Source organism: Phyllobates terribilis, unplaced genomic scaffold, assembly GCF_046119375.1.
Source record: "Phyllobates terribilis strain yellow unplaced genomic scaffold, ASM4611937v1 Scaffold_5__5_contigs__length_657084704, whole genome shotgun sequence".
Lineage (NCBI taxonomy): Eukaryota > Metazoa > Chordata > Amphibia > Anura > Dendrobatidae > Phyllobates > Phyllobates terribilis.
In genome coordinates, this window is record NW_027362765.1 from 58357645 (window position 1) to 58429733 (window position 72089).

The following is a 72089-nucleotide window of genomic DNA, read 5'->3' on the forward strand; positions in this document are numbered from 1 at the left end:
TTTATTACATACTGTCCTCTCTTGTTAGATATAGTATAATGCAATGAAGGCTGATGGAACAAGGGAAAGCTTCTTTTCTAATGGAGGAGCTGATGGACTGTTCTTCTGGTCACCGGCTGCTCCATCAGCCGTCATTTTATATCTAACAAGAGAGGACTATGTAATAAAAGAGGGCGCTGTGACTGACAAAAATAACAAGAATACGCTATGTAAGGGACAGCACTGTACATAACAGCAGAGGAAGCTATATAATAAGAGCCATATATACCTAGAGAGGATGGTAGGTAATAAGGGAGGGTGTTATACATAATAAAAGAGGAAACTATGTAACTAAGGACGGCGCTATAAATAATAAGAAAGTACACTATATACTAAGGGAGTATGCTATACATAATACGGCTACATTCCTGCATCTGTGTGCAGTGTCGGTGTGCTGCCCGCTTTTACAGATGCATTGAGCATGTCCTACGCTGATCCTCAAAATCGGATCAGAACAGGACATTCTCTGACCCTCACAGATCTCATTTTCAGATCCGTGATTTTCATGGATGTGTGAATGGATCTATAAAACTCTACGAGCCCGTGGACCATCCGATAAAAAAATCTGGCAGCACACAGACATTTCACACAAATGTGAGAATATAGCCTAAGGGATTTTACAGATAATATTATCACTCCAAGTCACACAGCGCAGATACAGAATAATATTTACATCCAGACACTTACCGCTGACGTCTCATCTGATCAGAGTCAGTTTCTGCTGCTTCTTCTCCATCTAGTCAGACCTTCATGTCAACATCTCCCAGCCATGACTTGTTTTGTCACGATGATCTCCAGCCTAGAAAATAACAAGGTCACATATATTGTATATACACGTGTCTCCCCCACACTGCGCCCCTGAATACAGATATGTACCCCCATTAATATACTATTAGCCACTTAGTAATCAAAATATAAAGTGATAAGCAGCACTGTGCCCCCCATTAACTATAATCTCCACCGGCCAATAATATAAATTATTACGTTTCTGTGATTCTCCCCAATTAACTGTAAGGCTATGTGCACATGGAAAATATACAAGGCTTTACATACAAGCAAAGAGACCCCCATCATTGCTCTCTCCCAGCACCCCCTTCATTGTTCTCATCCAGCATCCCCATCATTGCTCTCTCCCAGCACCCGTCATTGCTCTCTCCCAGCACCCCCGTCATTGCTCTCTCCCACCACCCCCGTCATTGCTCTCTCCCACCACCCCCGTCATTGCTCTCTCCCACCACCCCCGTCATTGCTCTCTCCCACCACCCCCGTCATTGCTCTCTCTCAGCACCCCCGTCATTGCTCTCTCTCAGCACCCCCGTCATTGCTCTCTTCCACCACCCCATCATTGCTCTCTCCCACCACCCCCGTCATTGCTCTCTCCCAGCATCCCCGTCATTGCTCTCTCCCAGCATCCCCGTATTTGCTCTCTCCCGCACCCCCGTCATTGCTCTCTCCCAGCACCTCCTTCATCTCCCAGCATCTCCTTCATTGCTCTCTCCCACCACCCCCGTCATTGCCCTATCCAAGCACCCCCGTCATTGCTCTCACAGCACCTCTATCATTGCTCTCTCCCAGCACCCCCATCATTGCTCTGTCCCAGCATTCCCATCCTCATCATTGCTCTCCCATTCTCCACCATCCCATCATTGCGCGTCCCATCCACATCGTTATCATTGTCTCCCCATCATTGCTCTCCCCAGCCCCAGCCCCAGCATTGCTCTCCCCAGCCTCCCCTCATTGATCTCCCCAACCTCCCCTCATTGATCTCCCCAGCCCCCCCCACATTGCTCTCCCCAGCCTCCCCACATTGCTCTACCCAGCCTCCCCACATTGATCTTCCCAGCCTCAACATTGCTCTCCCCAGCCTCCCCTCATTGCTCTCCCCAGCCGCAGCATTGCTCTCCCCAGCCTCCATTCATTGATCTCCCCAGGCTCCCCTCATTGTGTTATCATCTGCAACATAAACTAGGGAAAGAAGGGGAGAGCTGTCCCTACAATAAGACTAAGCTGAGTCCCTACATTGTAGTGGGCGACCTGTTCCTTGTGAACAGACCCGCCTTCGTCCGCGGCTAGTCTGAACGGAGACCTATAGAGAAAGGGAGGGGTCCCTAAAAGAACTAAGGACTGGGACAAAAAATGGGACACCTCCTAACAGAAGTAGTTGTAGAGCAAAAGATAAACTGAAAAAAGTACTAGAGGTCCAGAGGACCAAGCAAACTAGAGATAGATAGGCACAAAAGCACCTGGCTAGAAAGACAGTCTAAACAACACTGAAGTCCAGCAAGGCCAGAAGGGCGGAGCTGGAATATATAGGAAGATGGTCACGTGACCGCAAAACACAAGATAGAAACAAAAACAAACAGGAGGGTTCTAACAGTACCCCCTCTTTTATGAGGATCCTCTGGATCCTCCAGGCCCAGGCCTCTCCGGAAATCTCCTGTGGAAAGCTCTGACAAGTCTAGGGGCAGAGACATCATCAGCCTTAACCCAGGAGTTATCCTCGGGACCAAAACCTTTCCAAGAGACGAGATACTGCAATCTCCATCTATGCTCTCTGGAATTCAGGATACGAGAAATTTCATATTCGCCGTCTTCCACCACCGGAGGAACTGTGACAGTGGCCTCCCTATCCGATACATCAGCCTTTTTTAACAAGGAAACATGAAACACAGGATTAATCTTCCAGGAGGAGGGAACCTCCAACCTAACAGCAGACTGGTTAACCACCTGAAGCACTTTAAATGGCCCCACAAACTTCGGACCCAATTTTTTAGAGGGAATCCTCAACCGCAGATTCTTTGAGGACAACCAAACCATGTCACCCACAGTAAACAAAACCTCTTTACGTTTCCTGTTAAAATACGTCTTGGACTTTTTGTTAGCCTCTTGAAGGTTACAACGTACATTAGTCCAAACTCTCTCCAAATCACCAGAAAAATTCTCCTCCTCTGGCACCGCCGACCCCAATTTGGAGAACGAACCAAAAGACGGATGTCTCCCAGTACAACAAAAAAAAGGAGAACACCCAGCAGAGGAGGATGTATGGTTGTTAAGAGCAAATTCAGCGAGTGGCAGAAACTCAAAAACTGTTCAACATCCTGGTTCTCTCTTTCAGTCTGTCCATTAGACTCAGGATGATAACCAGACGAAAATGACAAATGGACTCCCAACCTGTCACAAAAAGCACGCCAAAAGCGAGCCACAAACTGAGGTCCCCTATCAGAAACAATGTCGTTGGGAACGCCATGGAGCCTGACAATTTCCTTAACAAACGCCTTAGCGAGTGTCTTAGCGCAGGGTATCTTAATGAATGGAACCAAATGACACATCTTGCTAAAACGGTCCACGACCACCCATATGAAAGTGGAGCCCTCGGACACAGGAAGGTCAGTAATAAAATCCATTGCCAGATGCGTCCAAGGCGCACTAGGAACCTCCAGAGGGCAAAGCAACCCCGCAGCAGGGGTATGGGAAGCCTTTGACCTAGCACACACAGTACATTGACGCACCCACTTGATGACTTCCTTCTGCCACCCAGGCCACCAAAAACTGCGACTGATAAATCTCTTAGTCTCAGAAATTCCTGGATGACCTGCCAACCGAGACTCATGATACTCCACAAACAAATCTCTCCTAGAGGTTCTAGGCACAAACAACCTCCCATGAGGAGTGTTAGATGGGGCATCCTCTTGGGCTTTCAGAATCCCTTCTTCCAAAACGGAGTCCAATGCTGCTACCACAACTCCTTCCTGTAAAATGCTCTCCTCCTCCTCAGTACCAACCATGGGAGAAAAGCTGCGAGATAAAGCATCAGCTTTAACATTCTTAGTACCAGGGATATAGGTAACAGAAAAATTAAAACGAGAAAAAAAAAGTGCCCACCTAGCTTGACGGGCATTCAAGCGTTTGGCAGCATCCAGATAGATCAAATTCTTATGATCTGTGAAAACCTGAACAGGAAATTTAGCACCTTCCAAGAAATGACGCCAATGTTCAAACGCAAGTTTAATAGCAATTCCCGATTACCAACATCGTAATTAAGTTCGGTTTCTGAAAATTTTTTCGAAAAAAAAGCACAGGGATGTACTCCATCCTTGTTCTCCTGATACAAAACTGCACCGACCCCCACCGAAGAAGCATCATCCTCGACCAAAAAAGGCTTGGTCTCATCAGGCTGCATAAGGATAGGGGCAGAATAGAACCTCTCCTTGAGATACACAAAAGCTTCAATGGCCTCAGTAGTCCACTGGACCGTATTCGCACCTTTCCTGGTGAGATCGGTCAGCGGCTTAACAATTATAGAAAAATTCTTAATGAATTTCCTGTAATAATTGGTGAAACCCAAAAATCTCTGTATTGTTTTCTAACCAATAGGCCTAGGCCATTCCTGCACAGCCTGAACCTTCACCGGGTCCATCTCAAAGCCCTCGCTGGAGATAATGTAGCCCAAAAAACTAATTCTCTGCACAGCGAACTCACATTTCTCCAGCTTAGCAAAAAGTGAATTATCACTCAATAACTGCAACACTTCACGTACGCTCTGCCAATGGGACTCCAGATCTGGTGAATAAATCAGAATGTCATCCAAATACACAACCACATTCTTGCCAATCAAAGGTCTCAGGATGTCATTAATAAGGTTCTGAAAAAACACGGGAGCATTGGTAAGACCGAAGGGCATCACCAGATTCTCAAAATGACCTACCGGAGTGTTAAAAGCAGTTTTCCATTCATCACCCTCCTTCATTCGTAACAAATTGTATGCCCCCCGGAGATCAATTTTAGAGAACCACTTGGCCCCCACTAACTGGTTAAACAAGTCAGGAATTAACGGCAATGGGTAGGAATTGCATATGGTAATCTTATTAATTTCACGAAAGTCCAGACATTGACGTAAACCACTGTCTTTGTTTTAACAAACAAAAATCCAACGGCCACAGGCGACTTAGAAGGTCTAATGTGACCAGCAGCCAAGCTCGTCTGTATGCATTCCTCCAAGGCCTTTTTTTCAGGGATAGTCAGATTAAACAAGCGACTCTTGGGAAGAGTAGCTCCAGGAACAAACTCATTGGTGCAATTATAGTCCCTATGAGGAGGTAAAACTTGCGACTCCTCCTCTGAAAAATCCTTCCAAAAATCCTGAATAGGTACAGGTAATTCCCCTTTGTCCACAGCCGCAATGCAACCATTACAACATTTATCATAGCACTTAGGACTCCAAGACTTAATCTCATTAGTAGACCAGTCCAGTAAAGGATTGTGCAGTTTTAACCAAGGCAAACCTAAAACGACTGGAGAGGGTAAATTATTTAATACCACCAAATCCAAATTTTCTTGGTGAATGCCATTGATAGTGAGTGGAAATGCAGCAACCTTGTGAGTAATACATTTCAAAGGAGTGTTATCAATTGCAATCACAGAAATAGGTGATGATAAAGGTTTGGATTCCAATTTAAGTTTTTCCAAAAACCCCTTATCAATCACATTAAGTGTTGAACCACAATCCACAAATACCTGAAATTCGATCAAATCTTCCTGCAATGAGGTACTCCCTGAAAGAAATACTCCCTTAGAGTTTAAACAAGCAATACGGGCGTAACTGACCTTTTTTTTTTCTTTACTCAAACGAAGCTCACAGTTCTTAATCAAATTGTCAGATTTACCACAATAAAAACACAATCCCTTGGAAAACCTGCGGTCTCTTTCCTGAGAGCGGAGTGACATCGCCCCAACCTGCATCGGTTCTCCGCCGTCCGAGCAGACTCTCTGGGGACTAGGAGCTGTCATTGCAGGAATCTTTTCATCATAAACCCTGGCACGCAGTCTCCTGTCCACACATATAGCTAATTGCATGGCTTCTTGCAAGGTTTCAGGTGCAGGAAATGCAATCAGCAGATCCTTAACCCTTTCACTTAGACCAGCAAGAAAAAAACATTTTAACGCCGAATCATTCCATTTCACTTCTGAGGACCACCTTCTGAAGTGTGTACAATAATTTTCAACATCACCTGACCCCTGATTCAAACGTCTCAGTTCTGTCTCAGCAGATGAGACTCGATCAGGATCGTCATACAATAGCCCCATAGCAGAAAAAAAGTCCTCCACTGACCTAAAACACGGATCATTAGGTTGGAGAGAAAAGGCCCACCCCTGTGGTTCCTTGCGCAAAAGTGACATGATAAACCCAATGCGCTGTGATTCATTCCCAGAGGACTTTGGTCTCAAACGAAAATATAATAAACAAGCATTTTTAAAGGAAAAAAAAATCTTGCTGTTTACCATCAAAAATATCAGGGATTCCTACCTTCGGTTCCACAAAATGCGCTCCAGGACAGCTACTCACGTGTTGCCGGAGCTCGGACACCTCCAGAGACAATCCCTGCAGGCGTTGAGCCAAATCTTGAACCGAAACCATACTGATCCCCGGATTTCTTTCCTAAAAGTTTTTTTGTTTGGGCTGGACTTACTGTTATGATCTGCAACATAAACTAGGGAAAGAAGGGAAGAGCTGTCCCTACAATAAGACTAACCTGAGTCTCTACGTTGTAATGGGCGACTTGTTCCTTGTGAACAGACCCGCCTTCGTCCTCGGCTAGTCTGAACGGAGACCTATAGAGAAAGGGAGGGGTCCCTAAAAGAACTAAGGACTGGGACAAAAAATGGGACACCTCCTAACAGAAGTAGTTGCAGAGCAAAAGATAAACTGACAAAAGTACTAGAGGTCCAGAGGACCAAGCAAACTAGAGATGGATAGGCACAAAAGCACCTGGCTAGAAAGACAGTCTAAACAACACTGAAGTCCAGCAAGGCCAGAAGGGCGGAGCTGGAATATATAGGAAGATGGTCACGTGACTGCAAAACACAAGATAGAAACAAAAACAAACAGGAGGGTTCTAACACATTGATCTCCCCAGCCTTCCCTCATTGATCTCCCCAGCCCCCCCACATTGCTCTCCCCAGCCTCCCCACATTGCTCTCCCCTCATTGCGCTCCCCAGACTCCCCTCATTGCGCTCCCCAGACTCCCCTCACTGCGCTCCCCAGACTCCCCTCACTGCGCTCCCCAGACTCCCCTCACTGCGCTCCCCAGACTCCCCTCACTGCGCTCCCCAGACTCCCCTCACTGCTCTCCCCAGACTCCCCTCACTGCTCTCCCCAGACACCCCTCATTGCTCTCCCCACACTCCTCTCATTGCTCTCCCCAGCCACCTTCATTCTCCTGTTCCTCTCCCCAGCTTCCCCAGGTTCAGTTAAAAAAATATAAAATAAAAAACACAACTTACCTCAGCTCGCTCGCCCGCAGCATCCTCCTTCCTACAGCAGTCATATTCCTGGTTGCTAGGAGCAATGTCCTGCTGTAGTGATCACAATCCTGGGCTTGCAATCCTAATATCAGCCAAATAGGCATATTTACTAGGTTGTGCCAGATCAGGACCGAGCTCCATGGCACTTTTCCCCCTACCCCTTCTTCTAACTGTTACCCAGGTACCTACTTTTGGGTCCTAATCTTCCCCACCTCCACATCACTGGCCCCAACCAGTGCAAGCTCAGTGAGCTCTAAACTCCTCTCCAGGTTTGCAATGCTCCTGAGTGTTGCTAGCTGCATATTTAGATCCAGTATCTGGGCTTCCAAACATGTAACTCGCTGACGTTGAGCGCAGACATATTCACCCTCAAACGGCTGTTCAAGGCATGCATATATCTCACAAGACGTACACCTGGTAGCATTGTCCATGGAGCACATATCATATGGGGATAAACAATACAGATAAAAGCAGAAAAACTAATAGAAGGATAGTAAGGAAAACACCAAACTATGCTCTTGCGTACAACTATGTTATTGTGTTTAACTATGCACTTATCTGCGCCTCTGTACTTATGCCTCCTCTGGGACACTCAGGCAGCCTCGCTGGTTGGTTTTTGACTTGTAGTCCTTGCAGTCAGCCCAGCTCAGGTGATCCTGTTAGGAGATTCTAAAACATAGTCCTGCAAACACAAAGCTGATTACATGGGTCAATCAAACTACCCCCCCTTTTTTTTCCTTCTCTGCTTTATTCAGCAGCAACCCACCACCAATACAAACAGATAATCTATCAACAGTTATACCAGCTAACACAACTATGTTATTGTGTTTAACTATGCACTTATCTGCCCCTTTGTACTTATGCTTCCTCTGGGACGCTCAGTCAGCCTTGCTGGTTGGTTTTTGACTTGTAGTCCTTGCAGTCAGCCCAGCACAATATAAGTTTCTTCTAAACAAAAATAAAAAAAATCACAGACACCTTAAATTTTTTTACAGACCGGGAAAAAAAATGCATATTTTTATGGACTGTCCTGGAATTTCTGGCCGTTTGGCAACTTTGGACGCCGAGAGGGTGGTTGCATGGTGCAGCTCATGGGCCACTGTTTTCAGCCCTTTGGCTGCCTCGGTCCACAAGCCAAATGTAGCCTGCGTGCTGCACTTTGCCCAGGTCTGATGTATACCCATCTATATACTATAGATTTGAGTTATGTACTCCTTCTTGGCTAAAAACACTCCTCAAAATTGCTAAGAGTAGTGTTTTTACTCCTCTGTAAAATATGCAGTGTGATCTCTGCCAGAACCCGTCTTAAGGAGAAGTGGCAACCAGCAGTCAGACCCTCAGCAACTGATGTCCCTTTAATAAAAATCCGTAAAAAAATATCTCGTCCCATATGCCTTTTACAATAAATCAGGCTGCATGGGCCACAGAGTATGGTAAGTGGCCACAGAAGGCTGGGATACGCCAAGACACTGCTGAGACCTAATAAATTGGTTACATTAAGTGATGATTGTGTTTTTATTTACTTTTTTTTTTATTTAAATGCTGCTGAGGACAGGAAAGAAATTGTTAGAGAGATCTGAACGATTTAGTGCGGGTCTACTGTTGAGGACTTTGCAGATTGTTTCCCCAACAAATTGCAATGCAATACCCCGAGCTTTAGGAATATAGAAATGAAAATTCAACTAATAGTTCTTAAACAGTTTTACTAAAGCACATCAGGGCGGCTAATAACGAGGGCAAAGTGGCCTGTTTATTGGAGCCCGATACTCAGGGGGGCCCATGGTCAGATTGCCCTCATCATGTGCGATAGGCATATAACGATCCCAGCAGCTCTCCGTTTCCTACAGGAGAAACAGGCAGTGGAGCTGCAGGAGCACGTCCTCTGCTTCCTCCCGGCGCTTTCTGTCCGACACAGGCATGCGTGGCTTTATGACATCAGCATGCGTCTGTGTCAGAGAGAAAGTTGCCGACAATGCTGCAGGGGAACGGACGGAGAGGTGAGTGTAGTGGTGTTTTTTTACCAATACACAGGGGGCAACAATGATGGAGGTGGGGGAGAGAACAATGATGGAGGGAGGTCGTGGTGGGGGAGAACAATGATGGCGATGGTGGAGGAGAACAATGATGGGGAGAACAATGATGGCAGTTGGGTGGAACAATGATGTTGGTGGTGGGACAGAACAATGATGGGGTGGTGGGGGAGAACAATGATGGGGGTGGTGGGGGAGAGGACAATGATGGGCGTGGGGGATTGGAATGGGAGTAAGGGGGACTTATGTTGGACTTATGAACAGGGGAAGGAGGACGTTAGACATGGATGCAAAATGAATTGGGTGGTGGAGAGGGTGCCACGTTCATTATCTCACAATTCACTATGACATTATCAGGCAGTTAAAATTTATTGGGCAGTGGGAGAGGAGGCGGTAAGGTGCATAGGACACTTTATGGAGGAGGATGTTAAATACCTGATAATGTCTTTTCCCACCCTTAAATTCAATATGATCATATAAAGGACTTCTAACGAAGGGACTAAGGCTATGTGTACATGTTCAGGATTTGCAGGAGAAAATTCTGCTGCATGTCCTAATGTGTTAGCAGGAAGAATGTTGCGTAAAATAATTTTTTTTGCCAAGTTTTTTACATGCTTTTGTTGTGTATTTTCCCCACTCACTAGTGAAATACGCTACAAGAATTGACATTATGCAGATTTTAATCTGCTGCAAATCTGCAAGAAAAAAATAAGCAACGTGTGCATGAGACTTCAGAGGTCTCATTCACGTTGCTTGTATAGTAAAGCCTTGCATATTTTCCATAACAAAAATGCAGAGTGTGCACATAGCCTTACAGTTTATTGGGGAGAGTCACAGAGACTGAATAATTTATATTATTGGGTGGCGGAGATTATAGTTAATGGGGGGGGGGGACAGTGATGCTTATCACTTTACTAGTTATTGAACCTGTTCTACGCTCGGGTGCTGAGCATTTTTATCGGTACATTTTTAATTTTATTAATGGCGCAGGAGTCAGCACGTGCACATACCGTGTTATACTGCACCATTTTTTTAAATACATTGTCAGCGAATTCGCATATATAGTGTCTTCAATAAAATGGCGCTGCAATGTGGTATGCACATGTGCTGACTCCGGCGCCTCACTGCCCAGGCGCCACCCATCCTGGCTTTGGATGGAAGGACGCATTCAGCATATATAAGATGTACTGACAATACAGGGGGGTGTACTCACGCTGAGCGCTGTATGTGTAATGTACTGAGAATACACGGGGGTGTACTCATTTAAGCTGAGTGCTGTCTATATAACGTACTGAGAATACAGGGGTGTACTCACTTACGCTGAGCGCTATATGTATAACGTACTGAGAATACAGGGGTGTACTCATTTAAGCTGAGCGCTGTATGTATAACGTACTGAGAATACAGGGGGTGTACTCACTTAAGCTGAGCGCTGTATGTATAACGTACTGAGAATACAGGGGGGTGTACTCACTTATGCTGAGTGCTGTATGTATAACGTACTGAGAATACAGGGGGGTGTACTCACGCTGAGCGCTGTATTTATAACATACTGAGAATACAGAGGGGTGTAGTCACGTATGCTGACTGCTGAATATATAATGTACAGATAATATGGAGGTGTACTCACGAATTTGTCTCTCTCTCTTGTCCTGGACATATTGGTAAGGTGCAACACTGAGCATGCTCAGTCTATAGAGTCTTCGGACAGAAGGACACATTCCTGGTTATGTGATAGATAGCTATTCATCCTGTTCTACGCCCGGGTGGTGAGCATTTTTATTGGTACATTTTTAATTTTATTATTGGCGCCGGAGTCAGCACGAGCGCATACCGCGCTATCCTGTGCAATTTTTGAAAATACATTGTCTGTGAATTCGCATATACAGTGTCTTCAATAAAATGGTGCCGCAATATGGTATGCACACGTGCTGACTCCGGCGCCTCACTGCGCAGGCGCCACCCATCCTGGCTTCGGACAGAAGGATGCGTCCAGCATATATAAGATGTACTGAGAATACAGGGAGGTGTACTCACGCTGAGTGCTGTATATATAACATACTGAGAATACAGGAGGTGTACTCACTTAAGCTGAGTGATGTATGTATAATGTACTGAGAATACAGGGGGTGTACTCACTTACGCTGAGTGTTGTATGTATAATGTACTGAGAATACAGGGGGTGTACTCACTTATTCTGAGAGCTGTATGTATAATGTACTGAGAATACAGGGGGGTGTAATTACTTATGCTGAGTGTTGTATGTATAACAAACTGTGAATACAGGGGGTGTACTCACTTAAGCTGAGTGCTGTATGTATAACGTGCCGAGAATACAGAGGGGGTGTACTCACTTACGCTGAGCGCTGTATGTAAAACATACAGAGTACATGGAGGTGTACTCACTTATGCTGAGCGCTGTATGTAAAACGTACTGAGAATACATGGGGGTGTACTCACTTATGCTGAGCGCTGTATGTAGAATGTACTGAGAATACAGGGGGTGTACTCACTTATGCTGATCGCTGTATGTAAAAGGTACTGAGAATACATGGGGGTGTACACACTTATGCTGAGCGCTGTATGTATAATGCACTGAGAATACAGGGGGTGTACTCACGCTAAGCGCTGTATGTATAATGTACTGAGAATACAGGGGGTGTACTCACTTATGCTGAGCGCTGTATGTATAATGTACTGAGAATACAGGGGGTGCACTCACTTATGCTGAGCGCTGTATGTATAACGTACTGATAATACAGGGGGTGTGCTCACTAACGCTGTATATATAATGTACTGAGAATACAGGGGGGTGTACTCACTCACGCTGAGCGCTGTATGTATAACGTACCGAGAATACAGGGGGTGTACTCACTTATGCTGAGTGCTGTATGTATAACGTACTGAGAATACAGAGAGCTGTACTCATGTATGCTGAGCCCTCTAGATGTAACGTACTGAGAATACACAGGGGTGTACTCACGCTGAGCACTGTATGTATAACGTACTGAGAATACAGGGGGGTGTACTCACTTACGCTGAGCGCTGTATTTATAACGTACTGAGAATACAGAGGGGTGTAGTCATGTATGCTGACTGCTGAATATATAATGTACTGATAATATGGAGGTGTACTCACGAATTTGTCTCTCTCTCTTGTCCTGGACATATTGTCGTCATGGTGCAACACTGAGCATGCTCAGTCTATAGAGTCTTCGGACAGAAGAACACATCCCTGGTTATGTTATAGATAGCTATTCATCCTGTTCTACGCCCGGGTGGTGAGCATTTTTATTGGTACATTTTTAATTTTATTATTGGCGCCGGAGTCAGCACGAGCGCATACCGCGCTATCCTGTGCAATTTTTGAAAATACATTGTCTGTGAATTCGCATATACAGTGTCTTCAATAAAATGGTGCCGCAATATGGTATGCACACGTGCTGACTCCGGCGCCTCACTGCGCAGGCGCCACCCATCCTGGCTTCGGACAGAAGGATGCGTCCAGCATATATAAGATGTACTGAGAATACAGGGAGGTGTACTCACGCTGAGTGCTGTATATATAACATACTGAGAATACAGGAGGTGTACTCACTTAAGCTGAGTGATGTATGTATAATGTACTGAGAATACAGGGGGTGTACTCACTTACGCTGAGTGTTGTATGTATAATGTACTGAGAATACAGGGGGTGTACTCACTTATTCTGAGAGCTGTATGTATAATGTACTGAGAATACAGGGGGGTGTAATTACTTATGCTGAGTGTTGTATGTATAACAAACTGTGAATACAGGGGGTGTACTCACTTAAGCTGAGTGCTGTATGTATAACGTGCCGAGAATACAGAGGGGGTGTACTCACTTACGCTGAGCGCTGTATGTAAAACATACAGAGTACATGGAGGTGTACTCACTTATGCTGAGCGCTGTATGTAAAACGTACTGAGAATACATGGGGGTGTACTCACTTATGCTGAGCGCTGTATGTAGAATGTACTGAGAATACAGGGGGTGTACTCACTTATGCTGATCGCTGTATGTAAAAGGTACTGAGAATACATGGGGGTGTACACACTTATGCTGAGCGCTGTATGTATAATGCACTGAGAATACAGGGGGTGTACTCACGCTAAGCGCTGTATGTATAATGTACTGAGAATACAGGGGGTGTACTCACTTATGCTGAGCGCTGTATGTATAATGTACTGAGAATACAGGGGGTGCACTCACTTATGCTGAGCGCTGTATGTATAACGTACTGATAATACAGGGGGTGTGCTCACTAACGCTGTATATATAATGTACTGAGAATACAGGGGGGTGTACTCACTCACGCTGAGCGCTGTATGTATAACGTACCGAGAATACAGGGGGTGTACTCACTTATGCTGAGTGCTGTATGTATAACGTACTGAGAATACAGAGAGCTGTACTCATGTATGCTGAGCCCTCTAGATGTAACGTACTGAGAATACACAGGGGTGTACTCACGCTGAGCACTGTATGTATAACGTACTGAGAATACAGGGGGGTGTACTCACTTACGCTGAGCGCTGTATTTATAACGTACTGAGAATACAGAGGGGTGTAGTCATGTATGCTGACTGCTGAATATATAATGTACTGATAATATGGAGGTGTACTCACGAATTTGTCTCTCTCTCTTGTCCTGGACATATTGTCGTCATGGTGCAACACTGAGCATGCTCAGTCTATAGAGTCTTCGGACAGAAGAACACATCCCTGGTTATGTTATAGATAGCTATTCATCCTGTTCTACGCCCGGGTGGCGAGCATTTTTATTGGTACATTTTTAATTTTATTATTGGCGCCGGAGTCAGCACGAGCGCATACCGCGCTATCCTGTGCAATTTTTGAAAATACATTGTCTGTGAATTCGCATATACAGTGTCTTCAATAAAATGGCGCCGCAATATGGTATGCACACGTGCTGACTCCGGCGCCTCACTGCGCAGGCGCCACCCATCCTGGCTTCGGACAGAAGGACGCGTCCAGCATATATAAGATGTACTGAGAATACAGGGGGGGGTGTACTCACGCTGAGTGCTGTATATATAACATATTGAGAATACAGGGGTGTACTCACTTAGGATGAGCACTGTATATATAACATACTGAAAATACAGGGGGGTGTACTCACTTACGCTGAGCGCTGTATGTATAACGTACTGAGAATACAGGGTGGTGTACTCACGCTGAGCGCTGTATGTATAATGTACTGAGAATACAGGGGGGTGTACTCACTTATGCTGAGCACTGTATATATAACGTACTGAGAATACAGGGGATGTACTCACTTACGCTGAGTGCTGTATATATAATGTACTGAGAATACCAGGGGTGTATTCACTTACGCTGAGCGTTGTATGTATAACGTGCTGAGAATACAGGGGGATGTACTCATTTACGCTGAGCGCTGTATGTATAACATACTGAGAATACAGGAGGTGTACTCACTTAAGCTGAGTGATGTATGTATAATGTACTGAGAATACAGGGGGTGTACAGTCATGGCCAAAAGTATTGAGAATGAGACAAATAGTAATTTTTCCAAAGTTTACTGCTTCATTTTTTGTAATGGCATTTTGCATATACTCCTGAATGTCAAAGAGTGATCAGCTTAACAGCAATTACTGTACTTGCAAAGTCAATATTTGCCCAGAAAATGAACTTTAACCCCCAAAACACATTTCAATATCATTGCAGTCCTGCCTTAAAAGGAGCAGCTAACATCGTTTTAGTGATTGATCCATTAACACAGGTGTGGGTGTTGATGAGGACAGGGCTGGCGATCAATCAGTCATGATTAAGTAAGAATGACATCACTGGACACTTTAAAAGGAGGCTGGTTCTTGGTATCATTGTTTCTCTTCAGTTAACCATGGTTATCTCTAAAGAAACACGTGCAGCCATCATTGCACTGCACAAAAATGGCCTAACAGAGAAGAGTATCGCAGCTACAAAGATTGCACCTTAGTCAACAATCTATCGCATCATCAAGAACTTCAAGGAGAGAGCTTCCATTGTTGTCAAAAAGGCTCCAGGGCGCCCAAGAAAGACCAGCAAGCGCCAGGACCGTATCTTAAAACTGTTTCAGCTGCGGGATCGGACTACCAGCAGTGCCGAGCTTGCTCAGGAATGGCAGCAGGCTGGTGTGAGTGCTTCTGCACGCATTGTGAGGCGGAGACTCTTTGAGCAAGGGCTGGTTTCAAGGAGGGCAGCAAAGAAGCCACTTCTCTCCAGAAAAAACATCAGGGACCGACTGATATTCTGCAAAAGGTACAGGGAGTGGACTGCTGAGGACTGGGGCAAAGTCATTTTCTCTGATGAATCCCCTTTTCGATTGTTTGGGACATCTGGAAAACAGCTTATTCGGAGAAGAAGAGGTGAGCACTACCACCAGTCTTGTCTCATGCCAACTGTAAAGCATCCTAAAACCATTCATGTGTGGGGTTGCTTCTCAGCCAAGGGAATCGGCTCACTCAAAGTCTTGCCTAAAAACACAGCCATGAATAAAGAATGGTACCAGAATGTCCTCCAAGAGCAACTTCTCCCAACCGTCCAAGAGCAGTTTGGCGCCCAACAATGCCTTTTCCAGCATGATGGAGCACTTTGCCATAAAGCAAAGGTGATAACTAAATGGCTCATGGTACAAAACATAGAGATTTTGGGTCCATGGCCTGGAAACTCCCCAGATCTTAATCCCATTGAGAACTTGTGGTCAATCATCAAGAGACGGGTGGACAAACAAAAACCAACAAATTCTGGCAAAATGCAAGCATTGATTATGCAAGAATGGACTGCTATCAGTCAGGATTTGGTCCAAAAGTTGATTGAGAACATGCCAGGGAGAATTACAGAGGTCTTGAAGAAGAAGGGGTAACACTGCAAATATTGACTTGCTGCATTAACTCATTCTAACTGTCAATATAACCTATTGGTACTCATAATATGATTGCAATTATATTTCTGTATGTGATATAAACATCAGACAAACACTAATAAAAACCAGAGGCCAGCAGATCATGTGAAAATATAATTTTGGTGTCATTCTCAAAACTTTTGGCCATGACTGTACTCACTTACGCTGAGTGTTGTATGTATAATGTACTGAGAATACAGGGGGTGTATTCACTTATGCTGAGAGCTGTATGTATAATGTACTGAGAATACAGGGGGGTGTAATTACTTATGCTGAGTGTTGTATGTATAACAAACTGTGAATACAGGGGGTGTACTCACTTAAGCTGAGTGCTGTATGTATAAAGTGCTGAGAATACGGAGGGGGTGTATTCACTTATGCTGAGCGCTGTATGTATAACGTACTGATAATACAGGGGGTGCACTCACTAACGCTGTATATATAATGTACTGAGAATACAGGGGGTGTACTCACTTATGCTGAGCGCTGTATGTAAAAGGTACTGAGAATACATGGGGGTGTACACACTTATGCTGAGCGCTGTATGTATAATGCACTGAGAATACAGTTGGGTGTACTCTCGCTGAGCGCTGTACGTATAACGTACTGAGAATACAGAGGTGTGTATTCACGTATGCTGACTGCTGAATATATAATGTACAGATAATATGGAGGTGTACTCACAAATTTATCTCTCTCTCTTGTCCTGGACATATTGTCATGGTGCCACACTGAGCATGCTCAGTCTATAGAGGCTTCGGACAGAAGGACACATCCCTGGTTATGTTATAGATAGCTATTCATCCTGTTCTACGCCCTATTACTGGCGCCGGAGTCAGCACGAGCGCATACCGCGCTATCCTGTGCAATTTTTGAAAATACATTGTCTGCAAATTCGCATATAGTGTCTTCAATAAAATGGCGCTGCAATATGGTATGCACACGTGCTGACTACGGCGCCTCACTGCGCATGCGCCACCCATCCTGGCTTCGGACAGAAGGACGCGTCCAGCATATATAAAATGTTCTGAGAATACAGGGGGTGTACTCACTTAGGCTGAGCACTGTATATATAACGTACTGAGAATACAGGGGGGTGTACTCACTTACGCTGAGCGCTGCATGTATAATGTACTGAGAATACAGGGGGGGTGAACTCACTTACGCTGAGCGCTGTACACTGTGTGCAGAATTATTAGGCAAGTTGTATTTTAGAGGATTATTTTTATTATTGATCAACAACTATGTTCTCAATCAACCCAAAAGACTCATAAATATCCAAGCTTAATATTTTTGGAAGTTGGAGTGTTTTTTTTTTTTTAGATTTGGCTATCTTAGGAGGATATCTGTTTGTGCAGGTATCTATTACTGTCCCGAATTATTAGGCAACTTAATAAAAACCAAATATAATCCCATCTCACTTGTTTATTTTCACCAGGTAAACCAATATCACTGCACAAAATTTAGAAATAAACATTTCTGACATGCAAAAAACAAAACTAAAAAAATTAGTGATCAATATAGCCACGTTTCTTTATGATGACACTCAACAGCCTTCCATCCATAGATTCTGTCAGTTGCTTGATCTGTTATCAATCAACATTGCGTGCAGCAGCCACCACAGCCTCCCAGACACTGTTCCGAGTGGTGTACTGTTTTCCCTCCCTGTAGATCTCACATTTTATGATGGACCACAGGTTCTCTATGGGGTTCATTTCAGGTGAACATGGGGGCCATGTCATTATTTTTTCTTCTTTTAGACCTTTACTTGCCAGTCACGCTGTGGAGTAGTTGGATGCATGTGATGGAGCATTGTCAATCATGTTTTTCTTGAACGATACCGCCTTCTTCCTGTACCACTGCTTGAAGTTGTCTTCCAGAAACTGGCAGTAGGTCTGGGAGTTGAGCTTTACTCCATCCTCAACCCGAAAAGGTCCCACAAGTTCATCTTTGATGATACCAGCCCATACCAGTACCCCACCTCCACCTTGCTGGCGTCTGAGTCGGAGTGGAGCTCTCTACCCTTTACTGATCCAGCCTCTGGCCCATCCATCTGGCCCATCAAGAGCCACTCTCATTTCATCAGTCCATAAAACATTTGAAAAATCAGTCTTAAGATATTTCTTGGCCCATTCTTGACGTTTTATCTTATGTTTCTTGTTCAAAGGTGGTCGTTTTTCAGCCTTCCTTACCTTAGCCATGTCCCTGAGTATCGCACACCATGTGCTTTTTGATACTCCAGTAATGTTGCAGCTCTGAAATATGGCAAAACTGGTGGCGAATGGCATGTCAGCTTCACGCTTGATTTTCCTCAATTCATGGGCAGTTATTTTGCGCCTTTTATGGCCAACACGCTTCTTGCAACCCTGTTGGCTATTTGCCATGAAACGCTTGATTGTTCGGTGATCACGCTTCAAAAGTTTGGAAATTTCAAGAATGCTGCATCCCTCTGCAAGACATCTCACAATTTTGGACTTTTCAGAGCCCGTCAAATCTCTCTTCTGACCCATTTTGCCAAAGGAAAGGAAGTTGCCTAATAATTAAGCACACCTTATATAGGGTGTTGATGTCATTAGTCAATACCCCTCTTCATTACAGAGATGCACATCACCAGATTTACTTAATTGGTAGTTGGCTCTCAAGCCTATGCATCTTGGAGTAGGACAACATGTATAAAAAGTATCATGTGATCAAAATACTCATTTGCCTAATAATTCTGCACACAGTGTATGTATAACGTACTGAGAATACAGGGGGTGTACTCACTTATGCTGTGCGCTGTATGTATAACGTACTGAGAATAAAGGGGGGGTGTACTCACTTAAGGTGAGTGCTGCATGTATAATGTGCTGAGAATACAGGGGGGTGTACTTACGCTGAGTGTTGTATGTATAACGTACTGAAAATACAGGGGCGTGTACTCACTTAACCTGAGTGCTGTATGTATAACGTGCTGAGAATACAGAGGGGTGTACTCACTTATGATGAGCACTTTTATTGGTATATGCACCCCCATACTGTTACGTGCAGCCCCCGGGGTAGGAGTATGGCGCCAGAGTACGCATGTGCCCATACCGCGCTGTCCGGCGCCAATGTGCCTTCACTAAAATAGCGCCAGATAGTGCGCTATGCGCCAATTCCGGCGCCGCACTCCTCCCCCGGGCTCCGGCCAAAACAGAGGTGCCGTGGCAACATTCCTTCGGGTCAGGTATGTACTTATGGAGCCAGAGCTTGCGGTATGCATTTAGTGTCTACACATACCGCGATCTCCGGCGCCATATACTTCTCTTACTTGTAACGGCTGGATGCGTTATTCTGTCTGCAGCCAGACTGCGCAGGAGCGTCGCGCATGTGCAGTATATAGAGGCCTCGGACAGAAGGACACATCCCTGCTTATATTATAGATGTCCCCCAATTCTGATAATATCCCCCATCCTGGTATATGGCACCCCTCCATCCCGGTATGCATGGCACCCCTGATCCCCATCCTGGTATGCCAGGCACCCCTCATCCTTATATGCAAGGCCCCACATTATCTTTACATGCAAGGCCTCCATCATCCTTATCCTGGTATGCAAGGCCTCCCTCATCCCTATCCTTGAATGCATGGCACCCCTCATCCCTATCCTGGTATGCATGGCACCCCTCATCCCCAATCCTGGTATGCATGGCACCCCTCATCCCCAATCGTGGTATGCTTGGCACCCCCAATCCCTATCATGGTATGCATGGCACCCCTTATCCCTATCCTGGTATGCATGGCACCACTCATCCGTATCCTGGTATGCATGGCACCACTCATCCCCAATCCTGGTATGCATGGCACCCCTTTTCCTGGTTTATAGCACCCCTCCATCCCGGTATGCATGGCACCCCTAATCCCCATCTTGGTATGCAAGACACCCCTCATCCTTATATGCAAGGCCCCCATCATCCTTATCCTGGTATGCAAGGCCTCAGTCATCCCTATCCTTGAATGCATGTCACCCCTCATCCCTATTCTGGTATGCATGGTACCCCCTCATCCCCAATCCTGGCATGCATGGTACCCCCTCATCCCCAATCCTGGCATGCATGGTACCCCCTCATCCCCAATCCTGGCATGCATGGTACCCCCTCATCCCCAATCCTGGCATGCATGGTACCCCCTCATCCCCAATCCTGGTATGCATGGTACCCCTCATCCTCCAATCCTGGTATGTATGGCCTCTCATTTGTATCCTGGTATGTATGGCCTCCTCATCCCTATCCTGGAATGTATGGCCCCTCATCAATATCCTGGTAATCATGGTACCCCTCATCCTTATCCTGGTAAGCATGGTACAATGGAAATTGAGGAGTCAGAGGTTTGGCTTACCGACTCCAAAGCCCCATGTATGGCCCCCCTCATACCTATCCTGGTATGTATGGAACTCTTCATCCCCCAAATCCTGGTATGCATGGCCCCTCATCCCCATCACGCTGCGCACACACAAAAAAACAAACACTTCTACTCACCTTTCTTCCCTGTGCTCCAGCGCTGAGTCCCGCTCTGCCGGAGGCTGGGGGAGGAGTGTGGTGCCAGAGTATGCGCGTGCCCATGCCGCGCTGTCAGGCGACATTTTGTTGAATGGCCAATTCCGACGCCACATTCCGCCCCCAGCCAGAACAGAGGAGCCGCGGCAACACTCCTCCGGGTCAGGTAAGTATGTCCTTATGGCACTGGAGATTGCGGTATGCGTTCAGTGACTACACATACCGCGATCTCCGGCGCCATACACTCCTCTTACCTGTAATGGCTGGATGCGGTCTTCTGTCTGGAGCCAGACTGCGCAGGCATGACGCTATAGAGGCTTCGGACAGAGGGACGCATCCCTGGTTATATTATAGATATTTTGATTGGTGCGTGGCTAGTAGTATATTAAAAAGGTTGTCCACTACTAATAATTGGCCAATCTATTTTTATGTTGAAAATAAGTTTCTTTGTAAATACTGTAATGCAGCGGCTTGCTGCATTACTAAAATGTCCAGGGGGTGTGTTCTGGCTGACCACGCACCTCCCCTTCAGGTGACTGATCACATGACTGTGACATCATCACAGGTCCTGTGCGCAGAGGATATATAAATCCTGGTGGTTTTGAAACAGGTGGAGAGACAAGAGGCCTGGGACACCATTAGCCTTGGAAGGCAAGAGGCCTAATTCCTGTGTCTGGGACACCATTAGCCCTGGAAGGCACGTGGCCTGGACACCTTGTCTGGGGAGTCTTAGACCACAGCTGTGGCAGAACAGAGCTGATAGAAACAGCTAAGACCCGGCAAAGGTAAAAGCGGTGCGTTATATGGACATTGATGTTGTTACCTTGCTGAAGTCTGTATCTGAAGTCAAGCGGGCTTAGCTGCTACTGAAAAAGCTCTAGGATATTACATGTGTAACGTTCCTGCTAGCCACTGAGATGGACTATTTTATAAGCAGTTTATGATGTGCAATAAACTGGACTTCATATTACCGGAAAACGTTGCATGTGTTTTAACTGACCCGGTGAAGTGAGTGCCCCTCAACATGATGAATAGCGCTACCTTACAATACCTTGCGCTGCTGTTACTGCCTGTGAGCAGCGCTATCACTAGTCGCTCACAGGCATCACGTGAACCCTAGCTGCAGCCGGCTGTGACAGCCGCTGAAGTCAAGTTCCAGATGCAGCAGGGGATGACTCACTGCGTTCCACGGTGGATGCTGGGCTGTGGGAGGGGTTACACCCAGCATCCACCGCGCGCTTTCCCAATCTCCATTTATTGGGAAAGCGCGTGGTGGATACAGGGTGTGATGCGCGGTGTGACTCCGCCCACAGACCAGCATCCACCGGAGGGACCGCATCACTGATGTCACGCCTCACTTGACGTGACATCAGCGGAGGATCACGTGATGCCTGTGAGCGGCCAAGGATAGCGCCGCTCACAGGCAGTAGCCGTAACGTAAGGTATTTACAAAGATACTGCTTTAAGACATTAAAATAGATTGGCCAATTATTAATAGTAGTGGACAACCCATTTAATGGTGGGGTACATATCTGTATTCAGGGGCGCAGTGCTTGGGAGATGCATGTATGTGTATAATATATGTGTCCTTGTTATTTTCAGGGTTGCGGTGATCATCGTGACAAGAGAGGCTGTGACTGGGAGTTGTCAACCAGAATGAGAAGAAACAGCAGAAACGTCTCTTATCAGACGAGACGTCAGCAGACCCCTTACCGGAACAATTCCACATTATCCCCTTTCTCCATACAACCCCTCCTCCACACAGCACCTCCTCCGCGTAGCCCCTCCTCCTCATCATCCCCCCTTCTCCGCGCAGCCCCTCCTCATCGTTCACCTTTCTCCACACAGCCCCTCCTTGTCCTCTTCTCCACACAGCCAGTCATCATCCCTCCTTCTCCGCACAGCCTCTTTCCCATGACCCCCTTCTCCACAAAGCCCCTCTTCATCGTCCCCCTTTCTCCGCACATCATCACCTTACCCATACAGCAGCCCAACTCAAGTAACAACCTTTTTCCTGTGAAAGCCCCCCAAAAAGCAGCCCCATACAAGTAGCAGCAAAAAATTTCCCTGTATAACCCTCCAACATGCAGCCCCATGTAATATCATCCATGTTTCTTTGCCCCCAAAATACATTCTCAGACCACTCGCACTTAGTCCTATGTCCTCGCTGACAACCTTAGACAGCTCCATGGTGCAGCTACTCAGTCCTCTCCTCACACAGCTCCATGGTGCAGCTCCTCAGTCCTCTCCTCACACAGCTCCATGGTGCAGCTCCTCAGCCCTCTCCTCACACAGCTCCATGGTGCAACTCCTCAGTCCTCTCCTCACACAGCTCCATGGTGCAGCTCCTCAGTCCTCTCCTCACACGGCTCCATGGTGCAGCCCTCAGTCCTCTCCTCACACGGCTCCATGGTGCAGCTCCTCAGTCCTCTCCTCACACGGCTCCATGGTGCAGCTCCTCAGTCCTCTCCTCACACGGCTCCATGGTGCAGCCCCTCAGTCCTCTCCTCACACGGCTCCATGGTGCAGCCCCTCAGTCCTCTCCTCACACGGCTCCATGGTGCAGCCCCTCAGTCCTATCCTCACACGGCTCCATGGTGCAGCCCCTCAGTCCTCTCCTCACACGGCTCCATGGTGCAGCCCCTCAGTCCTCTCCTCACACGGCTCCATGGTGCAGCCCCTCAGTCCTCTCCTTACAAGGCTCCATGGTGCAGCTCCTCAGTCCTCTCCTCACACGGCTCCATGGTGCAGCCCCTCAGTCCTCTCCTCACAAGGCTCCATGGTGCAGCCCCTCAGTCCTCTCCTCACAAGGCTCCATGGTGCAGCCCCTCAGTCCTCTCCTCACAAGGCTCCATGGTGCAGCCCCTCAGTCCTCTCCTCACAAGGCTCCATGGAGCAGTCCCTCAGTCCTCTCCTCACAAGGCTCCATGGTGCAGCCCCTCAGTCCTCTCCTCACAAGGCTCCATGGTGCAGCCCCTCAGTCCTCTCATCACAAGGCTCCATGGTGCAGCCCCTCAGTCCTCTCCTCACAAGGCTCCATGGTGCAGCTCCTCAGTCCTCTCCTCACACGGCTCCATGGTACAGCTCCTCAGTCCTCTCCTCACACAGCTCCATGGTGCAGCCCCTCAGTCCTCTCCTCACACAGCTCCATGGTGCAGCTCCTCAGTCCTCTCCTCACAAGGCTCCATGGTGCAGCCCCTCAGTCCTCTCCTCACACAGCTCCATGGTGCAGCTCCTCAGTCCTCTCCTCACACGGCTCCATGGTGCAGCCCCTCAGTCCTCTCCTCACAAGGCTCCATGGTGCAGCCCCTCAGTCCTCTCCTCACAAGGCTCCATGGTGCAGCTCCTCAGTCCTCTCCTCACACGGCTCCATGGTGCAGCTCCTCAGTCCTCTCCTCACACGGCTCCATGGTGCAGCTCCTCAGTCCTCTCCTCACACAGCTCCATGGTGCAGCCCCTCAGTCCTCTCCTCACACAGCTCCATGGTGCAGCTCCTCAGTCCTCTCCTCACAAGGCTCCATGGTGCAGCCCCTCAGTCCTCTCCTCACACAGCTCCATAGTGCAGCCCCTCAGTCCTCTCCTCACACGGCTCCATGGTGCAGCCCCTCAGTCCTCTCCTCACACGGCTCCATGGTGCAGCCCCTCAGTCCTCTCCTCACACGGCTCCATGGTGCAGCCCCTCAGTCCTCTCCTCACACGGCTCCATGGTGCAGCTCCTCAGTCCTCTCCTCACACGGCTCCATGGTGCAGCTCCTCAGTCCTCTCCTCACATGGCTCCATGGTACAGCTCCTCAGTCCTCTCCTCACACGGCTCCATGGTGCAGCCCCTCAGTCCTCTCCTCACAAGGCTCCATGTTGCAGCCCCTCAGTCCTCTACTCACACAGCTCCATGGTGCAGCCCCTCAGTCCTCTCCTCACAAGGCTCCATGGTGCAGCCCCTCAGTCCTCTCCTCACAAGGCTCCATGGTGCAGCCCCTCAGTCCTCTCCTCACAAGGCTCCATGGTGCAGCCCCTCAGTCCTCTCCTCACAAGGCTCCATGGTGCAGCCCCTCAGTCCTCTCCTCACAAGGCTCCATGGTGCAGCCCCTCAGTCCTCTCCTCACAAGGCTCCATGGTGCAGCCCCTCAGTCCTCTCCTCACAAGGCTCCATGGTGCAGCCCCTCAGTCTTCTCGCTCCTTACAAGGCTCCATGGTGCAGCAACACACAACACAGTCCTCTGCTCACAGGGCTCAGCCCCGCCCCTTCCTGTGACATCATTCCCTCCGAAAATCAACTCCATTCTAGACACTACCTCCTCAGTCATCAGCAGCCACACAGCACAACTCACTCTCTGGTATAGGCTCCTTCCCGTAACATCTGCTCACTCGGTCACATGGGTGTGACGTCGGCAGAGGTCCTTTAGCCCACTTGGATTTAGCCTCTACTATCTAGTGTGCAGCTCTGCAGGTGGAGGTATGTGGATATCCCCCCTTACTGGGCTCAGGGAAACATTAACCCCTTTAGCTCTGAAACTATTTTGGTGTTCTTGTGTTGTATCATTTAATGACAAATAATCAACATTTTTACATTATTTCCTTCTGTGTTCTTGGTGCTGGATTGGAGATATTCTGTGATAAATCTCTGTATGTGACTATAGTGTTATTGTGTGTTATACCGGGGGCAGGACGGGGCCATGACTGGATGTAGTGATCATGTGAAGCCGGTAACAGCTCCGGAGATTTCTTACATGGGATCTTTATGATGTTACATCGTCATCTTCTCCCCATTCAGGTCCCTACAATATCGGATCCTCTCAGTGGACATCTTCTACACTGCTCAAAAAAATAAAGGGAACACTCAAATAACACATCCTAGATCTGAATGAATGAAATCTTCTCATTGAATACTTTGTTCTGTACAAAGTTGAATGTGCTGACAACAAAATCACACAAAAATCATCAATGGAAATCACATTTATTAACCAATGGAGGCCTGGATTTACAGTCACCCCCAAAATTAAAGTGGAAAAACACACTACAGGCTGATCCAACTTTGATGTAATGTCCTTAAAACAAGTAAAAATGGCGGAGGTAGCAGTCCTGCTGCTGGGTTGTTGCCCTCCTACGGCCCCCTCCACGTCTCCTGGTGTACTGGCCTGTCTCCTGGTAGCGCCTTCAGCCTCTGGAGACTACGCTGACAGACACAGCAAACCTTCTTGCCACAGCTCGCATTGATATAACATCCTGGATGAGCTGCACTACCTGAGCAACTTCTATGGGTTGTAGAGTCTGTCTCATGCTACCACGAGTGTGAAAGCACAACCAACATTCAAAAGTGACCAAAACATCAGTCTGTGGTCCCCACCTGCAGAACCTCTCCTTTATTGAGGCTGTCTTGATAATTGCCAATAATTTCCATATATTGTCTATTCCATTTGCACAACAGCATGTGAAATTGATTGTCAATCAGTGTTGCTTCCTAAGTGGACAGTTTGATTTCACAGAAGTTTGATTTACTTGTTCTGTTGTTTAAGTGTTCCCTTTATTTTTTTGAGCAGTGTATATAAGAGAATTGTCCTGAGTGACCCATCAAGGATGAATAAAGACAGGGACAAGATGGCGGAGAGGATATTACACCTCACCCTAGAGATCCTCTTCCGGCTTACTGGAGAGGTGAGAGATTCTGATGACGTCACACTACATCATTCTTAAATATGGGAATAACAGATGGACAGAACTGGAGAGGTGAGGACTCTGGAAATGTCTGTAGTGAGATTTAGTAATGTGTCTCTCCATAACCAGGATTACACAGTAGTGAAGAAGACCTCTAGTGAGCGCTGTCAGACCCCTGTGTCTGAGGGATGGGGAAGACCCCTGAGCCCAATCTCGGGGCCTCCACCTCAGCCCCTGATACATGAGGACATCAATGACCAGAAGATCCTAGAACTCACCTACAAGATGATTGAGCTGCTGACTGGAGAGGTGACTCTGCTGGGACATTATTTATTTATTATTATAGCGCCATTTATTCCATGGCTCTTTACATGTGAAAAAGGGGTATACATAATAAAAAAACAAGTACAATAATCTTGAACAATACAAGACACAGACTGGTACAGGAGGAGAGAGGACCATGCCCGTTAAGGCTCACCGTCTACAAGGGATAGGTGAGGATACAGTAGATGAGGGTAGAGTTGGTCGTGCAGAGGTATGGTGAAACAAGGGTTACTTCAGGTTGTAAGCTTGTTGGAAGAGGTGGGTCTTCAGGTTCCTTTTGAAGGTTTGCACAGTAGTTGAGAGTCTGATATGTTGGGGTAGAGCGTTCCAGTGTAGGGGGGATGCACTGGAGAATTCTTGTATGCAATTGTGGGGAGAGGAGATAAGAGATTTGTAGAGAAGGAGATCTTGTGAGGATTGGAGGTTGCCTGCAGGTAAGTACCGGGAGACTAGGTCACAGATGTATGGAGGTTGTAGATAGCTTTGTATGCCATGGTTGGGGTTTTGAACTGGAGTCTCTGGGCAATGGGGAGCCAGAGAAGGGATTGACAGAGGGGAGAGGCTGAGGAATAGCGGGGGGACTGGTGGATTAGTCGGGCAACAGAGTTTAAGACAGAATGGAGGGATGCGATAGTGTTAGACTATGTGCTCACGATGCAGAAATGCTCAGGATTTTTTCCTGAGCGTTTCTGCATCTCCCTGGCAGAAAAAATGCATGCAGATTGTACATGCGTTTTTCCTGCCCGGGACATGCGGATGTGAAGCGTTCTTCACATGCATTTCCGCATGTGGGTTGACAAGCGCTTTCCAAGCGATTTTAGCATCACTTGGAAAGTGCTTGTCAACTTGGTCACACTATATAAATCCATGCAAACGCCATGGATTTATATAGTGTGACCTTAAAGAATGTTTAAAAATCAAACAATAAATCTATACTTACCTTCCAATGGTCCCCGCAGTCTTGCTTCGCTCCGTCCTGGCTGCCGGAAGCTCGCGGTACACTACACTGAAGGACCTGCCATCACATAACTATGACGTCAGCGCAACTCCTTCAGTCCACCACGAGCTGCTGGCAAGGGAAGACAAGCGCAGCAGGGCCTGTCAGAAGGTAAATATGATATTTATTTTTTATTTTATTTTTTTATTTTTTACAGGTTCTATGGTACCCGGGTGTGGAGGAGAGTCTCCCCTCCTCCGCAACCGGGTACCATCCGCACATTGAAACGCTTGGATTCCGCATGTACAGATACAGTGATGCGGAATCCAAGTGTTCCAATGCAAGTCAATGGCGGCAATTACGCTGCGTGTCCGCAAAATTAATGGACATGCTGCGTATTTTACCGCAATGATAATCCGCATCGGAAATTTCCGCAGCATGTGCACAGCGCATGCGGATTATCATTGGGGAACATGGCAGGCCTTCTACCATGCATTTTTTAAGTGTTTCTGCAGTGTTTTTGTCGCTGCGGAAATGCTTAAAAAACGCATCGTGGGCACACAGCCTAAGAAGACAGGCCACAGAGCAGGAGGTCAAAGCTTTATCTGATGTTACCAATATTCTGCTTGAGAAATGAGACAAAGTAATTAGCTAAGAGGAAAAGGAGGAGGTGCTGGGGGTCAGAGGAGAGAATTGAAAGTTTTGAATAGCTGTTTAAGGTTGTGAGATAGGGAGGATATACCATATATTATAGATGTATAATATAGATATTATATTATACAGTAATGCTATGAAGGGATCGGGGAGGATGACTGTATCATTGTATGTGTCAGGTTCCTATAAGATGTCAGGATGTCGCCGTCTATTTTTCCATGGAGGAGTGGGAGTATTTAGAAGGACATGAAGATCAGTACAAGGATGTCATGATGGAGGTTCCCCAGCCCCTCACATCACCAGGTAATAGACAGGACTAAATACACACAGACTATAATTATCTGTATGTAAAGAATGAATTCAGTCCCTGTATGTGTTTCCTCCAGTTCTATCCAGTAAGAGGACAACACCAGAGAGATGTCTTCGTCCTCTACTTCCAGAAAACTGTAAACAAGAAAATCTCGATGTTCCTCAGGATCATCAGGTAGATGGAGAGAAAATGTCATGAGATCTCCTCTATGATGTGTAGAAGGCTGTGAAGGTCTTGTGTTCAGTCTGTTTTTTTATTGTTGACCAAATTGGTTTGAGGTAAATTGAATTCACCTCAAATTTTACAAAAAATTTGTATTCTTCTGAATGTTTTGTTACTTCATGTGAATTCAGTAAAATGGCAGCAGGATAATATATAGTGGGCTGGGAAAGGGATGAAAATTAGATACTCACCTGATTGTTCACCTGTCCTGGTGCTATAGCCCCTCGTCCGATTCTCTGCACAGCTCCCTCTGCCCTCTTTCTTATGTCTGCACTGCGCATGGCGTACCCTTCTCCATTATTCTACTCTTGATCTGGCAAAATTTGAATTTGACAGTTCCTCGAATTTAGTCACAAATCTATTTTTTAATGTAATTCAAATGTTCCTTATTATGATCCAGACCCTAAAAGGATCCTGAACTCTAGGTGAAAAAAAATAGAAAAGCTCGCTGGTCTCCTGTTTGAAGTTCTGAAGCCCAAAGGAGGTCCAAAGTGCTACTAGATAGGTATCTCTAGTAAAGAGGCCATTCAGTGTATGTTTTATACTTGGTGGAGATGTCAGGATAAAGCTGATCATAGATATTAGAATATTGTCTGGCTATTTTCACAATTTTATGGTTATGGAGGCTGCTGGTTAGAATTAGGAGCCAACAGGTTGAATTTATACTGGAGACCTGCAACTATTAAACTCAAATTACTATGTCTGACATATTAAGATTAGGGAGTCCTCAGTGGTTGATACCTTCTAATGGCTAACCGAAAAGATGGTAACAAATTGCCTGCTTTCGATACCACTGAGGCCTCTTCATCAGGCATAGAATAGCGAAAAATCTGAAGAATCACATATTTATACACAGCAGGGCCCTGCTGTGTATAAACTTGTGATTTTTCAGATTTTGTATTATTCTATGCCTGATGAAGAGGCCTGAGTAGTCTCGAAAGCTTGCAATTTGTTACCATCTTTTCGGTTAGCCATTAAAAGGTATCAACCACTGGGGACTCTCAGATCTTAATCATTTTCTATTTACTGGCATAGCACAAAGATATATCTTTTTCCTGTACTTCTGACATGTAATTTTTGGTCATCATACTAAGTTTTCATCTTTCTGTGACTCCTACAATCTTTGTTTCAGGGTAAAGATCTGCCCCATATTAATACTACAGAGACGTATGTGAGGTGTGATGTGCAGTGTAAAGAGGAGATTCCTACAGATAACCGCATAGGTGAGTAGTGACCACTAAATTCAACTCAGTCACTAGCTGGTGTTATTATGGATTGAAGGTTTTATGTTTATCCTTTTTGTACAGATTTAACTGGAACAAAAATCTGATTTATAAGCCATGTAAAAAAAACAAATGTTATCTATGTTTTTTTTCTATTCAAACAGTGTTATTGTCAAAATTTCAATGGGCACAGTTGACATGATAATTTCTTTATGGCTTCATTGAGGGCCGCAGGTAAGCATGGGTGTATGCTGCTGACACTAGGCAAAAAAGAATTAGCAGTATACACCCACCGACTGGCACAAAGCTTGTCAGTTTAAGCTTAGGGTCAGTAGGATGCAGACCTGGATCTGATCCCTGTCTTTTCCTTTTCAAGTCACCTGTTGTTTTTTTTATTAATCTTCTCACTTTTTTCTTTCATATTTTTCTCTTCAGGGTTACAGGGTGTAATTCTCACCCTGTTTTCCCAAACAGGAGCGACCAAGAGAGCAGTGTGGTGTCACCCACATTGCCCACTCTCGGACCCGCTGGGTAGGACCTTATCCGCTGTCATCTCACGGTCCCCTCCTTGGAGCAGCCTGGGAGGAAGATGGTGGTCCCTTTTAGGTGACCTTCCCCTTTCTTTCAGGGACTGACACTGTCTCCTGCACCATCCAGGGATGGTGCGGAAAGGAGGAGTTGTCAGGATCTCCCCTTTCCCAATGGAGGACCTTCTGTTGTCAGCCTCAGAATCAGAGAAGAGATGCTGGGGCTTACATCAAAAGGTACTATTGTTCCTCTTCTGCACAGCTGCCACGTCGTCGGGGGTCCAAGGGGTGCCATCTTATTCAATGGGAGTCTCAGTAGCACCTTCCTCCTCAGCCCCTGTCACTAGTAATATTATTGCTCTACGCAGAATTCTTTGGCTTAAGGCCTGGACTGCGGATCCGGCTTCCAAGAAGTCCCTTGCCCACCTGTCCTTCCAGGGTTCAAGATTCTTTGGGTCTAAGTTAGGCAAAATCATTTCAGATGCGACAGGGGGCAAGAGTACCTCCCTCCACCAGCCCAAACCTAAGCGTCCCTTTACAAGAAGACGCTTTCTTCAATTTCAGCCCTTTTGTCAATTTGCTTCTCTGGGCACCTCCTCCCAGCAGGATCTCCCTCCCACACAGCGGGAGAAGCATAAATCGTCGTTCAAGCCCACCCCTATCTGACTCTTTCAAGTCTTCTTGGTCCCATTCCCGTTCCAGTAGATTCTCTTCAGCATGACTGGCCACCTCCACCTGGGACTCCTCCCAGGTGAATGGCCATCTTCTTTTCCGAGATGCGTGGCTATCAGTAGTCGACGACATCTGTGTCAGACAGATCGTGACTTCCGGCTACAAGATCGAATTTTCTTCACCCCCATGAAGATGTTTCTTCATGCCCCGCTTCCCAAAGCTCCCAGCTCAAGTCCCAGGCTTCCTTCATGCCATTTCATTTCTCTACCAGTCTGGAGTCATAGTACCTGTTCCCTCTCTCGAATGTTTTTCTGGTTTCTATTCCATTCTTTTTGTTGTCCAAAAGAAGGACGGCTCCCACTGTCCAATCCTGTACTTCAAATGCCTGAACCGACGGATGCGCAGCCGCCACTTCAGAGTGGAGTCGCTCCGTTCAGTAATTGCCTCAATGAAACCCAAGGAGTTTCTCTGCTCGGTGGGCATTCAGCATGCGTACCTGCACATCCGGATTTGTGCATCACATCAGAGATTCCTTCGTTTTGCGGTTCAAGGGAGGCATTACCAATTCACAGCGCTCCCCTTCAAGACTTGCCTCTGCGCCCAGGGTCTTCACGAAGGTGATGGCGACTGTCATGGCCATCCTACTCTCCAGGGGGATTGTAATTAACCCCTTTCTGGACGATCTGTTGATCAAGAGTCCTTCCCTCAAGGACTGTTGACAGAGCCTTCAGATCACTCTGGACACTCTTGCCCGGCTGGGCTGGATTGTCAACACAGCCAAATCTTCCCTAATTCCGACTGACCTTCCTGGGCATGTTGTTCGACACAGCCTGTGCCAAGGTCTCCCAGCCGGAAAAATTTTTGCTCTCCGTCAGGGGATTTGCCTTCTAAAAAACCCATCTCCTCACTCTCTGTCTCTGCATGAGCGTTCTGGGGAAGATGATCGCCGCCATGTAAGCAGTGTCTTTTGCCCAGTTCCATACCCGTCCTCTCCACCTGACCCTTCTGTCAGTTTGGGACAAGAGGATCTCGTCCTTGGATCACCCCAACATCTTGCCACCCATGTGAGGCAGTCATTAGAATCCACCATGCTGTCTTCCTCCATTCACCCCGAGAGGTCATTTCTTCCTCTTCAGTGGAAGATGGTCACGACCGATGGCAGCCTTCTCGGCTGGGGAGCAGTTTTCCTTCACCACACAGTACAGGGTCGCTGGAACCCTCGGGAAGATTCACTGCCGATCAATCTCCTGTAGATCAGGGCAATCTACCTCTCCTTGATCCACTGGCAGGATCTCCTTATAGGAACTCCGGTCCGCACTCAGTCACTCCTGTGGCTTACATAAGCCACCAGGGCAGAACGTGCAGCAAGTCTATCATGACAGAGGTCTCAAGAATCCTAGTGTGGGCCAAAAAGAGCGTTCCAGCTATCTTGACGGTACACATTCCGGGCTTGGACAACTGGGCTGCCGACTTCCTAAGTCGCCAAGGCCTTGCCTTGGGAGAGTGGTCCCACAAACCCGACGTGATCTGTTAGAGATGGGGCACTCCTGTCACTCCTGAATCACAAGGTTTCCCGCTTCGTAGCCAGTTTCCGTGATCCTCTGGCGATCTGTCAGGACGCCCTGGTCATGTCATGGGCCCAGTTTCATATGCCTTATATCTTCCCTCCGCTCCCATTGATTCCGCGAGTTGTCAAGAAGATCTAGGCAGAAGGTATACCTGTATTTCTGCTGGCCCAGACGGGCCTGGTATGCAGAGTTAGTCAGCCTGCTCCCGGACACAACCTTGAAACTCCCAGACCGTCCAGATCTTCTTTCACAGTGTCCTCTCTTCTATCAGAATTCTTGGTCTCTGAATTTAATGGCATGGCCGTTGAAGCCGCCATTCTGAAGGAAGCTGGTTTCTTTCCTCATGTCAATAAGACCATGATCAGTGCAAGAAACCCACGACTTCTTGCATTTATCAAAGGACCTGGAGGGCCTTTTTTCACTGGTGTGATGACAACCAGTTAGCTCCAATGTCCTTTTCTCTCCCTTCCATTCTTGCCTTCCTATAGTCAAGGGCCACATCTCCACACTTTCTGTTCTTTTCCATCAAAATTTGGCCGCTCGCCTCCAGGTCAAGACCTTCCTCCAAGGAGTTGCTCATTTGGCACCACCGTATCGTTCTCCTGTAGACCCGTGGGACCTTCATCTGGTCTTAGGCGCTCTTCAACAATCTCCGTTCGAGGCAATTCAGGACATCACGTCATCTCTTCTTTCCTGGAAAGTTGCCTTACTGGTAGCCGTTACATCCATCAGAAGAGTTTTTGAGCTGGCAGCGCTCTCTTGACATTCTCTGTTCCTCATCCTCCATGAGAACAAGGTGGTCCTCAGACCAGTCCCTTCCTTCCTGCCTCAGGTGGTCTCCTCCTTCAACATCAATGAGGACATTGTTTTGCCTGCTTTCTTCTCAGCTCCGGTTCATCCTCTTGAAAAGTCTCTGCACAAGCTGGATATTGTCAGAGCTCTACGCGTCTACCTTTCGGCGTTCGGACACCTTGTTTATCATTCCTGAGGGTCGTTGCAAGGGTATACCTGCTTCTAAATCTACCATCGTCCACTGGATCCGCTTGGCCATACTGGAGGCTTATCGCGTCAAGGATAGGCCTCCTCCTCTGGGAGAAAGGGCTCATTCCACCAGGGCGGTGGCGGCCTCCTGGGCCTTTCGTCACCAGGCCTCAGCATTTCAGATCTGCAGGGCTGCAAACTGGTCTTTGCATCACACTTTGGCAAGTACATATCTACGCTTTGGCTGATGCTAGCCTAGGAAGAAAGGTTCTGTAAGCGGCGGTCATCCGTTGTCTGTTCTGGCTATTCTGTTCCCTCCCTTGGGACTGCTTTGGGACTACCCATGGTTACCTGGGTCCCCCAATGAAGCGATGAAGAAAGAAGGATTTTTTGGCACTCACTGTAAAATCTCTTTCTTGGCGCCTTCATGGGGGGACACAGCACCCTCCCTGGTTTTGTGCCTCTGTTGGGCCTGTACATAGTTGTTTTTTGTTATTGTTCCTCCTCCTGCTTTTTTCACTAACTGACGAGCTTTGTGCCAGTCGGTTGGTTTAAACTGCTGAGGAGAGGAGCTAATTCTTTTTTTGCCTAGTGTCGGCCTCCTAGCGACAGCAGCATACACTCATGGTTACCTGTGTCCCCCAATGAAGGCTCCAGGAAAGAGATTTTATGGTGAGTACCAGAAAATCCTTCTTTTTTCCATACCGACAAAACAGTTAAATGGCCGATCTATGTACAATTTCTTCTGACAATATGGACATTTGATCTCTGCAGTAAATTTCTGGCTACTCCAGAAACGCCCCTGTCACAACTTTGGTTAGTGGTCATATGCTTGTCTGTACTTTCCTCTGAAAAATGAAGATGTTACTTCTTTTACCGCTTCATGGTTTCCGAACCCTGAAGCAGCTAAAAGAAGAAATAAAAGACTGAACACGTGCACAGCAATATTGTCTGTACATTCATTGTTATTACCGTATTTTGCAGACTATAAGAAGCACTAGACCATAAGACGCATCCCAAATTTTGGGCTGGAAAATAGTTAAAAAAATGTAAATAAAATGGTTGTACGTCTTATAGTCCGAGTTTAGGTAATTAGCTGGGGGAGTGTCGGCGGTGGAACGGGGTCACAGGAGGCAGGGTCAGTGCTGCAAGAGGCCGGCGGCCGTAGGAGTGGGGCGATGCTGCGGGTCCCGGGCTGGGAGGAGGGGGTGTCCCGGCGGTGTGAGGCTGCAGGCCACGGGCTTACCAAAGATATGGGCGGTGAGCAGAGTCCCTTCCCCATTCATTTTCCAGCAGTGGGCTTCGGGAAAATGGCCACAGGAGGCAGCGCATGAGCAGATTGAGATGTTTGGAGACGATCTTGTCTCCTGAGACCTGCCTCCTGAAATCTGAACCATGGTATTTTGAATCCCAATATAAAATAGCTTTCTAGATCTCATTACATCTAAAAAAAAAATTGACCTCTAATTCAGTATCATGACCAGAAAAAGACTATGTGGTAACTGAGGGACTTCTAGAGAAAGGATTTACAATTAGGCACTTAAAGGGACTTTTTCAGCACAGAATGACTGTTCAAACCAAGTCTTGCTTCACTGAGGACTTAATCATTTATATATACCTTCCCACCGGCATGGCTTCCCTCCAATATTCACCACCTTCTTCTTTAATTGACAGCTCTGACTTCATAGAGTCATGGAATGGCAGAGATAGATGGAAACTAAGCAGGTGGTAAGGTTGATTTGAATGATTGGCCCCTGCCGTGAATCACCGAGCTCCTGTACTTGGTTTCAACAGTCATTCTGTGCTGAGAGAGTCCCTTTAAGAAGAGAAACATGAAAAGAATTGGTAATCCGAAAAGATTCTGTAATGGGTAGTTTGTAGCTCACCAGATTGACCTGCCCCATAGAGACCTAAAAATCATGGAGTCACTTGAGACCAGCGGCCCAATTCATCATTTGCGATTTATTGAAGTCACTTTTCTATTTTATGTGTTTTGTTGTATTCGCTGACGATGTTTGCACCAAATTGTCAAATTACTCGCCCTGTTCATCTGTTTGGCACAAAATAGAAAAAAAATGCTTTTTGTTTTAGTCTTTAACCAGAGTAAGGTAGCGGTATTGATCATGTTGGGGGGGCACTCACTTCACCGGGTCAATTAAAGCACACAAGCCACGTTTTCCAGTAAACTAAAGTCCATCAGTTTATTACACGTCATAAACTGCTAATAACACAGTCCATCTCAGTGGCTCGCAGGCATGTTACACATGTAATGTCCTAGAGCAGGGTTCCCCAACTCCAGTCCTCAAGGCCCACCAACAGGTCATGTTTTCAGGATTTCCTTAGTATTACACAGGTGATAATTGCATCACCTGCACAGGCAATAATTCCATCACCTGTGCAATACTAAGGAAATCCTGAAAACATGACCTGTTGGTGGGCCTTGAGGACTGGAGTTGGGGAACCCTGTCCTAGAGCCTTTCCAGTGACAGATATGCCCGCTTGGCTTTAGATACAGACTTCAGCAAGGTACAACATCAATGTCCATATAAAGGACCATTTTTACCTTTGCCGGGTCTTAGCTGCTTCTCTCAGCTCTGTTCTGCCACAGCTGTGGCTTAAGGCTTCCCAGCCATGATCTCCAAGCCACGTGCCTTCCAGGGCTACTGCGTCCCAAACACAGGGATTTAGCCTCTTGCCTCACCAGGCCTCTCTCTTCCAGCCTCTCCAGGCTAATGGTGTCCCACACACAGGGATCAGGCCTCATGCCTTTCACACCTGTTTCAAAACTACCAAGGTTTATATATCAGTCTGTGCACATAGGACCTGTGATGATGTCACAGGCATGTGATCAGTCACCTGAGGGGACGTACATGGTCAGCCAGAACACACCCCCTGGACATTTTAGCAATGCAGTAAGGCGCTGCATTACATACCCCCCCCTCTGTTCAAACTTGTGGGGTTGAACACATAATATACACAATCACACTATAACCCATGTAGCGCCGGCGTCCCTGCCCTCTGCTAGGCAGGGACGCTGTTCCCCTCACCTCCCTGCTCCGTGCCCGGCGTCCTCCTCCCGCTCTGCTGGCAGCGCGCGCTCCTTCCCGTCCACTGTGCTTAGGGCGCGCGCGCGCGCTCTCCCTCCCTCTTAAAGGGGCCGCGCGCGCCGTCCTAAGGAGTCCCCGGCCAATGGCCGGAGGACTTCACCATATATAAGGCACCGCCTCCAAAATGGAGGTGCCCGAGCAATGTTGTTGCACTGTTTACTACTCTGCTTCAGCCCTCAGGTCCCGTTGCCAGTTACCTGCCAGTTGCCTGCCAGTTACCTGCCAGATTCCTGCCTGATTATCTGCTACCTGCCTGCTAGTCTGAGGTCCGACGGTCTGCCTTACTACTCCTGTCAGTCTGTCTAAGGACCAGTCTGCCCGCTCACCTGGGAGCGCACATCAGCCACCTGCCTGCTTGCCCGAGGTCCGACGGTCTGCCTTCCAACTCCTGTCAGTCTGTCTATGGACCAGCTTGCCCGCTCACCTGTGAGCACACACCTGCTACCTGCCTGCTAGTCTACCTGGAGGCTCCGCCGTCACGTGCTGTGACCACCTGCCTGTCCAGTGACTCCTGCTCGCTCACCTGGGAGCGCTCATCTGCTGCCTGTCCGCTAGCCTACCTGGAGGCTCTGCCGTCACGTGCTGTGACCACCCGCCTGTCCAGAGTCTTCTGCCCGCTCACCTGGGAGCGCTCATCTGCCGCCTGTCTGTTGGTCTTCCTGGAGGCTCCGCCGTCACATGCTGTGACCACCCGTTCTTCCAGAGACTCTCGCCTGCTCACCTGGGAGCTCACGTCTATCATCAGCCGCCACAGGTCGTACCAACCCTTTACCTAGAGACTGCCCCGGTCACTTGCCGTGACCATCTGCCCGTTCATCCAGAGACTGCCCCGGTCACTTGCCGTGACCATCTGCCCGTTTATTCAGAGACTGCCCCGGTCACTTGCCGTGACCATCAGCCCGTTCATCCAGAGACTGCCCCGGTCACTTGCCGTGACCTCCAGCCCGTTCACTCAGAGACTGTCCCGGTCACCTGCTGTGACCTCCTGCCCGTCTTCCCTGGTCGCCACCCGCTCCCTTACAAGGACTGCCCCCTTGTATAGTAGCTCAGAGGTTCCGCCTCCCAGACCCGTTACAGTTTGCTCGGGCCATGGAACCCGGTGGCACCCAAGCTCCCTCGCTCTCGGACCTGTGTCATGAACTGTCCCGTCAAAGGTCCCAACAGGAGTCCATCCTGGGTCACCTGCGGAATGTCAATACTCGCCTGGACACTCTGACTGCTCCACCAGCAACCTCCGCCAGTGCCATGTCTCGCAATCCGGCAGCTCCGCTGCCCACTAATACCATGGTATCCTACCCCGGACCCCGGCTTTCTGCACCTCCTCGCTTCGGAGGCGACTCCCCCCAGGCTCGGGGCTTCATAAATCAGTGCACCCTGCACTTTGAACTATTGTCCCACCAGTTTAACTCCAACCGGGCCAAAATTGCATTCATCATGTCCCATCTCACCGGGGAGGCCCTGGCCTGGCTAAATCCTCTATGGGAGAGAGGAGACCCCCTGGTGTCCAACTTGCCTGCTTTTCTCACGGCTTTCCGGAAAGTCTTCGACGAACCCGGACGGAAGACCTCATCCGCATCATCACTGCTACGCCTCCGTCAGGGAAGTCTCACCGTGGGCCAATATGCCATACGGTTCCGTACCCTTGCCTCGGAGCTGGCCTGGGATAACGACGCTCTGGTATCCGTCTTCTGGGAGGGTCTGTCCGGCCGTATTAAAGATGAACTTGCCGGTCGGGACATTCCTACCACTCTCGATGACCTAATAACTCTTGCCACCCGGATTGACCTACGGTTCCAGGAGCGTGCCAAAGAGGTCACCCGTGAGAGGAGGTTACCATGTCTAGCTCCTACTTTTCAGAAACCCGTCACTCCCTCCGTCTCTACCCAGGTACACTCTCCTGAGTCTATGCAGGTTGACCAGACCAAGATGGTCAAAACCCGTCAGGACTTACGCCGTGCCGAAGGGAGCTGCTTCTACTGTGGCAGTAAGGAGCACCGGATCCGTGCCTGCCCGGAGAGGTCGGGAAACGCCTGTGTCTAGGTTCGCTCAGAGAGGTCAACCTAGACAAGAATAAATCCTCTCCATCTCTGCTGCTGTCAGTCTCAATCGTCTGCGGGGAGAACCGTTATTTCGAACTAGCCCAACTTGACTCTGGAGCAGCCGGGAATCTTATTTCACAGTCCCTGGTAGAGAAATACCGCATCCCCACCAAACCTCTGGCTGTACCCTTGTCTGTTGCTGCCGTGGATGGGGGCCTCTTACCACGCCCCATCCAACTCATCACCGAATCCATTACTCTGCAGGTGGGAATGCTGCATTCTGAGAGTATCTCCTTTCATGTTCTGCCTGGACTCTCTCACGCCCTCTTGCTAGGCCTACCTTGGCTCCAGAGACATGCACCCGTGCTTGACTGGCAGACCGGAGAAGTCCTTCGCTGGGGACAGGACTGCCATAATACCTGTCTGGTTCCCGTCCATCCCGTCCGTCCTTCTCCTACCCCAGCTAATCTACCTGGACTTCCGATTCCTTATTGGTCTTATGCTGATGTCTTTAATAAAAAGGAAGCAGAGACACTACCTCCTCATAGACCATACGACTGCCCTATCGACCTGTTACCTGGTACTACTCCTCCCCGTGGGCGTATTTATCCTTTATCCGCTGCTGAGACCCGGTCGATGTCCGAATATATTGAGGAGAATCTGGCCAGGGGATTCATCCGGAAATCTACCTCCCCGGCGGGAGCAGGCTTCTTTTTCGTCAAAAAGAAGGACGGCTCTCTCCGTCCCTGTATAGACTATAGAGGCCTTAACCAGATCACGGTGAAGAATAAGTACCCCCTTCCGCTCATTCCGGAGTTATTTGATCGTCTGAGGGGGGCTAGAATCTTCACCAAACTGGACCTCCGTGGGGCGTACAACCTGGTTCGTATCCGTCAGGGGGATGAATGGAAGACGGCATTCAACACCCGGGACGGCCACTATGAATATCTGGTAATGCCCTTTGGTCTCTGTAACGCTCCTGCCGTCTTTCAAGAGTTGGTCAATGACATCTTCCGGGACCTTCTCTACTCCTGCGTAGTGGTGTACCTGGACGACATCTTGGTCTTCTCTCCGGATCTCCAGACTCACCGGAGGGACGTTCGTCAGGTCCTGCTCAGGCTCAGGCAGAATCACCTCTTCGCTAAATACGAGAAATGCCTCTTTGAGCAGACCTCGCTTCCGTTTTTGGGCTACATTATTTCTCAGACCGGCCTACGAATGGATCCAGAGAAACTGTCTGCCTCGAGAAATGGCCTCGACCGGAGGGGTTGAAGGCCATTCAGCGATTCCTGGGCTTCGCCAACTACTACCGCCTCTTCATACCACACTTCTCTTCCCGGACTGCCCCAATTTCCGCGCTCACCCGTAAGGGTACTAATCCCAAAGAGTGGCCGCCCGAAGCAGAGGAGGCCTTTCTTTCCCTAAAACAGGCCTTCTCTTCCGCCCCGGTGCTGCATCGCCCGGACGGCAACAAGCAGTTCTTCCTGGAAGTTGACGCCTCCTCCTCTGGAGCCGGAGCGGTACTTACTCAAAAATCATCTTCCGGGAGAATGGTAACTTGTGGCTTCTTCTCCAAACTCTTCTCCTCTTCTGAGCGCAACTATTCCATAGGAGACCGAGAGTTATTGGCCATCAAACTGGCATTGGAGGAGTGGCGTTACCTACTCGAGGGGGCTCTTCACCCGGTAATAATTTACACTGACCACAAGAACTTGGCTTACCTCCAGCATGCCCAGAGACTTAACCCGCGCCAAGCCCGGTGGTCCTTGTTTTTTGCTCGCTTTGATTTTGTTCTTCATTTTCGCCCGGCTGACAAAAACGTCAAAGCAGATGCCTTGTCCCGATCCTTTCTGGTGTCCGATCTCGAGGAAGAACCTAAACATATCATCGATCCCGCCAGAGTAATGCAGGTGGCTCCCGTGAGCCTTAATCGTCTCCCTCCCGGTAAGACGTTCGTATCAGTACCTGATCGGGAGAAGATCCTACACTGGGGTCACTCGTCTAAACTAGCTGGCCACGCCGGTCAGAAAAAGACCCTCCAGCTTATTGCCCGGCACTACTGGTGGCCTACCCTGCACAAGGACGTAATAGACTTTGTTTCTGCCTGTGTGTCCTGCGCCCGCAACAAGTCCCGAGACACCTGCCAGCCTTCTTCCGCTTCCTGTGCCTGCTGCCCCCTGGCAGCATATTGCTATGGACTTCATAACTGATCTCCCCGTCTCTGCCGGTTGTACGGTCATTTGGGTGGTCGCTGACCGCTTTTCCAAGATGGCTCACTTTTTTCCCCTGCTTGGTCTCCCGTCTGCACCCGAGCTGGCTAAAGACTTTATCCGCCACATCTTCCGTCTTCATGGCCTGCCCCTCCACATCGTGTCGGATCGTGGGGTACAGTTCACCTCACGTTTCTGGAGAGCCACTTGTAAACTGCTAGACGTCACCCTGGACTTCTCTTCCGCTTACCACCCACAGTCTAATGGTCAAGTGGAGCGGATCAATCAGAACCTGACCAGTTACCTCCGGCACTTCGTTAATGCCCATCATTCTGACTGGGTGGATCTCCTACCATGGGCCGAGTTCTCCTATAACAATCACGAGAGCGAATCCTCTTCCAAATCCCCGTTTTTTGTAGTCTTCGGTCAGCATCCTCGGATTCCTTTTCCTGTCTCCACCTCTGTGGACAACCCGGCTGCGGAATCTCTCGTTAGCAAATTTTCCTCCATTTGGGAGAGTACCCGATCCGCACTCCTCCAGTCGTCCGAACGGATGAAAAGACACGCTGACAAAAAACGCCTGGATCCTCCACAATTTCGTCCTGGAGATAAAGTCTGGCTCTCGTCTAAATATGTCCGACTCAAGATACCTTCTTACAAGTTAGGGCCTCGGTTCATCGGTCCTCTGGAGGTCATCAGTCAGATCAACCCGGTGGCCTATAAATTAAAACTCCCGGCCAACTTACGGATCCCTAACTCCTTCCATGTATCTCTCCTCAAACCTGTGGTACTTAACTCTTTTTCCAAGTCTACAGGTACGCCTCCTGCTCCGGTTTCTGCTGAGGACGAGTTTGAGGTAGAGAACATTCTTGCCACCAAAAGGGTAAGAGGAAAGACCTTTTTTCTAGTAGATTGGAGGGGGTTTGGTCCTGAGGAGAGAATGTGGGAGCCCCGGGAGAACATCCATGCCCCTCTTATCCTAGCTAAATTTCTGTCTGGCCTAAAAAAGGGGGGGCCTAAAGGGGGGGGTACTGTAGCGCCGGCGTCCCTGCCCTCTGCTAGGCAGGGACGCTGTTCCCCTCACCTCCCTGCTCCGTGCCCGGCGTCCTCCTCCCGCTCTGCTGGCAGCGCGCGCTCCTTCCCGTCCACTGTGCTTAGGGCGCGCGCGCGCGCTCTCCCTCCCTCTTAAAGGGGCCGCGCGCGCCGTCCTAAGGAGTCCCCGGCCAATGGCCGGAGGACTTCACCATATATAAGGCACCTCCTCCAAAATGGAGGTGCCCGAGCAATGTTGTTGCACTGTTTACTACTCTGCTTCAGCCCTCAGGTCCCGTTGCCAGTTACCTGCCAGATTCCTGCCTGATTATCTGCTACCTGCCTGCTAGTCTGAGGTCCGACGGTCTGCCTTACTACTCCTGTCAGTCTGTCTAAGGACCAGTCTGCCCGCTCACCTGGGAGCGCACATCAGCCACCTGCCTGCTTGCCCGAGGTCCGACGGTCTGCCTTCCAACTCCTGTCAGTCTGTCTATGGACCAGCTTGCCCGCTCACCTGGGAGCACACACCTGCTACCTGCCTGCTAGTCTACCTGGAGGCTCCGCCGTCACGTGCTGTGACCACCTGCCTGTCCAGTGACTCCTGCTCGCTCACCTGGGAGCGCTCATCTGCTGCCTGTCCGCTAGCCTACCTGGAGGCTCTGCCGTCACGTGCTGTGACCACCCGCCTGTCCAGAGTCTTCTGCCCGCTCACCTGGGAGCGCTCATCTGCCGCCTGTCTGTTGGTCTTCCTGGAGGCTCCGCCGTCACATGCTGTGACCACCCGTTCTTCCAGAGACTCTCGCCTGCTCACCTGGGAGCTCACGTCTATCATCAGCCGCCACAGGTCGTACCAACCCTTTACCTAGAGACTGCCCCGGTCACTTGCCGTGACCATCTGCCCGTTCATCCAGAGACTGCCCCGGTCACTTGCCGTGACCATCTGCCCGTTCATCCAGAGACTGCCCCGGTCACTTGCCGTGACCATCTGCCCGTTTATTCAGAGACTGCCCCGGTCACTTGCCGTGACCATCAGCCCGTTCATCCAGAGACTGCCCCGGTCACTTGCCGTGACCTCCAGCCCGTTCACTCAGAGACTGTCCCGGTCACCTGCTGTGACCTCCTGCCCGTCTTCCCTGGTCGCCACCCGCTCCCTTACAAGGACTGCCCCCTTGTATAGTAGCTCAGAGGTTCCGCCTCCCAGACCCGTTACAACCCACAGTTCACACAGAGACCATGTACTTGACAATTGCGCTGCTCAGCCCCTGGAACATTAGTCATCAACATTAGCCCATTCCTTAGGAACCTACCATCTGTCATTGTCACTAACTTCGTCAAGTCACATTTCCCAGTCGTAACCTTGTCAGACCTCCCCCGCTCCCAGTGGTCAGTCGTAACCTTGTCAGACCTCCCCCGCTCCCAGCGGTCAATACAGCAGTGTGACTCACTTACCCTTGTATCTAAGGTCCGGTCCGACTCCGTACGGTCTCGTACTCTATTGGGTCGTTTGTATGGGCCTCTCAGACCTGAGTTACTGGAGGTCTCACTACCTCTAATCCCACGCCCACTATCCTCAGGACATCTTGAAAGGTCCCTAACTTCAGCTGCAGCTGTTCTGTTATTTAGGGGGGCCCTTTCTCTGTCTGGTCTCACAATTTGTAGACGGCTGCCACCTTCTGCCGCTCAGGCGATGCTGTCTTTCCACTCGCCGTCTGGCGAGATTCAACTGTTCTACCTCTCGCAGGTAGGTCACTCGGTACTCCATCAGCATGCGTATATATGCAAGATTTTCTTCCGTTCCTACAGCGGAGAATGACACCATGTCGTCTTCATCTGGTATCCAGTCCTGACGATCACGTGGACTGCTTACTTTCATCACACCAGACTTCTTTACCATCATTTGCATGGCTTGGCCATTTCTCCCAATGAGCTTTCTGACAAGAACATGAGGCACCCGGATGACTTCTTCCCGCAGATTGTGAGCTTTTCTCATAAGCTCCAGTTGTCTAACGGCTTGTTCCGTCTTCAATCGGAGAAACCGCTTCGTGCGAATACATCGCCAGTGCATGTCACTTAGGATCGCCACCCTCTTCACTGTGACTTCGGTTGTGGACCGGACCACCAGCTGTTTAGCTTCTGAGGTTGAATACACCTTACAGGCTCACAGGGCCTTCTTAAACTCTTCATGCACTGACTCTCTGGTGCATTCTTCTCTCAAATCTTCGGGTACATCTATGAGGCACTTGTACCGAGAGGTTTCTGTCTCACCAGTGGTCTCCAAACGATCATCTGGCTCAGGTTTCAGGGACAACTGACTTTCAGCTTCTTCACCCTGTAGGCTTCCCCTGAGCTGACTCACAGCTACAAATTCAAGAATTTTCATCTTGACCACTTCCATTTCATATTTACCTTCTGTTAACACTCTCTTAGCTCTCCTCAGGTCCACCTTCTCATGGTATAAAGGAGTAAGTGCAACTTGTTTGCCCTTTTCCTTCTCCAAGGAGGCCTTGTTCACTGAGTTATACTTTGCCAGGCGACCTTTGAGCTCGAAAACTTCTTCCTCTAGCTCAGCTACTCGCCTCTCAGCAGCCCAGCTCTGAAGCTCTTCCTGCTTCAACTGCTCCTTTAACAGTAGAGTTCTCTCAGACCTCTCTGTCTCCAATGCGCCCACTTGGCTCTCAACAGCCAGTCTCTCAAACTTCTCTTGCTTCAAATGGGCTTGTAGTGTCTCCTTGAGTTCCTTGATCTCGGCTCTAACTTCCACCGAATCATCCGAGCTCATCTTATTCGAGGAAGTATTTGCTTCATACCTCCCATCTCCAGTGGCCAACTCCTGGCCCTAGTCTGTGGCTTCTCCGATAGACTCCTTCATCTTTTTCCGCTCAGCTTCCATCTTGCTGATTCTTTCCTTAAGGCACGTCTCTGCCCTCTGGAGATTATCACAGAACGTCTGCAGCTCCTTCACCTGAGCTTCCAGACCTAGGGTCTTTCTGCGGAGATCATCATTTACATCACTGGTGTCCTGCAGAGTGGTCTCAATAACTTGGCGCCTGTGCTCTGCATCCGCCTTACCATCCTCTAGTTTTTCCTTAACCTTGAGGAAATCCTCATAGTCTCTCTTAGTTTGTTGCAGTTCCCTGTTGAACTTTTCATGCCTCATTTCTGCCTCTTTCAGGGTGGATAGCTCCCGGTCTCGCTGGTACAGAGAGTCCACCAGCCGCTCCTTCTCCTGAATTAGAGGCTTTACTTGTTCCTGGAATTGCTGCAGCTCCCTCATTAGTTCACCATGCTCCTTCTTGGATTCACACAGCTCCCAGTTGAACTGTTCGCGCAGTCGTTCTAGGTCTTGATCACGTCCAGAAACTTCATCCTGCAGTGCCCCTTTTAAGGCAGATAGCTCCCTATTCCTCTGGAGTAGACCCTCATCCAGCCTTTGCTTCTCCTGCATCAGCTCTAACTGCACCAGGGAGAAATGATCTTTCATCTCGCAGAGCTCATCTTCAGACATCGCTTTGTTAAACTGCAACCGAACAAACTTCTCTTGGGTTCTGCGGAGGTCCTCTTTAATTTTCTGGAGCATCCCTTTCCATTTGTTGATTTCCTCGCTGCTTTCCTCCAGTTTTTGCTGCCCATCACTCTGGCACTGCTGCCTGATAGGCTCCCGCTCTTGGTCATGACTGGCCACCTCCTCTTTCAGGGCTGTCAGATCCTGATCCTTCTGTCTCAGTACTGTACCGGAGGTTGCTACTGGCAATGTCACCTCCTCTTCTGTCTCTAAAGGAGGATGCACACTTGGAACAAAGGCACACAGCATTACATTTTCTTTATTTTCACTTTTAGCAAAGACTACAGGAGCAACCTTTTTGTGGCCCTTACGACGTCGACGACGAGAGAGGGACTTTCTCCCCTCATCTAGCCCCTCCTGACTGAACTCTCTTTCTACTTTCATAGCGTCACCGTCAGTTGTGGGGTCTGTGTCACTCCCCATGGTGTCGTGGACCAGCAAGTCACCTCCCACCTTGACGTCAACCCCTTCTAGTGGAGCTACCCCGTTATCAACAGTCAAATTGTCATTTTTAGGCCATACCAACCCACAATCAGTAACAAATTTTGGTTTTCTATACTCCACGCTCTTTTGAAAATCCGCCCCCTTTTTAGACTCCGCCCCCTTTTGGGCAACCACACCTAAAGGGGGTACTTTAACAAAAAACCCCGCAACAGTCTTAGGACCCAGTTCACAACATCTCTTACTACCTCCCTGGGCACTCTGGGATAGTACCGGCGCCACAGGAGAACTCAAGGAATGGTCCGCTGCCACCATTCTGTAAGGTGCCAACAGCTCCTGCCGTTCCTGCACCAAGTCCTGTTGTCATTTCTCAAATACCTGCTGTTGTTTTTCAAATACCTGCTGCAGGCACTTTAATCGCTGAACAGCTTCAGTCTCATTTGCTGCTCCCTTCACAGCCATCTTTATCAGCTCCTGCATTTCTTCAGGATACTCTATTTTGTTGAAGAGCATTTGCAGCCGGTCATTTAACCCCTTCTCCATTCCGTCTGGGGATACTGCTCACACCGCTCTCCCTGGAAAAATTTATGTGGCCCCACCAAGCCACAGCAAACCAGGTTTGAGTGCAACGACAATTTTCGTAACCCCGCCGAGTTACAGCCAGATACTTTAATCTTCGTGACCCCACCGAGCCACAGCAAGATGCTTGCATCCACGTTCGTCGTCCTGTGCCGTTACCCCTAGCAACCAGGCTGCAGTTGCCCGCATTCTCCACCAATTGTAAGGTAGCGGTATTCATCATGTTGGGGGGGCACTCACTTCACCGGGTCAATTAAAGCACACAAGCCACGTTTTCCAGTAAACTAAAGTCCAGCAGTTTATTACACGTCATAAACTGCTTATAACACAGTCCATCTCAGTGGCTCGCAGGCATGTTACACATGTAATGTCCTAGAGCCTTTCCAGTGACAGATATGCTCGCTTGGCTTTAGATACAGACTTCAGCAAGGTACAACATCAATGTCCATATAAAGAACCATTTTTACCTTTGCCGGGTCTTAGCAGCTTCTCTCAGCTCTGTTCTGCCACAGCTGTGGCTTTAAGGCTTCCCAGCCATGGTCTCCAAGCCACGTGCCTTCCAGGGCTACTGCGTCCCAAACACAGGGATTTAGCCTCTTGCCTCACCAGGCCTACCCAGGCCTCTCTCTTCCAGCCTCTCCAGGCTAATGGTGTCCCACACACAGGGATCAGGCCTCATGCCTTTCACACCTGTTTCAAAACTACCAAGGTTTATATATCAGTCTGTGCACATAGGACCTGTGATGATGTCACAGTCATGTGATCAGTCACCTGAGGGGAGGTACATGGTCAGCCAGAACACACCCCCTGGACATTTTAGCAATGCAGTAAGGCGCTGCATTACACCAGTTATTGTGACTTTTTAGCAACAAAAGTTGCAAAACCTTGAAAGAGTTACAAAAATGTGCCAGATTGAAAATTCTGCGACAAGCCTTACTCCAGGCAGGAATTTCAGTGAAATGTCACTTTTACCAAATGTCTTTTTTTTTGGCGCATTTCATGAATCTGTCTCAAATATCTGGATAAGCAAAGTTGTGGAGGGATAAGAGCAAAACATATAGAGAATAAGGCGCAAATATAAACCCCAAATTACTCCATAATAGTGGTTACTTGATGATAATGGTTGTTGGAGAAATGTTCTGCGACACTGAATTCACCAAAGTGTTCCAAGAACCAGTTTTCAAAACGAGACCACCGGGCCGGATCATGCTGGTGCTTTTGTGAGCAGGCTGCATGGCCTAAACATGCTGCCATGTCCTGCAGGATCTCCAGACTTGTCTCTCATCAAGCTCATCTGGTACGTGTTCATTGCAAAGGCAGTTGCCAGCACTGGATCTGAATGATTTGTTTGATCAATAGCACTCAGCATGACACAATGTTCCTCAGATACATGCCTTGGGATGGTATCAGTGAGGTTAAGTGTCTGTATTTCTACACGTGGCGCTCATACTCTATACTAAATAATTTGAGATGACCCGAAAAAATTTTATTACATTTTTTCATTATTTGCATACCATTAACTGTCTACCCATCCTGGTATTTCCATAATTACTCAACATTTCAATGTTGAGACAGAGGTGTATCTAGGAGGGGGGGTGTGGGGGGCAAGCAGGGCATCTACCACAGGTGCAGTGACAGGGAGGGTGCAGTTAGGCCGCCTGACATAGCGATCTGAGGTGTCTCCCTAGCGGCTGCATTTTGCTGCCCCCACGGACTGGGAGTCAGCAGTTCTCTGAGTCGGCTGTCAAGCTGACAGCCGGCTCAGAGAAGTTGTGGCGCGCCAGCTCCAAGTGAGCAATTGTACTCGCGTCTCTCAGTCGCGAGTACAACTGAAGCTCTGACCGCCGAGTCAGGGCCATGTAAGCAGCGTGATCAGGTCATCTGCTCACGATGCTGACAGCATTCGCCGGTGCTGCAGAGGTGCGAAGAACATTGGGGGTAAGTGATCCAGTAGAGCTGAAGACACTGAAGATTTATTGTAACAGGGGTGGGGTGGGGGTTTAAAGGTTTGAAGACACAGTTTGGGGAGCAAGGAAGGAACAGGTGCTGACACAATATGGGGGAGGGAGATTTGAGGACACAGTTTGGGGAGCAAGGAAGGAACAGGTGCAGACACAATATGGGTAGTGGGAGAAATTTGAAGACACAATATGAGGTGCAAGGGTGGAGATGGGGCCATGTATGAGGAAACAGTATGGGGGGATGGGTGCAGACACAGTATGGTGAGTGGGAGGATGGATGCAGACACAGAATGAGTAGACATGCGGACACAGTATGAGGAGCAAGGTTGATGGGATGGGTGCGGACACAGTATGGGGAGTCGGAAAGATGTGTAAGGAGGCAGTATGGAGAGTGACCGGGTAAATATGTGAGGATGGTTAGCTGGCGGGATGTGACAGGAGACAGCAAGAAGAGGGAGGGGAATAGCGTGAGGAGACAGTATGGGGGGAAAAAAGTGTGAGTGGGCACAGAATAGGGACTGAGTAGTGTGGGGAGGAAGTATGGGGAGACAGTGTAAGGACATAGTCAGGAGGGGACAGTATGCCAAGGAGGGGGAGTGTGAGCACAGTATAGAGACTGGTCCCTATAGGGGGACCCAGTGTGAAAGGATTGTTTGAAGAGGAGGCCCAGTATGGAAAGGAAAAGGCAGTGTGTCGGTCATATTTCGTACATGGAATATAGTGATCGACAATTGTTTGTTCAGGGGCTCAGCGAGGGGCAGTTATTTTTATTCTGGAGCATTATAATGACACTGCTATATTTAAGGGCATAGTGTGGGGATGTGCTGCAGAAGACTGGAGAAGATGGAAGTCTGCAGAGACAGGATGTGACTGTGAAGTCATCATGCAATCTGGACAAGATGAAGAAAAAAAAGTGACTCCAATCAGAGTTGGATGTAAATGTTGTTTTGTGATAACTAATTCTTAATGTTTTTAGTTATGTTAGGAGCATTAAATGGTGTCCAAGTTTGTGATGAGTCTGCAGTCATTCTATGTGACTGCAGACTTCTGAATTCTCACAGTGCGCTTTTTGCAATTTGCATACATGTGGTCACAGACTGACTACGCATGCTTGACCTCACTCAATGAGAATCAATTGAGCGAGGCTGGACACGTGTAGTTGGAATGTTGCCAGAAGTATACAAATCGCATACTTGTACTCACATGACCGTCCACTCTTGCCACCGGCAAAGGAGAATCCTAAAAGTGTACAGTGCAAGCGATGTGAGAATTCAGAAGCCTGCAGTCACATAGTGACTGCAGACTTTCATCTCAAAACCGGACAAGCCCTTTAATTATAAAATGAAGTCCTGTAACATGCCAATCCTAACAGCATGTAATATACGCACTATCAGGATTCAACTCTGCTTGCTTGTTCCAGCAGTCATCTCATAGCCACTTCACTCATATGCGATTTTCATACTTACGGTCACGTGACATCTAGCTTTTCTTCCTGCTTCTCTCCGTTTTTTACTGAACATTGAGAGAATTAGGAACAGCAGCTCGTCAGCACGTGACTAAGTGTGCAAATCGCATATGTGCTTGGGATGCGGGGGCACCAAACTGAATTCTTGCCCTGAGTGCCGGAAAGCCTAGATACTCCTATGTGTTGAGAAGTGTAATTATATAATTTTAAGGTAGTCTTATGGAAAAATAACAAATTAAGTTTTATTCTTGGCAGACAACTGTACCAGGAGCTCAGAGGGATATCTGAAATATTATGATTTTGAAAAAGATGATCATGGTTTCACACCAGATACATATGAAGAGCATGCCATTATACCAGATCTACCTCCAGTCTGTGACAGAAAAATGTTATCATCTGATCCTTTTCAGCAGGTTATATCTTCTGACTCGTCAAAGGTTGATGTTCAACATTCAGTCTGTTATGTAATTTTTTCTCAAGAAAGTTCTCACAGAGTCCAAAAGCCATATTCATGTTCAGAATGCGGGAAATGTTTTGTACAGAAATCACATCTTGATTGGCATCATAGAACTCACACAGGGGAGAAGAAATATAAATGTTCAGAATGTGGGAAATGTTTTAATAAGAAATCAAATATTGATGCGCATCTGAGAATTCATACAGGGGAGAAGCCATTTTCATGTTCAGAATGTGGAAAAAGTTTTAACCAGAAATCAAATCTTGTTAGACATCAAAAAAGTCACACAGGGGAAAAGACATAGTAATCTTCAGAATGTTAAAAATTATTTACAGAGAAATTACACCTTGTTGTATGTCAGAAAAATTAAGGAGCCATTATATTTTTATTTTAATCCCTTCTCGTTGTAGGGCTTAAAGGGGTAGTTAGGAGAGATAAAAATGTATAGTTGGGAGAGATAAAAATGTATTTCAATTTCCTAGAGATGAGCAGATCACTTTACGCAACCTTGGTCCACGGCCCAGGTCATTGCTCTCTGTGGACAGGAGCGGCGCACTGGTGACATCTCTCCCTCCCGGCAAATCAAACACCGCTCCAGGGAACCCAGAAGCTCTGGAAATTTGCACAGCTCCTGTCCACAGACAGAGAGCACTGACCTAGACCATGGACTGGGGTTGCATGAAGCGATCCACTCATCTCTCTAAACTACTTTCTCACTAACCTCATACCCCTCTGTCCGTTCTTAGATGTAACTTCATGTGATTTTTTTTACCTCTCTCTGTGACCTCACGTAACACCACTGGTGCTGCTACGAAGTGCTCCTTCTCCTTTCTGGGACTCTATGTCAGATGACTGTACATGGTTAGCATCTTGCTGCACATTACACATGCACCTTCACCAATGCTTACTAGAGTCTGTGTGCAGGATTGATGTCCACCCCTCACTCTCATTGTGCGCTGCCTGCATCTCCATAGCTTTTATATGACCTGTCATTTCCCTCTCCCTGCTTCTCCAGCTCTCACTCCAGGCTTCTTGACAGGTCATATACAAGCTGTGAAGGTGCAGACCGGCAGACCGTGTAGTAAGCGAATGAAGCTGGCATGGCTTACACTTAGTATGATGTTAGCTATGCCTCCTGAGCTCTGACATAACATCCAAAAAGGGAGGGGAAGCACTTAGGAGCAATACCAGTGCGATCATGTGAGGCCATAGTGAGAAGAAGTAAAGTTATATGAAGCTACATCTAAAATCAGGCCTTCATAAGTTTACACAGAATGGAGATTGAAATACATTTGTATCTCCCTAGATTACCACTTTAATAGTACACCCTATGTCAGGTCTTTATATATAAACCTGGCTCAGGAGTTGAGTCGTCTGCACCATATCGGGCAGATGTTGGCTGTATCAAACAGCTGGCACATGCCTGTAATAATGATTAGCTCTACTCTGATTGCTCCTGTTTAGTCATTTATTTGCTGCAGTCACTATCAGAAGCTTTTAAATGGCACAATTTCTGGTGCTTTTGATGCAGTCTCCGAGTGCCAATGGGTTGTCATGGTAGCCAAGGGCCTGTTGAAAGCCGCACTGCAGCCATCTTGGTGTAGCTATACAGCCCAGCCCATAGGATCATGTCAACTATTTTGTATACAGCCAGCGATCTATATTATCAATAAAACATTATGGATTTCAAAGAATGGCAACACAAATCAATTTTCTTTTTAAATTTAAGCTTGGTAATGTCATAATCTGACCTGGAATATCGTTATTTTTACCACACAAAGAAGGGCGTAAAAACAAATCCATATAAAAATAACCGAATTGCATTTCTTTAAAGGAGTCAGACAACCCTTTATCAATTACTATACTCCCTATATAAAATAATAACAACTTGTATTCTCGTCCGGTTCCGGCGCTGTTCCAGCAATGTGGATGCTGAGAATCCATGGATATTATGTCGCATCAGTCCTGCAGCCAATCAGCTTCACTGTCACATTCTTTATTTAAGATTGACATCCAGATGAAGTCAGAGAGCAGCAGAAGGAAGTGAGAATGAAGCTGCCTTTTTAGCGGCTGCTGAATGTTATGTCCCGTGAGCCCAGACGCTGACATCACTGGAATTGCGCCAACACCAGAGGTGAGTACAGAACATTATTATTTTACATGGTGGAATACACAAAGGTTACTTACCAGTAGCCGGTTTTTCCTGAACCCATGACAGCACACCTTGAGAGAGGGATCCTCCCCATCAGGACAGGAAACCGTCTGAAATAAAAGGGCGGTACCTCTGCCTCGTTTCAGTTGATTACAGAGCATGGAGAGGACTTCCAGAAAAGGTTAGACACATAGCCAACACCTACAATATATACAGTGGTGGTGGACTTGAACTGGGAACTCAGTGTTCAGAGGCTGTAGCTCTAACCACTGAACCACAGCACTCAATGGTGAACATAGGAGGATTTAGTTAACTTGACTCTACAATACAGGCAATGCAAAAATATATTTTTTTTTCTGTGAGTCACTGGGTCTTGAACCCACAACCTTAAAACATTACTGACACAGCAGACACTTATCCTGCTGAGCCACCAGCTCTAGTGAAACCATTGCTAGAATTCTGTCCACTTGACCTGTACTGCAGGCTTTGACTATACAGTGGTGGCCAAAAGTATTGGCACCCCTGCAATTCTGTCAGATAATACTCAGTTTCTTCCTGAAAATGATTGCAATCACAAATTCTTTGGTATTATTATCTTCATTTAATTTGTCTTCAATGAAAAAACACAAAAAGAATTGTCCTAAAGCCAAATTGGATATAATTCCACACCAAACCTAAAAAAGGGGGTGGACAAAAGTATTGGCACTGTTTGAAAAATCATGTGATGCTTCTCTAATTCGTGTAATTAACAGCACCTGTAACTTACCTGTGGCACCTAACAGGTGTTGGCAATAACTAAATCACATTTGCAGCCAGTTAATATGGATTAAAGTTGACTCAACCTCTGTCCTGTGTCCTTGTGTGTACCACATTGAGCATGGAGAAAAGAAAGAAGACCAAAGAACTGTCTGAGGACTTGAGAAACCAAATTGTGAGGAAGCATGAGCAATCTCAAGGATACAAGTCCATCTCCAAAGACCTGAATGTTCCTGTGTCTTCCGTGCGCAGTGTCATCAAGAAGTTTAAAGCCCATGGCACTGTGGCTAACCTCCCTAGATGTGGACGGAAAAGAAAAATTGACGAGAGATTTCAACGCAAGATTGTGCGGATGGTGGATAAAGAACCTCGACTAACATCCAAACAAGTTCAAGCTGCCCTGCAGTCCGAGGGTACAACAGTGTCAACCCGTACTATCCGTCGGCGTCTGAATGAAAAGGGACTGTATGGTAGGATACCCAGGAAGACCCCACTTCTTACCCCGAGACATAAAAAAGCCAGGCTGGAGTTTGCCAAAACCTACCTGAGAAAGCCTAAAACGTTTTGGAAGAATGTTCTCTAGTCAGATGAGACAAAAGTAGAGCTTTTTGGGAAAAAGCATCAACATAGAGTGTACAGGAAAAAAAAAGAGGCATTCAAAGAAAAGAACACGGTCCCTACAGTCAAACATGGCGGAGGTTCCCTGATGTTTTGGGGTTGCTTTGCTGCCTCTGGCACTGGACTGCTTGACCGTGTGCATGGCATTATGAAGTCTGAAGACTACCAACAAATTTTGCAGCATAATGTAGGGCCCAGTGTAAGAAAGCTGGGTCTCCCTCAGAGGTCATGGGTCTTCCAGCAGGACAATGACCCTAAACACACTTCCAAAAGCACTATAAAATGGTTTGAGAGAAAGCACTGGAGACTTCTAAGGTGGCCAGCAATGAGTCCAGACCTGAATCCCATAGAACACCTGTGGAGAGATCACAAAATGGCAGTTTGGAGAAGGCACCCTTCAAATATCAGGGACCTGGAGCAGTTTGCCAAAGAAGAATGGTCTACAATTCCAGCAGAGCATTGTAAGAAACTCATTGATGGTTACCGGAAGCGGTTGTTCGCAGTTATTTTGGCTAAAGGTTGTGCAACCAAGTATTAGACTGAGGGTGCCAATACTTTTGTCTGGCCTATTTTTTGGAGTTTTGTGTGAAATGATCAATGATTTGATTTTTGCTTCATTCTCTTTTGTGTTTTTTCCTTGCAAGCAAATTAAATGAAGATAATAATACCAAAGAATTTGTGATTGCAATCATTTTCAGGAAGAAACTGGGTATTATCTGACAGAATTGCAGGGGTGCCAGTACTTTTGGCCACCACTGTGTATATATATATATATATATATATATATATCACCCAAAAAAGTGCACACCAGGGTGTGAGAAAAAAACGGGGGGAAACTACGGGTGCTGTCATGTGTTCAGGAAAAACTGGCTACTGGTAAGTAACTTTGGTGTTTTCCCCTCACCCGTGACAGCACACCTTGAAAGAATTTTGGAGAATTATGAGCACCCTACGGAGGGACCACTGCCTGAAGTGCCCTTCTCCCAAATGTAAGGTCAGAGGAGGACAGATCCAACCGGTAGTGCTTATAGAAGGTGGATGGTGTCTTCCTGAACTTCCATGGAATCTGGAGGGATTTTCTGTTGGGTTCAAGGAACGGAATCTCTCTACCTTCCTGTTTGCTCTTGTGGCGAACAGGTGTATGTCTGGTTGCCTCCATAACTGAACAATCTGTCGGAAGACCGACGGGTTTAGGCTCCACTCCCCCTGTCTTAGGGTGTGGTGGCTGAGAAAATCTGCTCTTGAGTTTTCCACCCCCCTTATGTGTAGTGCACTGAGGGATGGGAGATGTTGCTCTACCAGATGTAGGATTCTGTCTGCGACTGTCATCAGGGAGCGTGACCTTGTTCCCCCCTGGTGATTTACATAGGCTACTGTTGTCCGATTGTCGGACCTGACCTGGACATGGTGACCCTGAATGTGAGGAAGGAAGCCTATCAGGGATTTCTCAACTGCCCAAAGTTCTTTTAAGTTTGAGGATGCCCCCATCTCGTGGTATGCCCAGTGACCCTGTACTGAGAGCTCTGCTAAATGACTGCCCCCCCCCCCATCCAGAGCCGGTCGCATCGGTTGTAATCACACGGCCTACTGATCTGGACCACTGTCTGCCTGAGGTCAGATTTTCCCTGTTTGTCCACCATGAAAGGGAATCTACAGCTTCTAGGGAAAGAGATAGCTTTCTTTCTAAATGCCCGTTGAAGGATCTCTGCGCTGACAGGACCTCCCACTGAAGAAGTCTCCTATGCCCCTGAGCTCATCTGACTGCTGGGAGACAGGCCGTTATGGAGCGCAGGAGAGACATTGCTTCTCTTAGGGACATTACAGGAGACTTTATGGCCTTCAAGACTAAGCCGATTACTTTGCGGACCTTGTATTCTGGGAGGAAGCAGGCTTGGAGACGAGAATTCAGGATTAGACCCAGGAAGATTTGAGGGGGTTAATTTTGAATTCTAGAACTTGACTGGAGCAGTGGACTTCTGATTTTCCTACTACCAAAAAGTCATCTAAGTAGGGAATGATCACTATGTTTTTGATTTGTAGAAAGGCTGTTACCTCTGCTATTAATTTCGTAAATACTCTCAGGGCTATGGAGAGACCGAAGGGTAGGGCAGTAAACTGAAAATGTCTCAGTTCCTCCTGAATGAACTGGGCTACTCTCAGATATTTCTGATAGTCTGGATGGATTGGGACATGATAATAGGTGTCCTTCAAGTCTATTACTGCCATAAAGCAATTGTGGTGCAAGAGCTTCACTGCCGAGCTCACTGACTCTTGAGGTTGATGATGGTCCTTAAGGACTCATTTGTTTTTTTTATCATGAATAGAGGGGAACAGAATCCCCTTCCCCTTTGTGATATCGGAACTTCAAGAAGGACCTGTTTCTCTACCAGCTCTAATATCTCTGACTCCAGAGCTATCCGTTCTTCCTGGACCTTCCTCTTGGGGGCAATCACAATAGTCTGGCGAGGAATCTGGCGGAAACGCATCTTTAGGCTACCACTCACAATATTCAGAATCCAGGGATTTGATGTAACGGCTTCCCAAGCTGGAATAAAGTGGGAAAGCCTTCCCCTTACCTCCGGCCTTGCATCATTGGGAAGATTTCTTAGTACTGGAGGATGATCCTTCAAACATATAGCCTGACTCTTTTTTTGATTTGCACTCCCATCCTCTCCTGGAGGACAACCCCGAATAAATTTTCTTCTCCGAAAATTAAATCTTTTTGAGTCCCTCGAGAATCCTGGGAAACCTTTGCTCCTAACGCCAGCCTTCTCTAAAAGGTCATCCAGCTTCTGGCCAAACAGGAGTCTGCCGTAACAAGGAGGGAACATAAGTTATATTTAGATTGTAGGTCACCCGGGCAACCCTTGAGCCACAAGGCCTGTCTGGCAGCATTAAATAAATTTGCTGATCTAGCCGAGAGCCTAACTGAGTCCGCTGAAGAGTCTGCCAGGAAGGCTGACGCTGCCTGCATTAGGGGCAGATTAGAAAGGATTCTATCCCTAGGGATCTTTTTATCCCAAAGCTGGTCTTCTAATTGTTGGCGCCACACCATGAGAGATCTTGCAACACAGGTGCCTGCTACCGCAGGCTTCAGGCCCCCTACTGCAGCTTCCCGTGCGTGATGTAGAAAGGAGTCAGCTTTTTTATCAAGGGCATCTTTTATGATGCCCGAATCCTCCAGGGGTAGGGATGATTTTTTGGACGATCTGGCAACTGCCCCGTCAACTTTAGGGATTTTATCCCAAGGCTCAGAGTCCTTCTCCTCGAAGGGGTATCTTCACTTAGAGAAGGAGGGTAAGGCCCCTGATCTTTCCGGCTTCCTCCATTCTCGGTCAGTGAGGCACTGAATTTTAGGGTTTACCGGAAAGGAGCATCTTCTTTTTTCTCCAAGGCCCGCGAACATAATGTCTTCCCGGGAATCGTTCTGCTTTCTCCTCCCCCACACCCATGGTTGATCTGACCGCTCTAACCAATTTGTCCGTACCCTCAATTGGGAAGCAAGGTCTATCATTATCCTATGAAGAAGAAGACGACGAATCACTTAGCCATAGATCATCGGACTGGGAGGAATCAGAGTCGGAGGAGATATTCTTATGGGATTTATTCTTCCCTCTAAGTAACCCCGTCAGGGACCCTTGAACCTCTGTGTGGACTATGGATTTTACATTGGATGTGAAATCCAGAGAACTTTCCGCTATGGTTTTATTAATACAGCTTGAGCAAAGCTGTTTTTGCCAATCTATGGGAAGGGGAATTTGGCATAGGGCACAAATGCTGTGGTTTTGCTTGGCGCTACTCTTCTTAGGCTGCTACAGAAGGAAGCGCATAAAAGACTTCCCATTACTAAAAGGTGACATTCACGAAGATCACTCACTCCTGAAGTCACAAACTGGTACCGGATTTCGGAGGCTGTGGCGGAATATTTGATGATTCCTTTCTGGATGGTTCAGAGACGTCCGACACCTTTCTCCTGCGGCTGCCACTATGATTGCTTGAGCGGCTGTCCATGTGAGAGGCGTCAGTCTGCCTCTTCCGTTGTTGAGGTGGGGGGGTCAGCTGCTGCTCCTGACTGTCCTGGTCAGCCATGGTTTACCAAGACCTATGTGCTGGAGCATGAGCAGCGCTTCTAGGATAACCCCCCCCCTTTAAATAGGGCCATCCAGAACCTCCTCCGGTTCAAGTGGATTGGTCGTCGTGGGCCAGTTGAGTGCCCACCAAGGTCTCCCGATCTGACCCCCTTAGACTTTTATCTTTGGGGTCATCTGAAGGCAATTGTCTATGCTATGAAGATACGAGATGTGCAGCATCTGAAACAACGGATACTGGAAGCCGTGCTAGCATTTCTTCTGCGGTGTTGCTATCAGTGTGTCGAGTGGGAGAAGAGGGTTGCATTGACAATCCAACACAATGGGCAGCACTTTGAACACATTTTATAAGTGGTTATAAACTTGTAAATAACTTATGAAAGAATAAAGTTACGTTAAAACCAAGCTCACCATTGTTTTTCTTATTAAATTCTCAATAAGTTTGATGTGTCACATGACCCTCTTCCCATTGAAAAAAATTAAGTTGGATCCAAAATGGTCGACTTAAAAATGGCCGCCATGGTCACCACCCATCTGGAAAAGTTTTCCCCCTCCCATATACTAATGTGCCACAAACAGGAAGTTGATATCACCAACCATTCCCATTTTATTTAGGTGTATCCATATAAAGGGCCCACCCTGTATAGTAAGCTACACACGTATTGACCTTATTATGTCAATGCATGAGTAGCAAAAAATAAATAAATTAAATAAACAACGTGAGGTCTCCCCCAATTTTGGTAACTAGCAAAGGTAAAGCAGACAGCTGTGAGCTGATTTTATCAGGCTGTGAAGGTCCATGGTTATTGGGCCCTTCCCATCCTTCAAATACCTGCCTGCAGCCGCTGTAGCAATGGCACATCACATTAGATGCACCAGTTCTGGCGCTTTGCCTTCGCTCTTCTCAATTGCCCTGGTGCGGTGACAATCGTGGTAATGGTAGTTGGAGTTGATGTCAGCTGTGAATTGTCCTAAAACACAACTGAAATCAAGCCCTGGTGCTAATAAGGGAAAGGCGTTATTTTTTTCATTTATTTATTAGGTTAATCCATGTACAGTAAATTACACACTCACTGCGCATGGTCTGTGTGAAAACACGGACATGTGCTCAGCTCCATAGATTATAATGACTGTGCATGAGTACGTGTCTTTGGTACTTGTGAAAAATAAGCCACATGTACCAGGAATACAAACGTATGAAGGAGGCCTTAGTGGCATTTATCTTCATCTGCTATTAGTAATTAATGAGGAAGCCAACCGTGAAGACATTTGGTCTTCCTGAGATTATAGGATCCTAGTTCCTCTAATTACCTTGATGGTGAAATTTACGGCGGTGCAGTGATATCAGATTTATATACACCTAATCCATAACCGAATGGATAGGAGAAGCTTTGCAGTTTTATTTTTTTAGCATACAAGAAAATCAGTGATGAAACATTAAAGCGCACCTGTCAGCAGGATTGTGCTTAGTAAACCACATACACTGTCAGATGGGCGCTGTTATACTGAGTAAAATGATACCTTTGTTGATGAAATCCGTCCAGGGGTTCATTTATAATCTTTATTTTAAATTCTAACATAATAATATTCTCGTGCTTCGGGGCGGGCCTTTGGGGAGGGGCTGTAACTGATGCTCTGCTTATGTATTCATAAGGTATTCGCCACAGTGATGACTGTGGCGCAGGCACACAGCGGAGCAGTGTCTGTCACTGACACCGCTCACCCCTCTCTCTGCCTGTCCCACAGCTGTTGCATCTTCCCCGCACTCAATCGTATTCGCGTCTGTAAGATGTGAATACAATTGATGTTGGAGCTGACAGAGACAGGAGCAAGGGAGCTCTAATCAGCTCCCTGCACTGCCGGAAACTCCAGCGCATACGGAGGAAGTCGTACGTCATAATGCAGTGATGTCATCATGCTGTCCAGTGCCCACTGCTGCACTAGATGGAAGAGTAAACGGAGCTGCGCTGGACAGGGAGCCTGGATTAGTTGAGTATAAGCTTTTTTTATTCTATTATTTTCCTAATAAACGGAGACTATTATATCTAAGGCCTGTGGAGACATTCCAAGAGGGCCTGGGTAAGGGGACAAAATGGATCTGTGGGGACATAAAAGGCTGGCTATAAGGATATAACAAATAGGGCTGGCTGTGGGGTCATTACAAGAGGGGGAATGCTGCGGTTGATATCATACTGTGTGGGGTGCGGTGGGGGACATTATACTGTGTAAGAGGACAGTGTGAGGAGGGGGTACAGTTTGGAGAGGACAACTTGGTGGGCAGGATGGGGACATAAAAGGCTGACTATAAGGATGCTATACTATGGGGACATTACAAGGGGGGCTGTGGGGACATAACAGGAGGGTGACCATACTATATTGGGTGCTGTTGGGGACCTCATATTGGGCACTATGGTGACCATACATATAGGGGGCTGTGCGGGACATTATACTGCATATTGGAGGGCTGTGGTGGATATCATTCTGTGGGGGACATTATACTGTGCAAGAGGACAGTGTGAGGAGGGGGTACAGTTTGGAGAGGACAACTTGGTGGGCAGAATGAGGACATAGTGTGGAGAGACAGCCATGGTATAGGCCATGGTTCATAGGAGCATAAGGTGTGGCGGTTGTAGCTGATAATGGCAGATAGTGGGGCAGTTATAAGTCATTAAGGCAGACAGTGTGGAGGGTGTAGCCCATAAGGGCAGACTGCGTGGAGGATATGTACCATAGGAGGCTTATTTAGGTCATAATATGGACAGAACTTTTTATGCAGAGGGCATTTTAATAACACTCTGCATTTTAAGGGCACTGTGTCAGGATGTGAAGCCGAAGACTGGAGAAGAGGCAAGCCTGCAGAGAAGAGCTATGGATGTGAAAAGTCACCATGGCATCTGGACAACATGAAGACTGCGGGGAGCTGGCCACTTAGAAAAGATTACTGGGCCATAGGACGTAGAGCGGAGTCCACAGCTCTAAGGGATGCAGACTTTTCCAGCATGGAGCATCGGTTCCGTCAATCTTATTATTATGTTTTATTTGAGATTTGCTTGCTGTGTTTTATTAGTGATTTGTTTGCTTGTCAGTCCAGCCTCAGAAATCAATGCTTTCATTCAGTGACCGTAAGCAGAGGAAGACGTGCAGGCTGGATCTTATGCATACATAAGGCCAGACCCAAGATTGGTAATCAAGAAAAGCCATCACTCCATTAATCTTGTTAGCATATCCGCAGCCATTGTTCTAACAGCCACTAGTCCCATTGTGTGGAAGGGGAAAGTTAACCCAGGGGTGCTGTCACCAGAGGGGGTCTCACATGCAGTCCCAGGTGAAGGGCTTCTTTAATATTCTTCATTCTTTCAGCTAAAAGCTAATTTTTAAGGGGGAGGCTGTGAACACTTCTGCCCATTCAGGGGGCTGATTCCAGGGAGGGGGGAAAAGAAGCCACATGTTTAGTCAGACAGTTTGTGGAATGTGTTAAGCACACGCCCGGGCTAAGCGGCGTGTGCGTGGGATTGGTAGTGATTCCACTGGACCGTGCCGGAGAGTGAATGCCTGGAGGGGCGTGACTAAGTATTCACCCGATCCGACCAGGGTCGCACGACGGCATACGACGCCAGTGCACCAAGGAGGAACCGAGCAGAGGGACCAGGTGCTACTCCAGGACAGACCCCGGACACGGCTGTTGACCCACACAGGGGAATACAGGAACAGGCTGGTAGGCTGGCACACAGACTGGAGGGTATAGGCAGGCACGACTGGTATGCAGGCAGGCGGGTATGCAGGCAGGGGGGTAAAGGCAAGCACAGCTAGAGTGCAGACAGGGAGGCACTAGCAGGTAGGAACACAGGCGGGATAGGACCCAGTACACACCGGGACTCAGGAACAATACAGGCAGAGGGTTACAGGCAAGCACAGCTAGAGTGCCGACAAGGCTGAGCAGGGAGGACAGGGCTCTGTTCACACGGAACAGACAGGAAGGGAAAGACAGAGCCAGATACTCACACAGTACTTGCAGAGACAACAAGCAGGAGTTAGGTATGAGTTCAGACTCTGCAGAAAAAGGAAGGGAACGGACATAGAGGCAAAACAGGTAAAGGACAGGAGAGAGTTCAGACTGGAACTGAGTGTACGGAGGAGACCGACACTGCAGAGGGATACAGGAGCGGGTCTGGGAATACGGCCCCCAGAGAGGCGGAACGAACAGGCAAGGAGCGTGTTCAGACAGGACAGACCAGACGCAGGAGCGGGTCTAGGAAATCGGCCACTAGAAGGCGGAACGAACAGGCAAGGAGCGTGTTCAGACAGGACAGACCAGAGAACACAAAAAGGACACAGTTCAGACACGGGAGCTGATACCGCAAAGCAGGAGACATACAGGACTCAGTTCAGACACGGGAGCTGAAACCGCAAAGCAGGAGACATACAGGACTCAGTTCAGACACGGGAGCTGATACCGCAAAGCAGGAGACATACAGGACACAGTTCAGACACGGGAGCTGATACCGCAAAGCAGGAGACATACAGGACTCAGTTCAGACACGGGAACTGATACAAAAAGCAGGAGACAAGAGACGGGACCTGGCACCTTCAGAGTGCAAGCACACACTGAAGGAAACACTATGCTCAGGCAGGGATAGAAGGGAGCTGCTGAGCTATATACCAAGTGACAGACAGCAATAGGCTGAGGACGCACAAGGGGTGTGACCCACAGCAGGTACAAAAAGCAGGAAGAGATCGGGCGCCGCCCTTAAGCAGCAGAAACAGACACAAACAGACAGCATGGAGGGAAGCCAGAGAGACATTCTGGACAGGAGATCAAGTGCGCCCTCTTGCACAGTGGGAGATGGACCACCATGCAAGGACGCCGCCAGGTATGTTACAGTACCTCCCCCCTTACGCCCCCTCTTCTTCAGGCCTGCCAGAATCTTCCGCAGGGAATTCGAGGGCCAGTCGTTCACTGGGTTGGAGGGGGACAGAGACTTAAGGGTAATCTCTGCTTCGAGGTACATCTTGTCAAGCTCACAGGAAGAAATAGACGGGTTATCAGGTACATAATGAGGAAAAGTCACTGTCTCTTTGTTATCTGGTGGTATCCCGGAGGATTCAGGAAACAACTGGAGGTCCTCCGCCGGGTCAGAAGAGTGCAGAGGCTCAGAGAAAACAACTGCTTCAGAGTACACTAGGTCGGACTCACTGGAGGAAGCAGGCGAGGTATCGGGTACCGAGTATAGGAAAGTCTCTGTCCATTCACCACCAGGTGGCACCCCGAAGGGTTCTGGAGACAGCTGGCGGTCCTCCGCCTGGTCAGAGGGGTGTAGAGACTCACGGGTAACCTCTGCTTCAGAGTACACTAGGTCGGACTCACTGGAGGAAGCAGGCGAGGTATCGGGTACCGAGTATAGGAAAGTCTCTGTCCATTCACCACCAGGTGGCACCCCGAAGGGTTCTGGAGACAGCTGGCGGTCCTCCGCCTGGTCAGAGGGGTGTAGAGACTCACGGGTAACCTCTGCTTCAGAGTACACTAGGTCGGACTCACTGGACGAAGCAAGCGAGGTATCAGATCCAGGATATAGGAAAGTCTCTGTCCATTCACCACCAGGTGGCACCCCGAAGGATTCTGAACACAACTGGAGGTCCTCCGCCTGGTCGGAGGGGTGTAGAGACTCAGGAGTAACCTCTGCTTCGGAGTACACTAAGTTGGACTCACTGGACGAAGCGAGCGAGGTATCAGGTACAGAGTATAGGAGAGTCTCTGTCCTTTCGCTACCAGGTAGCACCCCGAAGGGTTCAGGAGACAACTGGAGATCCTCCGCCTGGTCGGAGGGGTGTAGAGACTCGGAGGTAACTACCACTTTGGGGTACCCATTGTCAGGCTCACAGGACGAAGCGGACAAAGTATTGAGTACCGGGTGTAGAGAAGTCTCTCTCCATTTGTCATCGAGTGGTATCCCGGAGGGTTCAGGAGGCAACAGGGGATCCTCCGCCAGGTAGTAGAGGTGCACAGACTCTGAGGTAACCACAGCTTTGGAGCATCCTTGGACATGCACACCGGTTAAAGAGAAAGAAGCATCTGATGCCGGGTGCAGGAAGTTCTCCTGTGTGGAGTCTGGATGGGCAGAAGTCTCTTCGGCCAGGAGAACTGGTGCACTACCCACGCACATTACCCATTGGGGTTTCTCCGGGATACAGGGAGATGAAGCTTCAGTAGGGACTTCAAGGTTGGGGTCAGGAGGTCTCAGGGAGGACAGACCCTGGCGTGACGGCTTGCCTCTAAGTCTAGCACGTCTGGACTGCCTCTTGAGGTTGAGAGAAGTATTCCGGAAAGCGTAGTCACCCTGTGAGGATTCTGGGTGGGCAGTAGTCTCATTGGGCTGGAGGACTATTGCGCTACCCACACACATTACCCGTCGGGGCTGCTCCGGGATATTGGGAAGTGAAGCTTCAGCAGGGGCTTCAGAGTTAGGGTCCTCGAAGACCATACGAAAGGCCACCAGGAAGGCCTGCAGGTCAAGGATGACAGGATCCCATGCTTCCCATAGGGGGGTGACCCATTTCAAGGCATCACCCGCTAGGTAGTCAATCATAAAGGCCACTTTAGCCCAATCGGAAGGAAAATAGAGAGGGTAGGCCTTAAAGTGTAGCATGCATTGCTCCACAAATGCACGACACTGTCTTGGATCCCCATAGTAACGTGGCGGATCCGCAGGAACGAGGGCTGATAGATCCATCTGGACGGGTGCGTAATTCGCCTGGAACTCAGCTAAAGGGGGGAAAAAAATTTATTTATTTATTTTAATGCATGTATTCGCTGGAAAAACTTCTCAAAGAGCGAAGGCCGTGGGGCTCAACGGGAACCATGGCCTGAGCATGCTGTTAAGCACACGCCCGGGCTAAGCGGCATGTGCGTGGGATTGGTAGTGATTCCACTGGACCGTGCCGGAGAGTGAATGCCTGGAGGGGCGTGACTAAGTATTCACCCGATCCGACCAGGGTCGCACGACGGCATACGACGCCAGTGCACCAAGGAGGAACCGAGCAGAGGGACCAGGTGCTACTCCAGGACAGACCCCGGACACGGCTGTTGACCCACACAGGGGAATACAGGAACAGGCTGGTAGGCTGGCACACAGACTGGAGGGTATAGGCAGGCACGACTGGTATGCAGGCAGGCGGGTATGCAGGCAGGGGGGTAAAGGCAAGCACAGCTAGAGTGCAGACAGGGAGGCACTAGCAGGTAGGAACACAGGCGGGATAGGACCCAGTACACACCGGGACTCAGGAACAATACAGGCAGAGGGTTACAGGCAAGCACAGCTAGAGTGCCGACAAGGCTGAGCAGGGAGGACAGGGCTCTGTTCACACGGAACAGACAGGAAGGGAAAGACAGAGCCAGATACTCACACAGTACTTGCAGAGACAACAAGCAGGAGTTAGGTACGAGTTCAGACTCTGCAGAAAAAGGAAGGGAACGGACATAGAGGCAAAACAGGTAAAGGACAGGAGAGAGTTCAGACTGGAACTGAGTGTACGGAGGAGACCGACACTGCAGAGGGATACAGGAGCGGGTCTGGGAATACGGCCCCCAGAGAGGCGGAACGAACAGGCAAGGAGCGTGTTCAGACAGGACAGACCAGACGCAGGAGCGGGTCTAGGAAATCGGCCACTAGAAGGCGGAACGAACAGGCAAGGAGCGTGTTCAGACAGGACAGACCAGAGAACACAAAAAGGACACAGTTCAGACACGGGAGCTGATACCGCAAAGCAGGAGACATACAGGACTCAGTTCAGACACGGGAGCTGAAACCGCAAAGCAGGAGACATACAGGACTCAGTTCAGACACGGGAGCTGATACCGCAAAGCAGGAGACATACAGGACACAGTTCAGACACGGGAGCTGATACCGCAAAGCAGGAGACATACAGGACTCAGTTCAGACACGGGAACTGATACAAAAAGCAGGAGACAAGAGACGGGACCTGGCACCTTCAGAGTGCAAGCACACACTGAAGGAAACACTATGCTCAGGCAGGGATAGAAGGGAGCTGCTGAGCTATATACCAAGTGACAGACAGCAATAGGCTGAGGACGCACAAGGGGTGTGACCCACAGCAGGTACAAAAAGCAGGAAGAGATCGGGCGCCGCCCTTAAGCAGCAGAAACAGACACAAACAGACAGCATGGAGGGAAGCCAGAGAGACATTCTGGACAGGAGATCAAGTGCGCCCTCTTGCACAGTGGGAGATGGACCACCATGCAAGGACGCCGCCAGGTATGTTACAGAATGACATTGAAGGGAGAGGATCTAGGCTGAGGTCCTGGAGCCCATGTATGGATGGCTTATGGAGTTTGAAAATCAGTTGCCGACTGAGCTGGATAAACGTGCTACAGTTGTGGGAACTGTCGTCTGGATATGATGAACTTTCTTAAGGACTATTGCTACTGGATACCTGTTCTTCTATTGTTTTATCTGTCGTCAGGAGGAGCATGGAATGTGAATACAAACTATACTGGCTGGAGATACGAAATCTGTGGGCCAACCAAAAGTTGGGAGACAGAGTATCGCCTGGTATAAAGGCAGTGGAACTACCGATCCCGGTTTAGGTACTTGTGGACTGATCGCTTGTAATAGGTCTGCCATTTACTGCAATGCAAATCCGCATGTGCCGTGCACATCATGCGGAAATTTCCGCTGCGAATTCGCCGCCATTGACTTGCATTGGATCAAATAAGATTCGCATGACTACATGTAGTCATGCGGATCTTATGCGATTAATGCGCGGATGGTACCCGGGTCTGGAGAAGAGGAGACTCTCCTCCAGACCCGGGTACCATAGTACCTGTAAGAATTAAAATAAAAAATAACCTTATACTCACCTTCCGATGGCCCCCGCTCTGCTCCTGGCGTCGCTGCTGGCTCCGTGGCGGGTACCGGTAATGTAAAAGGACCTTCCATGACGTCAGCGGTCATGTGACAGGTCACGCGACCGCTGACGATGGCGGTCGCGTGACCTAAGGTTAATTTTTACGTTCTAATTCTTTTTTTTAACATTATGTTGGTCACACAATATAAATCTATGCCGGTTGCATTGATTTATATTGTGTGACCAACTTTCAAGCACTTTTCCAAGTGATGCTAAAATCGCTTGGAAAAGCGCTTGACAAAAGCATGCGAAATCGCATGCTAAAAACGCATGACAAACACTTGTCCCTGGCAGAAAAAAATGCATGTAAAATCCGCATGCATTTTTTCTGCCAGGGAGACGCAGAAATGCTCAGTAAGAATGCAGAGCATTTCTGCATCGTGGGCATATAGCCTTACAGGTCATCCAGATTGTATGTATAAGAAATAGGGTAGGAAACTCTTTAGAATTGCCCCTGAATTTATGCGATTCCAAAAGCTTTACTAGGTGCTCTTCTCCCCCCACATATTTTCAGCACTGATGTACCCGCCTTGTTAGTGCCGCTGCGGCAGCATGTGTCACGGGATCCTGCATGTGTCACAGCAGTTTAACAGCTGCGACACATGCAGCCGCGGCTTGTAAAACATGGATGCCGAGCACATCGAAATTACTTGGTGAACACCCGAGTGTGCTTGCTGAAAGGGTTAACAATACACGCTAGCTCATCACTACTCTGCGGTTTTGGTGCATTTTCTCTCAATAGGCTTCTTCTGAAAAAAAACACATGGAGAAAAAAAATGCTGCTGCATTTTTAAGTGCAGAATCAAAGCTTTTCTGTGCTATTAAAAAGCGTTAAAAACTCTGCTTCATATCTGCCCCAAAATCGCATCAAATAAGCGGGAAAACGCATAAAAGAAATGCAGCAAATACACAATAGTCAGAGAAGATTGTTATTGTGCCGTGTGTTGCGAACACCTGCAGAAAAAAAGAAGCAGAAAGAATGCAGCATTTACACTACGTGTGAACAGGCCTGAGCATTACAGTTTTATTACATTTTTTATGGGTTTAATAAAGAAAAAATATCAATCACGCCATTTACCAATCCTCGAAAATAATCTGATCGCCGTGTTCTTCGGGTCATTACGATTACAGGGACACCAGATATGTCCATGTTATTTGCTGATTTGTGATGGTCATTATTTTTTACAAAACGCATTAAAAATTACAATTTTTTTCATTATCAAATGTTTTTCTTTATTATTTTTTAGCAATTTAATAGGCTGAAAAAAATCTTATTCTTCCTGTAAAATAAATTTACATATATAGTACCCAGCAGTGTATTTAGATCAGTACAATAAGCCTACAGTGGTGTCCAAAAGTATTGGCACCCCTGCAATTCTGTCAGATAATACTCAGTTTCTTCCTGAAAATGATTGCAATCACAAATTCTTTGGTATTATTATCTTCATTTAATTTGCTTGCAAGGAAAAAACACAAAAGAGAATGAAGCAAAAATCAAATCATTGATCATTTCACACAAAACTCCAAAAATGGGCCAGACAAAAGTATTGGCACCCTCAGCCTAATACTTGGTTGCACAACCTTTAGCCAAAATAACTGCGAACAACCGCTTCCGGTAACCATCAATGAGTTTCTTACAATGCTCTGCTGGAATTGTAGACCATTCTTCTTTGGCAAACTGCTCCAGGTCCCTGATATTTGAAGGGTGCCTTCTCCAAACTGCCATTTTGAGATCTCTCCACAGGTGTTCTATGGGATTCAGGTCTGTACTCATTGCTGGCCACCTTAGAAGTCTCTAGTGCTTTCTCTCAAACCATTTTATAGTGCTTTTGGAAGTGTGTTTAGGGTCATTGTCCTGTTGGACGACCCATGACCTCTGAGGGATACCCAGCTTTCTCACACTGGGCCCTACATTATGCTGCAAAATTTGTTGGTAGTCTTCAGACTTCATAATGTCATGCACAAGGTCAAGCAGTCCAGTGCCAGAGGCAGCAAAGCAACCCCAAAACATCAGGGAACCTCCGCCATGTTTGACTGTAGGGACCGTGTTCTTTTCTTTGAATGCCTCTTTTTTTTTCCTGTACACTCTATGTTGATGCTTTTTCCCAAAAAGCTCTACTTTTGTCTCATCTGACCAGAGAACATTCTTCCAAAACGTTTTAGGCTTTCTCAGGTAAGTTTTGGCAAACTCCAGCCTGGCTTTTTTATGTCTCGGGGTAAGAAGTGGGGTTTTCCTGGGTATCCTACCATACAGTCCCTTTTCATTCAGATGCCGACGGATAGTACGGGTTGACACTGTTGTACCCTCGGACTGCAGGGCAGCTTGAACTTGTTTGGATGTTAGTCGAGGTTCTTTATCCACCATCAGCACAATCTTGCGTTGAAATCTCTCGTCAATTTTTCTTTTCCGTCCACATCTAGGGAGGTTAGCCACAGTGCCATGGGCTTTAAACTTCTTGATGACACTGCGCATGGAAGACACAGGAACATTCAGGTCTTTGGAGATGGACTTGTAGCCTTGAGATTGCTCATGCTTCCTCACAATTGTGTTTCTAAAGTCCTCAGACAGTTCTTTGGTCTTCTTTCTTTTCTCCATGCTCAATGTGGTACACACAATGACACAGGACAGAGGTTGAGTCAACTTTAATCCATGTTAACTGTCTGCAAGTGTGATTTAGTTATTGCCAACACCTGTTAGGTGCCACAGGTAAGTTACAGGTGCTGTTAATTACACGAATTAGAGAAGCATCACATGATTTTTCAAACAGTGGCAATACTTTTGTCCACCCCATTTTTTAGGTGTGGTGTGGAATTATATCCAATTTGGCTTTAGGACAATTCTTTTTGGGTTTTTTCACTGAAGACAAATTAAATGAAGAGAATAATACCAAAGAATTTGTGATTGCAATCATTTTCAGGAAGAAACTGAGTATTATCTGACAGAATTGCAGTGATGCCAATAATTTTGGCCACCACTGTATAGTCAAAGCCTGCAGTACAGGTCAAGTGGACAGAATTCTAGCAATGGTTTCACTAGAGCTGGTTGCTCAGCAGGATAAGTGTCTGCTGTGTCAGTAATGTTTTAAGGTTGTGGGTTCAAGACCCAGTGACTCACAGAAAAAAAAAATATATTTTTGTAATTGTTCACAAATGTACTACTTTTATTTATAGGATCAAAAAAATCATTTTCTTCAGCTCAGTATACAGGCACCATAAAAATACATTGCTATACAGAATGTACTTCTATGGAGATGTATACTCTGCTTCTGTACTGTCTGTGCTTCTTGACTCTACAATGCATTGCCTGCATTGTAGAGTCAAGTTAACTAAATCCTCCTATGTACACCATTGAGTGCTGTGGCTCAGTGGTTAGAGCTACAGCCTCTGAACACTGAGTTCCCAGTTCAAGTCCCAGCAAATGTGATCACAGGTGAAAGAAGAGGCGAGTGTAAGATAATTTATTCACTGACCAGTGAGCTGCCCCTGCCCCTGCCCCCCCCCCCCCACCCCCAGAGGAGGAGGAGCTACAGAGCAACATCACAGAGGTGAGTATAAATAAAACCTGGGAGAACAGCTGAGCCGACACGGGACAGTTGAGAGCTATGGGTGGTGTTCAGCAGTGTGGGGGCTCTGCTGCACGGTGCATGCGCAATTAAAGTCTCAGGAGACAGGATCTTTGTGCCTTCATCCTGCGCTTGGGGGGAATATCTGGATCCTGCAGGAGATATATTCTGGGGCACATTTAAATAAATTAACACTTTCTGTCTCATGGGGGGTGTATTTTGGTTATGTGGGCATACTGCTCTAGCCTGGCTGCAGTATCCCTTTGACTTTTTCCACAGGACATTCTGTCACCATCTTGGGACCTCCTCTGCTGTTCACCATCCTCAGTCCCCAGCTTCTTACTGCATGCCACTGCAGATTAAATCGTAGCCTCCTAATTACTTTCAGCCTCTCTGATTCACTGACCCTTACAGCCAGCACATGCTCTCAGAGGCACTAGGACCCAGGAGGGTCCGCCCTCTCCTCCTGCTTTCCTCCTATAATAAGAATAAATCACCACCTCAGACTGCAGGGAGGGCTGTGAATATAGCGATCAGGACCTCTGGAGTCTCAATCAGGGCCGTCATCAGGGCATTACTGCCCTTACTGGTGTGAGGGGCCCCCTTCTCTGTTCACCGGGCCCGAGCGAACTGAACTTGCTGGTAACTGACCTCAGCCCACATGTCGCTGGCGTAGGACGTCACTGCCGACCTGTGACTGGCGTCTGCGCCTCAGATCAAAGAAGGAGAGTCGCCGCTGGATTGGCCGCAAGGTAAGGAGAAACTTTTCTTTTTATTTTTTACTTTTTTTGTAAGGCTGCACCATGGGGGCAGAATTGAGACATGGGAGCACAATAATGACATGGGGGCAGCATGGAGACATGGGGGCAGGATGGAAGATGACATGGAATAGCATGGAAGATGACATGGGGGCACAATGGGAGATGACAAGGGGGCACAATGGAGACATGGCAGCATGGAAGATGACATGGGAGCACAATGGGAGATGACATGGGGGCAAGATGGAAGATGACATGGGGCAGTATGAGATGACAAGGGGGCACAATGGAGACATGGTGGCGGCATGGGAGATGACATGGGGGCACAATGGACACATGGGGGAAGGATGGAAGATGACATGGGGGATGACATGGGGCACAATGGGAGATGACATGGGGGCACATTGAGAGATGACATGGGGGCACAACAGAAACATGGGGCACAATGGGAGATGACATGGGGGCACAATGGAAG

The 72089-nt window shown here is 47.9% G+C and overlaps 1 protein-coding gene across 1 annotated transcript; it reads left to right on the forward strand.

Annotated features, from left to right (window-relative positions):
* Window positions 1–25096: 25096 nt before the first annotated feature.
* Window positions 25097–52550, forward strand: LOC141272024 (gastrula zinc finger protein XlCGF66.1-like). Its single transcript, XM_073682309.1, has 7 exons — window positions 25097–25287; window positions 26372–26486; window positions 26616–26795; window positions 28581–28704; window positions 28788–28885; window positions 30066–30156; window positions 50556–52550. Exons 2-7 carry the CDS (start codon window positions 26409–26411, stop codon window positions 51059–51061), a joined length of 1077 nt encoding a protein of 358 aa, XP_073538410.1. The 5' UTR covers window positions 25097–25287; window positions 26372–26408; the 3' UTR covers window positions 51062–52550.
* Window positions 52551–72089: the final 19539 nt, after the last annotated feature.

What these genes read in the sequence shown, in the direction of transcription:
- LOC141272024 (XM_073682309.1), top strand. Translation starts at nt 26,409, where the DNA reads ATGAATAAAGACAGGGACAAGATGGCGGAGAGGATATTACACCTCACC. An exon ending in TCTTCCGGCTTACTGGAGAG is followed by an intron (nt 26,487 to 26,615) that starts GTGAGAGATTCT and finishes CTCCATAACCAG; the next exon opens with GATTACACAGTAGTGAAGAA. An exon ending in ATGTTCCTCAGGATCATCAG is followed by an intron (nt 28,886 to 30,065) that starts GTAGATGGAGAG and finishes TCTTTGTTTCAG; the next exon opens with GGTAAAGATCTGCCCCATAT.